Source organism: Mya arenaria, chromosome 6, assembly GCF_026914265.1.
Source record: "Mya arenaria isolate MELC-2E11 chromosome 6, ASM2691426v1".
Classification (NCBI taxonomy): domain Eukaryota; kingdom Metazoa; phylum Mollusca; class Bivalvia; order Myida; family Myidae; genus Mya; species Mya arenaria.
Genome location: NC_069127.1, coordinates 22,180,384 through 22,252,472, shown reverse-complemented (window position 1 = coordinate 22,252,472; position 72,089 = coordinate 22,180,384). Strand labels below are relative to the sequence as shown.

Sequence of the window (72,089 nt, the reverse complement as noted above, 5' to 3'; positions counted from 1 at the left end):
CACGTAGATCCTCTCCAAGAAAAATTAACTAGAGCTGTCACAGGAGTGACGAATAACCCCAAATGCCGCCTGGACACAGGAATGGCAAACCATTCCTTTGAAAAGAGGCCATAACTCCAAGGTTACTGCACACTGCATCTTCTTTTATCATGCATGTATTGTTTTATTTAAATCTGTTGAGTAATTTAGAAGTTACACTGCTGACAAGAAAAACTAGCCTTTCATGAGTTATCGTCCGGAAACCGTTTTTCTACTTTTAGTAACAGTGACCTTGGCCCCACCAGCCCCAATATCGAACTTGACCTGTATCTTCTGATGTTACACCTGTGTACCAAAAATTGTTCAAATCTGTCAAGCCTTTCATGATTTATCGTCCGGAAACCGTTTTTCTATTTTTAGTAACCGTGACCTTGACTTTGGCCCCACCAGCCCCAATATCGAACTTGACCTGTATCTTCTGATGTTACACCTGTGTACCAAAAATTGTTCAAATCTGTCAAACCTTTCATGAGTTATCGTCCAGAAACGTTTTTCTATTTTTAGTAACAGTGACCTTAACCTTGGCCCCACCAGCCCCAATATCGAACTTGACCTATATCTTCTGATGTTACACCTGTGTACCAAACTGTATCTTCTGATGTTACACCTGTGTACCAAATATTGTTCAAATCTGTCTAGCCTTTCATGAGTTATCGTCCGGAAACCGTTTTTCTATTTTTAGTAACAGTGACCTTGACCTTGGCCCCACCAGCCCCAATATCGAACTTGACCTGTATCTTCTGATGTTACACCTGTGTACCAAAAATTGTTCAAATCTGTCAAGCCTTTCATGAGTTATCGTCCGGAAACCGTTTTTCTATTTTTAGTAACAGTGACCTTGACCTTGGCCCCACCAGCCCCAATATCGAACTTGACCTGTATCTTCTGATGTTACACCTGTGTACCAAAAATTGTTCAAATCTGTCAAGCCTTTCATGAGTTATCGTACAGAAACCGTTTTTCTATTTTTAGTAACAATGACCTTGACCTTGGCCCCACCAGCCCCAATATCGAACTTGACCTGTATCTTCTGATGTTACACCTGTGTACCAAAAATTTTTCAAATCTGTCTAGCCTTTCATGAGTTATTGTCCGCAAACCATAAAAACCGACCGACCGACCGACCGACAGACCGACAGACCGACCGACAGACCGTCCGACAGACCGACCGACCGACCGACCGACCGACAAGCTCACTCCTATATACCCCCTCAAACTTCGTTTGTGGGGGTATAACAAGAACTACGTGTATTTTATAGAATTGTTAAAATGAATACAAACCTTTAGGTTTAACTGTGAATTTGATGCATGTTGTTTCAGATGCAACTCTGTAAAAAAAACATTATATTTCATTGAAAGGAATAAGACAGAACATGTTGTTTTTTTTACTTAAACAAATAAACATATATACAAAATAAACAACATCGTTATCAAAGTAGTCATTATAAAGCAAATCAAGTAAAGTTATGGGAGAGGGAAAATCAAATCTCAGACAATAGTGTGAGTCATTCAATTAAAAAGCTGCATAGCTATATTTTCTACATAATGAAAATGCGGATAGTAAATGGTTATAACAGTGGTGATACAATTTAGGATTTTACTTTGTTCGGCATTTCAGAAGAAAAAAAAATGGAAACAAATTTGAATGGTTAACAAAATCTTTACGCATACGTCTACCTCCGACTCTATAAAAGTCCATATATATGGCTGCCAAGGGGATAAATGTGAGGTGTTTATTATACAGTGCATATTTATGGCGTATCTGACAGATTAGGAAAATCTAGTTGTGTCGTAAAAGTTAGTACAATTTCTGCAGGACATCTTGCCCTAGTATTGTTGGTTTCGATCCGTATTGGTTAAGGTAGCATTAGGTACTAACATTTATATCGTTTTATAAAGCATTGTTTTGTTTTGAGCCTTGTCAATACCTTATTAAAACCGCTAAAATGTCATAGAACAACATATTTTACCCTTCCACAGTAACTGCTTGTAGACATAGGTCGTGGTCACCATGTAAATCACTTGTAATTATCAGTGTCGTCTCAAATATATGCTCCCCAGCTTTGGTTATATTTTCTATTTTCCCAAATTGGTAATCTATCGTTCCCTCTGTTACCCAAACGCGACCTATGTTGCTAGTAATGGCAATAAAATACCATTAAATATGAAAAAGTACATTCAAGCACAGTGCGGCATCATAGTACGATATAATTCTGAGAGATTTGAAATATTTAAAAACATATGTATATCATTGTTTTAAAAGTACCTGTCTGACTTTATAAAAATTGGGACGACGCAGGAAGCGTCAACTGGACACACAACTTGGTTACCGGACGCTGGTAAATCGACGAAGTGTGGTATTCCCTTGAAATTAGAACACTGTTTTTAAGCAATATACTTTTAATATTGCAATACAATTGAATGTCAACGATAGTATTCATTCAAGCATTACAAGGTTTATTATTATTGAATACTTACCATGCTTGATTTTGTAGCAGTGTTGAAGATGTTGGCTGTAATAAATAGCAAACTTGATATTTGGCTAAGAGCATTATCGTTAATATACAATTATTTTGATATGAAATAGATATAAAATTTATTTTTTACGGATATTCTTATTTCGAAATAACGTGTCGCAAATCATTAGGAGTGGCAACCTTCAACACATGTTAATATATGCTCAAATATTGTCTTTGAAGTCCACAATTTGAAGAGCGTTACTAAATGGATGTAGAAAAGGCTATAGCACGGTTGGTTGATTGACATTATCACGTGATGTTACCAATGTTTTCAATTAAGGTTTAAATTTCCATCAGATGAGTACCAGTACCTATGGTCGAGATGATAAGCTAGGATTTTTTTGATTTTTTCTTGACTTTACCGGCGTGGATTCACTCCCCTCTGAAACCATGTTGTTGTTTTATACTTAAAAAGTATTTTCTGTAATATCGGTATCAAAGAGTAAAATAATTATAATGTTAGTGCTTTAAGATGGATTTCCGAAAAAAATGGGTGCCAAAACATGATCGTGTCCTTTTAAAGGGTTTTGTGACTTTGTGATAATATATCCGTCAAGTAACCGGTCCCTCACAATATATACGCACATTGCACTGTCAGCAAGAAACATCGCTGCTCATCTGATTCATCACTGAAACAATGAGAAGACAAATAATGCAGATGCAACAATAAACATATATGCACAACAATGTATTGTCCATAAAAACATCCAGACAGATAATCGATACGTCTGGCTTTTGTCAACAATGGGGAACACCGGTCAGATTGATCCTTTCTACATAATTTGGAAAAAAAATTGTCCTCTTGGTGTAATAGAGGAAAACATTTAAGCAATTACCTACCCACTGTCATCAAACGCAGTGATGCAGGTAATTTGATCGTCCACATCATTATCAGACGGCCTCCAGGAAATTTCAACGTATGAAACAGATGGGTCAGAGGTGTTGTTTACCGGAGACATATTAAACATGGTCTTTGCATTCCTTCCAAAGGTTTCGAAACGTTTGATCCGCCTATAATTAATATAAACAAATGGAATAGTTATTATTTATAAAAAAAATGCACAAACAAGATACATTTAAAGCAACCATCCGCCCTTCTCTTTCAAAAGCTTCCCCTTTTATACTCCAATGCAAGACGGCAGTATCATGTAATTGCCGTACCTGCAGTGTTTCATAATGCCCTCTGCTAACAGTGCTAACTGCATGCCGGAAGTATTGCATAACTGCCGTGACGGCAGTGTTTCATAACTATTCTCTGTCGGCAGAATTATATAATTGATCTTTACCAGCAGTGGGCACTGCTGGCAGAGTGTATTTATGAAACACTGCAGGCACATAATACTATAAGACATAATAATAATAGGTTGCATAATAATTCTTATTCACAACAACAAAAAGTACCGAGGCGCATTTAAGGACCTTCGACCGTTCTAAAGTCGTTTAAAAGAACCAAAACAAGAAATGTTTTTAAAAACATATTTTTAGTTTTGAGGTTCAATATTTAGCAAGCATAAAACCTCCTTATTCATCATTTGCAACGTTTGTATGTGTTATTAGAAGTTGGGCAAATACCACAAGATTTTCATTCAAAAAGCTTTTGCATAACTTTGTTTATGCCTTCATACAAAATGAATAAGTTGTTGTGTCAAAAATGCTACTCCATCAAAAATGACTTGTTGGTTTGTAGGAGTTGCAGCAATTTTAAGGAAGATATTTGCATTTTTGTATCCATGAAATGAATTCTATCAACTTTTTTCATTGTTTAATTGAATATATTTCTTATATGGAAATACATAATTTAGAACCAACAATACATTGTTGAGTGGGTAGCCTGGGGCATTTTGACACAAAAACATAGTTATATTGTCGACAGACTTTTCCGAAAAAAATCGTAAACGCTTTTTGATCCGAAATGTGATAAAGTTTCCTTTTATAAAATATGGTAAACTGTATATTTCTTCAAAACATGTCGCAACGGATGTATATTTTACTCATACAACAGATTTTTCCTCACAACTAAAGTTAAACATGAATGTTAAAACGTAATTTATATTTACTTCCCCACCCACTTTTGCACTGTGGAAGGCCTTAATGGAAAACCGAAGTGACCATGTCAAAGCTAATTATAATACTAGCAAAATCAAATTCCTGTCTAATGCTCACCCGTTAACGATAACATTCGATATGAATATCAAACCAAAAATATAGTAAACGTGGAATTTCATACCTTGGTGAAATTGCTTTCGCATAAATAGTTGTTTTCCAAAGACTTTCGGTGTACACAACAAACCGATGATTTGGAGCTGGAGTTGGATCAATAAAGACCGGAGAATTCAAAGTCTCTTTGACGAGAACGGCAATCTGAAACAGTATTGACTTAAAATCTTGCTATTTTATAATAACTTAATGGAAACTGCAGGAATGAGCCTTTACATGCCGTATTTATAACATATTGTTTTGAAGAAAGAGGGAGAGCGGCTGGAATTAATGATGCTGTTCAAACTGTAAAGAAGCCGTAAACGTTCAATGAAGTAACAAAAAGGTATTTAGCGAATTATGGACGGTAGACGTGACAGATTCGTATGATTCTGCATACGGATCAAATATTAATTATATTTTAAGGAATACGTATTTTACACATTAGTTTCGTATACAGCACAATGATTTTCCAAAATTCATATAATAAAGCATAGAGGAAAAAGAAATGTCAGTAAATAAAGACCGACGACTGAAATAATTTAAGCTGAATATTAGGCACATACCTGCATAGAGCAGGTACTTAAATATTCCCCAAAGGTTGCAGGGTTCCATGTCACAGGCCCAAACTGGATTTTGAGTGTGTTCTGGTCTCTTATTGATACTGGAATAGCTATCCACGAATTGTCGCTGTAACCGTTGGCTGGTGTGGCTTCAATTTCTATTTTACAGTCCTGAAATAAATATCCACATTTGCCTTAGGTTTAGAATACGCTTTCTTTTTACTTTTACGCCAGCATTTATGCATAATGTTTATTGTAAAAATATAGTTTAAATGACAATGACAAACTCACTAGCCTGATGTTCACGGCGTCATATGTAAAGGTCTAACAGACATTCAACGAAAAACAATGAAAGGTTTTATAGCGCAAGATATTATCTAGACCGTTGCCTGCTTAATGCAAATAACGATTTATATAAAAATCATATTCGAAACAATTTACTTCTTTGTTTCTAACACTAAAATAAATGTAGATTCATCGCATATCCATGTGAGGCACAGGCGACATTCAAGACAGAAACAAGCACATTAGCCAATGTTTTTCCCCGAATGATCATTGTCAAAGAACTAGAATACAAAGAGTAAATTATTTAAAAAAAAAGTAATTTCAAGGTCTAGTAAAAACATGCGCAAACATCACGATACTATGGCTGGATTTCACATGTCATGTAAGTTTTACTAATGGCTGCCAATTGTTGATACATAAAGAGCTCCAAACGGACAAATTTGAGATTGTTTTCGTTAGCTAAAGGGCAATTACTCTTAGTTACACACATTTCATGTGAGGCTTATTAAGTGGCTCTTATGATGTAAGACAGTAGATTGAAAACGGTAAGCAGGTTTTTTTCATTACTTACATTTCAGCAACTCATGTGATACTGAGTCGATCAAAGACGAATCATGAGCTATCACCACCACACTCTAATATAACTGGTTTCTGTTTTGGTTTCTATGTGTCTGACTAGATCATGATCACCATCACATTTTAGATCACACACATTTCATAAGTGTCTTTAACTTCTTTCATTTACTTACATAATAATGAATCTGAACGGAAAACTTCACAAAAAAGACTATAAATAATATGGCAATATTTCTATACGAACCTTGCGCTACACAAGCGCGCTATGGGCATACATACTTCACATATTTATCCAGTAGTTACATAGGAAAGGCTCCGGATGGACGAGTGTGGGATAATACGAAACACGGTTCTTTACCCACCTACCTGATTCACAATAACACCTTTCGGTGACTTAGCGAGCAGTTCACCACTTTCCTTGTATACCGAAATGAAACATTTTACGAAGTCACCTTCCTTGTCTATGACCGGTATATGCAGCGTTGATGTTTGGTTAAGCTTTATGCTGCAATCATACAATTTGTTTTAATGTTATGGTGCACGTTCTTTGTGCATTTCGAAAACACACTGATGGTTTATTATCTTACCACGACGAAAGTTAGTTTGTTTCGTATGTTGATTCGGTTTTTAAATAAGGTAGCATGGAACTATTGTATCTTTGACAACCGAAATGGGATGCTGATGGTTGACGTTCACGTTGGAAATCGATATATCAAAAGTCCGATTGTCGAGCAGGATCTAAGTTCAGTTAAACATTAAACCGAATAATATGACATTGAATTGTCCTTAAGTTAGACATGGTACAAATTTAGTAAATTAGTAACGTGTTTGACAATCCGAAAGATGTAAACCAAATGTAAGCATAATAGTGTACAGCTTGACGTTCCAGATCAGCACATATTTTAAAATTCTAGCTAAAAGACAACCGTGAACAATTGGTATAACCTTATTTCAATATATTGCTTATCACTGTTTTCTCAAACGAGGAAAAGAATATCAATTAATCCAAAGCATAGACAGCAATTCATATTTCAATATATTTTCAAGTATAAAGATAAACCTAAAGAAAACAAGAAAAAAGAACTTGCCGGTATATTGCTTTTGTCAGTGTCACTGGACATTCGTTTCTTTTGTTGGTATCATTCCGTATTTGCGGCCTTATTCGAACCTGCATATGCCACAAGAGACCATTACCTTGTATAGTCAATGGTATCCAGGAATGACCTTGGATACTGAAAAATGTTTGTGCCATTTACGATTTGATGGACTTCCCTCACTACGTGGAACGCATTACAGTTTGAAAAAAGAAATGTTAAGACGAATAAAGTAACGGGCTTAATCTTTCTAAATAAGGGTTGGTATTCTACATTGGTATTGGCTAGATCTAGTGTAATTGCGTGGGATAAACGATCAACAATTTGACATCTTTTATTATGCAATATTTTATTAGATTAAAAACAATCAATCTCCGATCTCAATGCAGAAGACCTTTAAAGCGTAACACTAAAATAAGCATTAATTTAACCATTCAAGGACACATGTTTTAATATATTATAGCTTCCTAATATCATCATAATGGAGTGTCTTTAACCCTAGTTAATAACAGTTTACATACATTTTGAGTTAACTTACTTGAAATCCTCCCGACCTTTGTTCGGTTTCAGCTCAAACGAGAACTTCATGCGGTCTTGTTCCCACTTGTCCTTTTCGCTCACGGCCCAAACTGTTTCAGTGTAATTTTGCATCACAAACGTCTGAATAGATCTGCTGGTAATGTTTCTAGTATCATCAGGGTTATTAGAATCGAAGATGGGAAAATCAGTCGAGAAATTGCCAAAGTTGTGGACATCATGTCTTGCTGTCTTGTTGTTTGTCGATGTGCCTATGTCAGCCTTACTGCATGTTGGCCCACATGGCCCCGTCCCAAGGACCCAGTTGGTGAACATTTCAATATTAGCCTGGTCAAGAGCGTTATAAATAAAACATGAACACATAGTTATCAAAACAGAGTTCATTTTGTTTTTATATCCAGTTATAACAATGCCAAATCCAATCATTGCAATGCTGTATCGACTTCTTTTGTCGAAATAGTGTGTAAGATGATCGTGAAAACTTTTATTCCTTCTTCCTCAAGCTTGGCGTATATTTTTAGATGACATGGATAAGGATACATCCTTATAAGCAATCGGAACTCCTCGGCTATTTTCCACCAAAAAGAACTCCGTTGGTATGCCGGTACATCAATCGTAAGATTGATACCAATAATATTAATTATTGTTTGTTTGAACGTGTAATTTATATTACGAAACTGATGCCCTTGATATACTAGCAGCGCAGTTAAATGTAAAGAATTCCGACATTGTAAACTGTCCATATACATCCGAGGTTATCTCCGATGTAAAATGGCCAAGGACTTCCTATTGCCGTATAAGAACGTTACATTATATGGCAGATGGTAGTGTTTAGTGTTAATTTTTTTTTTCTGGGAATCGGGTGTTAGTTTACGTGTTCAGTGTGATATGGAATTGAACCTATTATTTACCATGCGCTTGAACTGAATATTAAGGTCAAAGGTTACTAAATGTTAACAACCGCCTGACTCCGTCATTGAAAAAGGAGTAAAATCCCGTTGGCATAAAAACAATATGAGCAATAATTAATGTTCATATGATGAGAATGGGCAAATGAGTGTACTGGCAATAATTTGAGTTTGTTTTTTAACTTTTATACGTAGAAAGTGTTTGAAGGTTTCATACTATGACAGTTTCGTACCTAGATATTTGGACGCTTTGAACAGACCAATCGTACCATTTTTTACCGTTCGTATTCATTTGAAAATTAATTCTTGACATTCCTTAGCCCCTGAGAGGTTTACTTTAAACTTTTCATAATCTGTGTTTTTTAATAAACATAGATAGATGAACTCCCACTCTGCGTTATGTTTTACAAAACCACAACTTTATTAGTTATTTGATGATATTCAACTGACCCTGGTTCATCTTTGGCGGTTAAACATGTATGATGATTCATCCCTAAGCGCTTTTTGTAATACAGTAAAAAAAATACTGGTCACTCTAAGATCGTTTTTCCGTTTTTGTAGAACACGATGTTCTTTGTGCTTAAAATAACGTCACATCATTTAGTCTGCAAATGCGTTTTTAAAGATGGAATATCAGCACCCTGTGCGTTTCCTTAGCTATAGAAATATTGTCAACACCACTGAAACGTTTCTATCTACATCTCAAGGTAACATGGCAAAGCGCAATGTCATCTTACCAACCGTCAGGTACTTCGATAGATATTTTAAATGTGAATATGAAGCAGACGTGTGGTATTATGAGGGGTCATATTACAAACGCATCACAGGTTAAAATAGTATATTTTCTTAAAATTCACCAATTTCCTTAATTGTTTAATTTCACTGGTAGAAAGTGTCTTATTTCGTTTATATTCTGTAGTTAAAATATGGAAACTTAAGAATCCGTTGTTTTCTCAAGATGTATAACATGGACCATAGCTATTATAACAATATAAAATATTTAACACAAATGTCTTAAACGTGCCTACCACAAAAAGGGCAAAACACAAACTCAATCAATACATAATAATTCTTCAAAATCATGTACATACATCAGGTCTACTAAAAATCCAAATATTCCGCTTATTAAGTTAATATGTTCTTAAGATGCTTCTGTAATGCCCACTTGTGTTGGAACCGGACTCACGCAGGAACGCCACTCTTTCAGCATAGTATACAACAACTGAACAAAATATAAAAGACGAACGCGAAGCGAGTGCGAAACCAAGTTCACTAACCGGAAAAAGGGGTTTTGATTATATTTGCGTGATATATGCATCTGTGTATGTACCCAGTCAATATACCATTGTCCGACTATTATGTATGCCGATGTGTTTGAAAAGCATATTCACTATTTTACGTTTCGGCTGATGATGCCTTTTTAATGTATGTTCTGTATGTATCGAACCAGATGTGTATTTTTCTAATACTAATTCGCTTTTGAACTGAAGTACCAGTCTTTTCACTTCTCATTGCGTTTTGTGGTTATGAAAGACTGTGTAATTAAATATATGAGAAAACATAGCGAGCTTGTTACCAAAAAGGAAAGTAAATAACATAATAATGTTAAAAACTACCTACCACTACATTGTCCCCAGATCCATTATGAAGGGTAAAGCTGATCGATCCGCCCATAAACTGTCCACCCTGCAACGAAAGCCGCACAAACAACGACGCCAAAAGCAATATACCCGAGAACGGTAGCATCGTCGATGGAATTTTAGAACGATATTTGCAATTAAAATAACTTCAGGTTTGACAAGAAGTGTTCCATTAACACTCGCATCATTTAAAATGACACGATAAATAATATTTGAAATGAGTGTGTGAAAAACGGAATGAATATCTCTTATTCCATTTCGAAATATGTTTTAAGTCAGGTTACACAATAGGCAAATAATAAGTTAAGACGAAGGGTCGTAGTTGTTGGATTATATTGGATAATTGGTTTAAAAATTGACAGCACGGGCCATCTTTTAATCCTTGATCAAATGTTACATTTCTTTAGATCAAGCCAGACACGTTTGGGTAAATCAAAAAGTATTGTTTCGGATATCCTCGGACAAGACGGTTAAAGCACAAGGCTATAGCAGTTGTTACTGTACATGTTTTATCACTACTCTATGCATTAAAGTTTAATGAATAGAGGTCGGGGTGGCTCAGAGGTAGAGTGTTCGCCTCCCGACCAAGAGGTCACGGGTTTGACCCAGGAAACGGACTCGAGAGAGACTCTATAAGCTCAGCTTTCGTCGCAATCGAGCTAAAATAAATTGGTATAAACCAAAGTTTAATGAACTGCCTTTATGACATTGGCGTACATGCTTTTGTACTTTTTAATTGTAAGCTACAGGCATGGGACGAATAACCTAAAAGTTAACCATGGTTTTACAAACAGACTTTGTATTACAAAATTGTTAACTAGAAGTATAGGACGAAAAACATAAAAGTTAAAAATGATGTTCGAAAAGGTTTTGTACTGCAAAATTGTTAACTAGAGGTAAAGGACCAACAGCCTAAAATTTAACCATGATGCTTCGGACATATTTTGTATTATAAAACTGTTAACTACAGGTACAGGACCAATAGCCTAAAAGCAAACCATGATGCTACGAACAAAGTTTGTATTATAAAATTGTTAACTACATGTACAAGACCAAAAGCCAAAAAGTTAACAATGATGCTACGAACAAAGTTTGTATTAAAAATTGTTAACTACATGTATAGGACCAATAGCCAAAAAGTTAACCATGATGCTACGAACAAAGTTTGTATTATAAAATTGTTAACTACATGTATAGGACCGATAGCCAAAAAGTTAACCATGATGCTACGAACAAAGTTTGTATTATAAAATTGTTAACTACATGTATTGGACCAATAGCCAAAAAGTTAACCATTATGCTACGAACAAAGTTTGTATTATAAAATTTTTAACTACATGTATAGGACCAATAGCCAAAAAGTTAACCATGATGCTACGAACAAAGTTTGTATTAATTTTTTTTAACTACATATATAGGACCAATAGCCAAAAAGTTAACCATTATGCTACGAACAAAGTTTGTATTATAAAATTGTTAACTACATGTATAGGACCAATAGCCAAAAAGTTAACCATGATGCTACGAACAAAGTTTGTATTAAATTTTTTTTAACTACATATATAGGACCAATAGCCAAAACGTTAACCATTATGCTACGAACAAAGCTTGTATTATAAAATTGTTAACTACATGTATAGGACCAATAGCCAAAAAGTTAACCACTATGCTACGAACAAAGTTTGTATTATAAAATTGTTAACTACATGTATAGGACCAATAGCCAAAAAGTTAACCACTATGCTACGAACAAAGTTTGTATTATAAAACTGTTTACTACATGTATAGGACCAATAGCCAAACAGTTAACCACTATGCTACGAGCAAAGTTTGTATTATAAAATTGTTAACTACATGTATAGGACCAATAGCCAAAAAGTTAACCATGATGCTACGAACAAAGTTTGTATTAAAAATTGTTAACTACATGTATAGGACCAATAGCCAAAAAGTTAACCACTATGCTACGAACAAAGTTTGTATTAAAAATTGTTAACTACATGTATAGGACCAATAGCCAAAAAGTTAACCACTATGCTACGAGCAAAGTTTGTATTATAAAACTGTTAACTACATGTATAGGACCAATAGCCAAAAACTTAACCACTATGCTACGAACAAAGTTTGTATTATAAAACTGTTAACTACATGTATAGGACCAATAGCCAAACAGTTAACCACTATGCTACGAGCAAAGTTTGTATTATAAAATTGTTAACTACATGTATAGGACCAATAGCCAAAAAGTTAACCATGATGCTACGAACAAAGTTTGTATTAAAAATTGTTAACTACATGTATAGGACCAATAGCCAAAAAGTTAACCACTATGCTACGAACAAAGTTTGTATTAAAAATTGTTAACTACATGTATAGGACCAATAGCCAAAAAGTTAACCACTATGCTACGAGCAAAGTTTGTATTATAAAACTGTTAACTACATGTATAGGACCAATAGCCAAAAAGTTAACCATGATGCTACGAACAAAGTTTGTATTATAAAATTGTTAACTACATGTATAGGACCAATAGCCAAAAAGTTAACCATTATGCTACGAGCAAAGTTTGTATTATAAAATTGTTAACTACATGTATAGGACCAATAGCCAAAAAGTTAACCACTATGCTACGAACAAAGTTTGTATTATAAAATTGTTAACTACATGTATAGGACCAATAGCCAAAAAGTTAACCACTATGCTACGAACAAAGTTTGTATTATAAAACTGTTAACTACATGTATAGGACCAATAGCCAAACAGTTAACCACTATGCTACGAGCAAAGTTTGTATTATAAAATTGTTAACTACATGTATAGGACCAATAGCCAAAAAGTTAACCATGATGCTACGAACAAAGTTTGTATTAAAAATTGTTAACTACATGTATAGGACCAATAGCCAAAAAGTTAACCACTATGCTACGAACAAAGTTTGTATTAAAAATTGTTAACTACATGTATAGGACCAATAGCCAAAAAGTTAACCACTATGCTACGAGCAAAGTTTGTATTATAAAACTGTTAACTACATGTATAGGACCAATAGCCAAAAAGTTAACCATGATGCTACGAACAAAGTTTGTATTATAAAATTGTTAACTACATGTATAGGACCAATAGCCAAAAAGTTAACCATTATGCTACGAGCAAAGTTTGTATTATAAAATTGTTAACTACATGTATAGGACCAATAGCCAAAAAGTTAACCACTATGCTACGAACAAAGTTTGTATTATAAAACTGTTAACTACATGTATAGGACCAATAGCCAAAAAGTTAACCATTATGCTACGAGCAAAGTTTGTATTATAAAATTGTTAACTACATGTATAGGACCAATAGCCAAAAAGTTAACCACTATGCTACGAGCAAAGTTTGTATTATAAAATTGTTAACTACATGTATAGGACCAATAGCCAAAAAGTTAACCACTATGCTACGAGCAAAGTTTGTATTATAAAACTGTTAACTACATGTATAGGACCAATAGCCAAAAAGTTAACCATGATGCTACGAACAAAGTTTGTACTATAAAACTGTTAACTACATGTATAGGACCAATAGCCAAAAAGTTAACCACTATGCTACGAGCAAAGTTTGTATTATAAAATTGTTAACTACATGTATAGGACCAATAGCCAAAAAGTTAACCATTATGCTACGAGCAAAGTTTGTATTATAAAATTGTTAACTACATGTATAGGACCAATAGCCAAAAAGTTAACCATGATGCTACGAACAAAGTTTGTATTATAAAACTGTTAACTACATGTATAGGACCAATAGCCAGAAAGTTAACAATGATGCTTCGAACAAAGTTTGTATTATAAAACTGTTAACTACATGTATAGGACCAATAGCCAGAAAGTTAACAATGATGCTTCGAACAAAGTTTGTACTATAATCTGTTAACTTCGGGTATAAGGTGTATCACCTAAAAGTTAACCATGATTCAACGCATGGTTTTGCATTATAAAATTGATAACTATAGGTGTGAGACCAATAGCTATAAGGTTAACACTGATTCAAGGAACAATTTTACAGTAAGAAATTGTTAACTACAGGTATAAGACAATAGCCTTTAAGTTAACATAGGTCATATGCACAGGTTTTGCGCTATAAATATGTTAACTACAGTTACGAGACCGATAGCCAAAAGTTAACCATGATGCTACTAACAGATTTTGTATTATAAAATTGTTTACTAAAGGTATGGGACCAATAATCTAAACGTTAACCTTGATGCTACGCACAGTTTTTGTTCAGTAAACTTGTTAACTACAGGTATCAGACCAATAGCTATGTTTACCATGATCCTAGGCAACTAACTACATACCTTACAGCCACTCAAAGTCGGAAACACAACGTCACAAGAATCGATATGAACAAAATATACTTTTTAATTTCACATTTATGTTGGCTCTGATAAGTTTGTTTTTTTATTATTTTACTATTATAGTTGAACTATGTCGGGACAAAACAAAAGTAGCGAGCTAAACTTAGTCCAGTAATAAGGAACTTCAGATGTTTCAAGAAATTGGAGCTAGTTTCTCTGATCATTTGAAAGTGGTTACATTATCATTTGAAAAAACAACAACAGATTGATGAACACGCTGTGTTGTTTTGTATGTTGTTTTCCTCTCGATTAGTGTATGTTAGTCTTTATATCCTTGTGCCTATAGAATCCTTGGTAAATGTTTGGCCACCATGCTACTCAATATTGACCTAGAGCTGAAAGGGACACACGTTTGTCTACACTATATTTACACTGGGCGAAACATTGAAACAAGACCAATGAATATGATTCCTACATTGGACATGTAAGAGTTGTGATATGTTTATTGACCGCTCATGGTCTTTTTTCAAACTCGTCCTAGATGGACTGAACGATCATGCATTCTTAGCGAGTTTTAAGAGTTGATAAAAAATATTGTTATTGTACTTACTGACTGAAACTAGTGCTTGGACGACTAAATATTTAATCTAGTATGTAATACAAAGTATTTAGCCTACCAACGCTCAATTGGGTTATTAATACACCATCAATCCATCAAAATTCTATGAATTAAAGGCCGTAGCTTGGTTTAATACTGTGATAAGGCTTTCAAGAACAGGGCTTTATGCATGCATTAGACAGAATTCAACAATACATGTATGTCTCATTTTTTGCAATAACATGAACTTTTCATTAATGCATTAACGCATTTACTCACGTATATTTTTCAATATATACATATTTTCAAAGTAATAAATATATGTAAGTGTATGACATTATCCTAATAACATGTTTTATTTAAACAACAATATTTATGTCATTGCATGACAAAGAGCTAACTTAATGTGCTATTTATACCATAAATTTTTAATGATATTCCTGCTTTTTGTTCATTATAGTTTCAAATGGCCTGTCTTATATCAACATGTTACATGCAATTCTTTATTTTCTTAAAATGCTTAAACCACAGGAGGTGCAGGGGCCTTTGTCCTCTCTGAATGTCTTCATGGGTGCTGCCTTTGACATGCAAGGGGCGTAACGGGACAGTCCTTTGACTATGGTGAAATGTGGAACCCTGATAATATTGACAAGGCCTGTACATGATCCTTGACAGATTTTAGACAATGACCTGTCAAGTTATGCTCAGGTCACCTAGAAAAAACTTCCTACATATTCAATCATTTATTATTGAAGAAAAACCACTATTAAAAGCACAAAAAACATCATCTAAAGCCAACTAAACTCATCACATCAGACATTGTATTTACAGCAATTGAAGAGGCTTTATCTTGTCCATTCTTCAATACTGAGTTCAAATGACCTCTGTCACTAAGCAATCTATTCATCTCTGCATTCATTGGCTGAACTTTATCATTTACTACACTCGCCAAATAGTCTTTGTAAGTTTTCTTATTCATTCCTTGATTTTGAACATATTTCACTATTTCTTCCACACTCTGACCCGTCAATGATGAATGAAGGTCAATAAGATTCGCGACCCCTGGTCGAAGGTCAAGGTCATAAGTTATATCCTTTGAGAGGGAGTCAGTGACAGCCTTGCCTATCTTGTCACATATTTCATCAGGAGAGTCAGAAAGGTCTATTCTGGACATAGGGTTGGGATCAGACTTGCTCATTTTACTGCTAGGATCTTTCAAAGATCTTATTTTTGCAACATCACCTGAAATGATATAGAGAAACAACTAATAAACTTTCATTTATTTAGGTTAAACTTTTATTCACAACATACTAGTAAATTAGTATACAATAAAGAACAAGAAGAAAACTGTTAACAATTTGCAAAAAAAGAGAAAACTTAAAAAAAATTTTTTTTAGAATATTAGAATTTTCTATATGAATACATGTAGTTTGGTTATTTGTGTGTCAAGTATCTACAAGGCTTTTTTATTTAAGGCCAAATAATAAATCTTGTAAACTCTGAGGCGCTATGAAAATACAGTGAAAAATAACTAAGCATATTTATTGTTTTTATTGAAAACAAGATGGTGTTTCCCATGCTAAGCCATTTGAAACTATCTACATACCAAGAAGTTGGGAGCACCTAGGGAAGATAAGCCCATATTTCCTATTGAAAGATCGGGCGAGGTCCCGTGCTAGCTCTAGATGGGTGATCTGATCTTCGCCCACGGGCACTAATGTGGACCTGAAAAATGTAATGAAATGGCCGTAAAATTATTTCCACCAATGCTGATGTATGGAGTTTCAACAAAATAATAAGATTGTTTAAATATTTAAATTAACCTTTGGTAAGACAGACAGACACAACTTACGTCAATGTGTATATTCATAGTAACAACACAAAAATACAACCGTGTAGATATATATATATATATATATACAAACAAGAGCTGTCACAGTATGTGACGAATGCCCCCGAATGTGACATTGACCTATGAACAAGGTCAGTACATGAAAAGTTTATCTTGCCTTTACGTGTCAAATACATATGGCAAGTTATTTTAAATTGCCTCTGAAAATAAAAAAATACCACCCATACTTGACAGCCTACACTGTTATGTCCTTATATTCAGAATTCCCTTGTGAATAAACACTTAATGTATCTTTCACCTTAGAGGTAGGGACATGGGTCTTGCACACAACATGTCGTCTTTGTATGTGGAACACATGTAGCAAGTTATTTTAAAATCTGTCCATACAAGAGATAGTTACAGCCCGGACACGACAACCTATACCCTATGTCCTTGTATGCAGCACTCCATTGTGAATAAACACTAAGTGTGACCTTGACCTTTGAGGTAGGGACACGGGTCTTGCAGGCGACACGTCGTCTTGGTATGTGGAACACATGTGGCAAGTTATTTTAAAATCTGTCCATACAAGGGAAAGTTACAGCCCGGACACGACAACCTATACTCTATGTCTTTATATGCAGCACTCCATTGTGAATAAACACTATGTGTGACCTTGACCTTTGAGGCAGGGACACGGGTCTTGCACGCGACACGTCGTCTTGGTATGTCGTACACATGTGGCAAGTTATTTTAAAATCTGTCCATACAAGAGAAAGTTAAAGCCCGGACACGACAACCTATACTCTATGTCCTTATATGCAGCACTCCATTGTGAATAAACACTAAGTGTGACCTTGACCTTTGAGGTAGGGACACGGGTCTTGCAGACGACATGTCGTCTTGGTATGTGGAACACATGTGGCAAGTTATTTTAAAATCTGTCCATACAAGAGAAAGTTACAGCCCGGACACGACAACCTATACTCTATGTCCTTATATACAGCACTCTATTGTGAATAAACACTAAGTGGGACCTTGACCTTTGAGGTAGGGACACGAGTCTTGCACGCCACACGTCGTCTTGGTATGTGGAACACATGTGGCAAGTTATTTTAAAATCTGTCCATACAAGGGAAAGTTACAGAGCCGGACGGACAGACGGACGGTGCGATTTTAATATGCCCACCTACGGGGGCATAAAAAAATCCAACTTCATGCAGTACATCAAAGGTTATATATTAAATTAGTTGTAATATCCATATTTTATTTAGACAATGAACAAATTAAACATTAATTCTTACATTAAGAATAGATTACTTTGATCTTTCTTTAAAAAAATCCTAACAAATAGACATAGTTTTATACTGGTAAGTTCAGTTCTATTATTTGAATGTAACAATTGTAGATAGGTCTTTCTTAATTGAATTTCTTTATTATAATTAATTTCTTTCTCATAAAAAAAATATTGTTAAAAGATGGCCAAACACAAATAAAGTGAAATTCATCTTCCATATCAATGGTTTTGCAATCAATACAATGTCTTTGGTTTCCAGCCATTTTATTTCTGTAATACATGTATCTACCAGTTTGAATATAAAGTGGATCTACAGACAGTCATAATCTACAAAAGTTAAATCTTTAAATTTTAGCAAGATACAAATAAGTTCTGTATGCTACATGTCTTAACATTTCTACATACTGGTACATCTGACAGTGTTCCAAAGGTATCATACCAATATTGTCTCTCAATCTTTCAATCATGTATTCTATATTTGAATACATCAATATTGTCAAAGGTATGTTATTTGCATGATGTTTTTATTACATCCAATTTTGTCAATTTAAGTTTGATTTTGATTGGAAATTTTACCATTACATACTTGTAGAGGAGAATATCAGCTGCCTGTAGGATGGGGTAGGTGAACAGTCCAACCTTCGGATCTGATACACGCTTCGACTTATCCTGTACAATGAAAGATATGTTTGTATATTATACACAGAAGGACTCTCTTATTATCATTTGTTTCATATCATTACTTTTTTGAATTGATATAACACTAGTTAGTACTCATTATACTAAAATAACTATAATTACTAGTTATTATATATTTTAAAACAAGTTTAAATACTAACAGTGGTAAGACAAAGATTTGTTTTTGAATTTGCTAGCAAAATTTACAAAAACAATTTTGCTTCTCCATATAATCTTTTTGAATCTATGATATTTAATCATAATTTCCCTCATACAATGGCCCAAGTTATATACAATACCATCTTAATGTGTGAAATTACTTAAACTTTTTAGGATACATGCACTTTCTATATATTATTAAATTATAATTGTTTTATCACATGACGTTATGTGTTTGAAGTGTAATACAACCATAACAAAAAGTAAAGATTTTTTTGGATTCGATTTGTAATGCTTGTGAATAGAATTGTAAAAAAAGTAAAATCACCTTATTTGCGCCTTCATCGATTTCAGTCGTCCACGGGATGTAACATTTAGCTCTATTAATTTGCTCTCAAACGTTTTACAAAAAATGAATAGAATCTTTGTTTTAGCGACCAATGTGTCATGTGACAAAAAGAATCTTACATTTGTTGCAATTAAATACAAATTTTATGAATAAAAATTCAGTTCACACAACCACATGTTCAGCCCTACCTTCCACTGTGGTAGATGCTCGAGACGCGGAAGTGTACACAGGCAGCTCAGGATCCAACACAGCTCTGCATGCTGCGGTACCTACACAGGGGAAAACAAACCCTTACAAAACTATTCTACAAACAATATTTCATCATTTAACTATTACATATAATAGGATTATATTTTTGGTTTGATGCAAAATCACACCAATTGCTATATTTGAAACATTTACTTTTGGTGTTCACAATTTTTATTTATTGTGAATGTGATCTTCCACTGAAATAATAAAAAAATTTGTTATACGCCTTAAAATGGATATACAATGACAGTTAGTTTAGTTTGGCTTCAAAGCCTCCCAATTTGCATGTGAAGTAACATTATTTTGGAAAATACGACATTTGAATTTGTGTCACAACACTGTCCGTGTTGAGATTTGCTTTGGACATGAAGGCATGCTTAAGCTTTATATCTGCATTTCACTGCTTGAAACATCGAAAGACAAGTTTGGTTTCACTATAAATAACTGTAAACTAGCCAAAAGTATATAATGATAGTAGCTTTATGTAAAATAAATGAACTGATTTCAATTTAAGAAAGAAGTTATAACGTTATACAGTGGTCTATTATTTTTGATATAAAAGAGAGAACATGTGGATTCTTACTGTAGACTGTTGAAAGAGTATGGTCTTGTCTGAGTCTATACCACATGCCAGCAGACAGGCTGCCATGGTCTGGATGTTCTCTCTGAAACAATGAGTTAACCGCATATATATAAACCAAACATTTACAACACACATATAAACCAGACATATAAAGAAGCTCTTTATTGACTTTGTACATTCTAGACCATGAGATAGTTCCTGGTGGGTGGGCCTTTTGCCCTACCATATAATGCTCATTTAAGCCTTTCAGCTGTTTAAATGATAGGTAGAGAAGTGTGTATACATGTACCTGAGTTCAGCTGGATCCTGCTGAACGGTGATGGAGTGAAGATCCACAATGCTTACCATCATACTGTTTCCCTCCTCCTATCAAAACACAGCACAGGCAAGTCATTAGAGGATCATTTTCATCCTTTAAATTAAAGGTAGTATGTACTGTATAAATTATAGTTTGTATGACTGTGTGTGATAAATAAATATCCATTTTGAAGGTTTCTAGCGAAATCGTTGTCCTGATTAAATAGTTTCAAAGATGAAATAACTATTTTTAAAAATTCATATTGCAATGTGAATTATATTAATATATATATATATATTTTTAAACCATTCGTACCGAATGGAAGCTGATTAGTGATGAGAATGGCTACAAAGGGAGGTTAATGTAGTCTTTTGTAAACAAATCAAGTTAAATAACCTGTAGTTTAACCCAGTTACTAATAGCCCCAACATAGTTGCCCAAATGTGGAACCCCTGTTGGCTGGATACCAGAAAACACCCTCTCAGGACACTGGATAAATCCATCCTCTTGAACCTACAAAATCCAAATACAGGTGCCATGTATACATTTACATCTTAAATTTAAAACAGATATGTTTAAATAAAAATAGGTGCATATATACAGGTTTTTTTCCTGTTAGAGTTGGAAAAATATCTAACCCTTGGAATTGGGAAATTTGACGATGTTTTAATAAAAAAACTTGGGAGTATTTCAAAAATAATCCCACTGTGTAACCATATATATTAAAAGCACACTTACATGTACAGGTTAGTCATTCTAAAATGCCGTCCAGGCTTTTTTTTTACTGATGGTTAGTCCAGGCTAACCATCATTAAAAAAAAAGCCTGGACGGCATTTTAGAATGACTAATGTACATGTATACTGCATTGCTATTGAGCTAGCTTTTCTAGAAATGCAGCAACATGCCGTAAGACTGCCATACAATGGGACGTCTGATGGTTTATGGTTTAGCAATTTGTGTAGCAATATAAAGCTGTAGATTGTGCCCACCTGATCATCTATGTGTTTATTTTATACAGTACTGATAAGAAATAAGTTTATATTAATTGCTAAAATAGTTAACTGCTTTAAAATGTTCACCTAAAATTCGAAACTATGAGCATGTCAACAGATTTTCAACCAAAATATTACCTCTTTTGTTGACAATTTTCTGCTTAAACGACACTGAAAAGCATTAAAGTCTATAATTTTTCTGCAAAACCTGAAAAGTTTGTGAAAACTCATATTGGATACCGGTGGGTTTATTACACGAGTTACAGTTATATGAGCACCGTTATGCTGCGCAAGCGTCTATCGACACAGACGAAACGTTTTATGGGTGAGGTAAAATAATCGTCTTTCCCTTAATATTTGAATACTTTAAGCGCCTTCAGTAAATTATTACAGGATAAATTAAAGCTATGTATCAATTTACGTGTTTTACTTTAAGATTAAAGGGATTTTATTCTGATTTTTCTAAGTTGTAGGAAATTGGTAATTCGGATAAAATATTCGGATAACATTAATTTAAATTGAAACAGATGAATAACATTACAATGTCACCATTTACGTGAATAAGAGTTAAAAAATAGCATAATTTACCGTAAACTTGTAAATAACACTTATAACCCATCTTAATATGGATCAATTAAATTTGAAAAAAAAATGACAAAATTTGTTCTGTTGACATTAAAATTTAAATGACGAATCAATTTTATTGAAGGTTTTGCTGTGTCAATGACAAAGGATGGGTGACATTGACTTTGAGGAGCAGTTGGAACTCGAACGCCTTGAGAGGGAGAGTAAAGAGAAGGCAACTCAGGGTCCGCCAGGGATCAGAGTTGATGATGATGGTACTACATATGAGTGGGACCCGGAGAAACAGGCATGGTTCCCAAAGGTATGTTTAACTTCTTCATACTTCACAGAGCAAAGGTTTGGTTTCACTTTTCACATGTTTTCACTGGCCAGTTAAATCAGTTTGCCTTTGTTATTTATAGAAATGGCTGTTTTGATATTTTTGGGGTCTTTATGGATTTTTTCAATGTGTTATAACTTCAATACATGCTGTTATACCTGGGCAGAACAATTATTTGTGTAATAAGTAATAGTTAGAATATTTAATGGAAAATCTTAATGTTTAAGAACAGTTTATTAAATATGTTCTGTCTTAGAAATAATAAGTGTTTTCAGAAGAAAGAGAACCAAATCATGGCTTAATGTCTGTTAAGTGATAAAACTGCAATTCTTAATAATTTATCATTTGTCTTATAAGTTTTAGATCTGCAGTTCTCACCAATTTAGCATGTTACTTAATGAAGGCCGATATACTGATTTCATTTGCTGGAAATGTAGGTTAGCTGATATTATCTTAATGAGAGGTCGATAATCTTACTGGTAATCTTTACATAGAGCATGTTAGTTCTTATTAGTGGCAATACATTGTACCTCCCCTGAAAACCAGCAGTTTGTTTCAAATTGGTATAAAATGGAAAATAATGTTTTATTTGTTGTGCATATATTTAGATTGACACTGACTTCATAGCCCAGTACCAGATGAACTATGGTGTAGAAGGAGGGGAAGATAAAGAAAAACAGAATCAGGAGTACTATCAGGTATGTAATATAATAGTGTTCATTACATTGATATTGCAGAATATGCATTAATGGTACTTGTTTAATTAGCAATTTGATTTAAAAGTTTCATTAATGAATCTATAGTCATTGAGATTTATATACAGTATTCATCAGTATACTTGTATATTTCCATTTGCTCATTATTTTTAGTTCTGGTTGCAGGTACAACAAATGGTCGTATATATATAATATACATAAAGATAAATATAGATACATTGTACATTTTGTACACTCAGAACCTTGACTAGTACTTTAGATGTTCCCAGTTTTTTATGTGTTTCTTCAATCTTGTACTTTTTAATATCTTGTCTCCATCCAGAACTACTATGCGGCAGCTGTGCAGCAGGAAGAGGTGTTATCTCGCCAGAAGAAAGAAGCTGTGGGGGAGGAGTCTCATGATGAATCTATCAAAAAACTGGAACACCTAGAGGACACCTGGCAGGATGATGGTGCAGGGCAGAATGGTAAGGGTTGGATGGAGGAAAGAAAGAGAATGACAAAACTTTTTGGTTGTAGATAACTGATAAGGCTCTAGAAGAGACAGTCCAAAAACTGGAACACCTCTGAGTCTGGGACTGGACTTGAACAGATCAGGAAAAGCCCTAAATCATAGGGTGCTGGTTAGGGGATTTATACTTTTAAGTGTGAGGGGGAGGGTGTAGCAGGGTAAGGGAGGCTCCTGTTGAGGACAAAACTACTGTTAAATAATTGTAAGATGGCCTTTCACTAATAATGGGTTAGATATTCAGAACAATTTCAAACTTGTGTCAATTTTTTTCAAATCATGTAGAATTCCAAATTTTGACATGTTACTGACTTATATGAAATTGAATTACCAATTCAAGCATTTAAGTGCAAACTTTTTCCAAAACAAAGGTGCATATAGGACTGATTTAATAAAATATGCCAAATTGAGAGAGATTGAGAAGGAATGCTCACTTTATTAAAACTGTCAATTTTTGTTTCAGATTCAAGGGAAGAAATGGAAAAATACACAGAAGAACAAAAGAAGCAATACAATGACTACTGGTCCTACTACTACAACACCGACTACCATGACTACTACGCTGACTGCATGGCTCAGCCTGCCCAGGAAGAGGGGAAGGGGGAAGGTTCCACTGAGGGAGTGGAAGCTGTGAAGGGGGATGGGACGCAGGAGGGAGAGGAGGCTGGAAAAAAGAAAGGCAAAAAGAGAAAACCACCGCCGAGACCGGAAGGTATGATATCCTTAGAGTAGTTGTACATGTAACTTAATAAAACATATATATGCATTTCTTATCTCCTTAAATAAGGGCAGTCTAAGCAGCCAGGGAAAGCTTAAAGTTAAAGCATTTAATACTTTACACATTGTTTGTCTTTTCAAAACCTGGCCCACCTTGCAGAGTCTTGTAACGGGTTTATATTCGAATTCTTTGGTGAAATTTGATATTCAGATAAGGAAAATAGATTGGAACTGGATCAAGTTAGCTTTGTAAAATGTATGAATACGAAACATTTAGGCTTCTGCTTAAAACAAGCAAAAAATATGCCCATTTTATTATGTGTTTTTTTGCTGCTAAGATTGCCCTGGTGTTCAATAGAGTAAAATTGAATGTACATTAAACAATGATATTGGCAATCACTTCAAAGATTGCCCCAGTTCTGTTGAGAGAAGAATTGCATATATATATATATATATATGTATATATTGGTACAATTAATTACATTATAGGCATTCATTGTAAAGTTTGTGAAAGTGTCAGGAGGTTATGGGACTTTCATGCTTGTTATTAAACTTGCAAGCTTGATTATGTAACGAACCTTATTCCAACAGTGCATGCGATGTCTTTATCCAGAATAAATATGAGCTTATTTATGATACAGTCATTGAAAAAAATAACACGAAGTGCGAGAATTTGCAAATTCAGGGTTCGAATTTATACTCGCATACTCGCAAAATGCGAGCGACATTTGCAAATTGCAAGTGACTTTTATTCAAGCTCGCAAAATTCTGCGAGTGGCTTTTTCTAGACCACAAAATGTTAAAAGGAAAGTAGAATAAACATGAACGTAACTCCGCTACATAGTCGTGTGTAAACAGCCTAAAAGTGGCATGTTTAAACAACCAGTATAAAGAAGACAGTACGGAGTTACGCTCTAGTAAGTTTTCAAAAATAGAACAAATACGAAAAAAGCGGAGTTTTATCTCGAATCTTTCCAGGATGCTCCGAGGCGTGCATAGTACATAGTGAATACAAATGACGTAATCACCAAGCTCAATCATTGGCTAAATTTAGCGCTTTCGCGCACTATATGTAAACCCCATCAACTATTGAATATATTTCCGCCCAACTGTCAAAGTGAATAGCCTGCGTCAATCAATATATTTCATGGTCCAAATCATCCATGCTACATTTACTGTTGCTTTTATTTCTTTTATATTTATAACTATATTTATAACGTTATTGTTTTTACACATTATATTGTTTTTAATACTTATAGACTGAATGAAATCTGTAGCGTGCTTGCCCAATGGGTATTACTGATGGCGAGGGTAAATATACAAAGTGAACAATGTCAAATTATTGGACAGCTTTGTTATCAAAACGTGGCCAGCATCTGATGAGTCTTTCCGTACCCCTTAAAAAGGATAAGAAATCTTAAAGTTTTAGAAGTCTAGTCACTCAAGATTGATACTTTTTAATATTCATAATATGTCTTAGGTGTAAAATTCTACTGTTAGACAATATTATAAGGGAATAAAGCAAATAATAAAATTGCAAGTTGATTTTTCATTTTGTGAGATGCTTCAAAAAGCACTCACAAAATTTTGCTAGTGCTCCTCAAAGTTAAATTCGAACCCTGAAATTTTAAATAAAAACGCTGAATAATTCTATTTTTTGACTGAATCAAATTCAATATTGATGAAGTTATATATATATATATGGTTTCTTGAAAATTCTTTAGTAAGAAATGAACAAAAGGTGCTCTTTTTATTTGTAAAGAAATTTTGTTGTAAAAAACAAATAGCAGTTGTTTATTTTTCCACTGTAGGTTGGTTTGAAGTGAATGAAGAACACAACACAAATGTCTATGTGTCAGGCTTGCCTTTTGACATTAAACTGGAAGAGTTCACAGGTAAGATTATTATTATGGTGAGGGATTATGCTTAAAAGCTAATTACTACAACCATTTAATCTAATTTTAGTTATGTAAGCTGAAAACTAAGTTTAGTTAGCATTGATGGATAATGATGAAACTTGGCATGTAGCTTATGCAATGATGACCTTGGGGTTGTTTTTTGGTTCCTTTAACATACAAAGTCATACTTAGATTAACTGTTTCATTACTTCTTATTCACAAATTCCAGCAAGCATAAACATGTGCTTAGCATAATTTTAAGAGTGATTTCAAACATTTTTCAAAAATATACCAATAACATACAACAAAGTTGTTATGATGCCTATATGTCCAGATATACACATGAAGTACAATCTTGAAATATACTATTAAAACAAGCTATGTAAATAAATTGCTTATTAATTAATTGTTCGACATTTTCCGTTGCTGCTAAGCACAATGTCAACAAGCGGGAAAAAAGGTCTGTTGTCATAATATTTTGGATACTAACATATTGGCTTGGATGTGCAATCTTGCATTTCTCACGTTATTTCAATGGTATATAAGATAATTTTGTCAACAATAACAAAGTGAGCATTTAGATGAAGAAATAAACAGTACATGCTGATCATGCTTTAGTGTGAGTGAATGTGTGTCAAGATTGGAACTAAATATAGTACCTACTAATTTCCAAATAACTTTTCAGAAAAGCCTATTATATTTTCACAGATATTTTTTTGCTTTTGATTCGTTTAAAGACACAACCAATCAGGCTAGATAGCCTTGGACGTAGATGGACCAGACCATCTATCAACTAGTGAATGTCATTCTGTCAAACCTTAATGTAACAGTCTCATTTGCCTTAAAATAATACTTGATATCAATTTGATTAAACTACACAATTGCCATCTTAATGATAATTATGGTTAATTTGAAACAGCTGTCGTGAAGCTAGTTTATGTTAAAAAGTTGTGGTCTTTTCATATTCCAGAAATGATGACCAAGTATGGTTTGATTATGTTTGACCCTCGCACAAAGAAGCCCAAGGTGAAACTGTACCTGGATGAGAATGGTCAACCCAAGGGGGATGGGAGATGCTGCTTTATCAAGGTTAAACCACATGTATATTAGGTATCATCTAGCCCGGCAGGGCTTCCATTAAGAATTTGAAACTGGAAGTATAAACTTCTTGTCAATCAATTTTGGAAGTTTTACACTGAAATGTGGAAGTTTAAGTCTCCCGAATACAATATCTTTTTCAACAATATTTTTTAACAAGTATATAAGAAATCAAATAGTTTGCAACTTTTACTTGCCCAATTCACTGATTTATATTATAATAATTCATTTTACTTAGAAACAGTTAATCTGAAAAAAATTGTGCCCATAAAAGTAATATTGACAAAAAGGTTTTGATATTTTAAACTTCCAAGTTTTCTTCAAAATTATGGAAGTTTTTGTACTCCAAGGAATCAATTTTGGAAGTTTTAACCTGTTTCTAGGGAGTAATATACTTCCAAACTTCCTTTAACGGAAGCCTTATTTGGGATATCAGGGGGATTGTTATTGTTTGGCCTTGGTAGGAAGCAACACAAGGTGAAACTATTCCATAAAAAGAACAGGAAATATAGAGGTGAAGGTGTTTGCTGCTTTTTCGCGATATTTTTTGGGTTGATACATATGTAGATTAAGCATCACACTGTAACCCTGGGCAATGTTTTATGTAAGGATTGTTGTTGTAAGGGGTTTGGGGGTAATGTTTCATCATTCACCAAGGTTTTGTGTAGGTTTCTGTACCTGAAATTTGGATTAAGTACATGTATGGCCCAGATGTGACTTAAAAAATTAAATAATCTTATATATTGGGCATGTTGTAGATATTCATATCATAATAATGAACCATCTTGGGTTTAGAGCTGCACTCTCAGAGATTTATCGTTTTGATAACTTTTTCAGTTTTTGTCTGCACATCTTGGAATGTGCCAATTTCTGCATAAATATCTGCAAACAGTGATTTAAGACTAATGACAAAAGATCAGATAGCTGATTTTCATATTTCCAGTCAAAAATTAACGTTTTATGGCTAAAAGTGTTACTTACGGTTTAATAAGAAAAATGCATAAAACATCAAATTCAATTTTTGAACTTAAATTTGAAAATCTGCGATCTGATTTTTTGTCAGCAGTCTTATGTCACTGGTTTCCATGCATTCTCGCATAAATTGGCTTGTTCCAAGACAAAAAATAAAAAAAGTTGTCAAAATGTTCAATCTGTGAAAGTGCAGGTTTAAGATTAGCATCAGGAACTTTAGAATCCAAAAATTGACAAAACCAAAAACGATTTTAAGCAGGCTTATTCTAAAGTAGATGAAACTTGATTAACAACTTTGTGCTATATGTTTGTAGAAGGAGTCAGTGGATCTTATCCTGAGCCTACTTGATGGGGCCGACTACAAAGGCCATAAGGTACACGTGGAACCAGCTCAGTTCTCCATGAAGGGCAACTTTGATCCAACCAAAAAGAAGAAGAAACTTTCTAACAGGGAGAAGAACAAGTTTAGGGAAAAGCAGGCCAAGTGAGCTTACTAGAATCTGGCGTTATTTGTTCAATTTCCAATTTTTTTTTAAGATAGGCGGATATTACTTGTTCGTTCATGTCATTGCACACAAAAAAAAACAATAAATTTACATGAAACTTTAAACATATATATTGTACACATATTACTGTGACAATAACTCTTGGCTTTAATTTTTGTTGAATTATGCCCCTTGATTTTGTTGAAACTTTTAAATTTTGTCACCTTGAAGCTGCATTCTCACAGACTGACCGTTTTGACTTGTTTTGATTTGACTCGAGACTGCTGACAAAAGATCAGATCAAAGTTTTTATATCTAAATGCGGAAATCGATGTTTAATGGGTAAAAGCATAACTAATGCTTTAAGGAAAATGAAAATTTCTTCCGTTTTCCAAACAATTGAGATATGTTCTATCTTGACTGCATTGAAGGCATTGATACCCAAATCAGCTGATTCTGAAACAAAAACTAAAAAAAAGGTCAATCTGTGATAGTGCAGCTTTCACGCAAGAACTCAATATCTGCTTCTATTAATTTCTATATTGACGTATTGCTCAAGGGTGACAAAATCATTTTGAAATTTATGTACATAAATATTAAATCATTTGTCATATAAGTAGTAGTTCCAGTTTTTTTCAAGTTTGATCACCAGTACTGGTACATTAGAACTATTATGTCTTAACTGACATTCTGTACTGTATATTTTAGATTGTTCGACTGGCGTCCTGAAAAACCGAGGGGGGCCAGAATGAAGCATGAGAAAGTTGTCATCCTTAAGAACGTGTTTGATCCAAAAGAGTTTGAGGTATATATTTAACAAATGCTTTCTGGTGGTTTATAGAGATTTGTACAGTCAAATAACATTTTGATAATTTTCACTGTTTTGTATTTTTAGCCTGCTCTCAATTTATAATCAAACATCAGCACATATAGCAGTCATCGACATTAGTCTTTTGGATGAACAAGCCCTAATTCTTACAAAAGAGCTTGGCAATACATTTTTGAACAAGCCCTTCTATATAAAAACCAGAACTTGAGCAAGCCCGGAAAACAATTTAAGTGCAGGGCTTGCGGGATTGTGCTAATTTCGACCACTGATATAGGGCAGGGACACAAATTTCATGATGTCATTTCCGAAATGATGTTATGTTTCCATACAATTTGGCGCACTTTTCTGAATATCTACAATAATCTGTCATTTAAAATCCTTTTTAGACAAAATATTAATAAAAGGAGAAAAAAAAAAAGTTCAGTTTAAGCTCTTGAACACTAGAAGTAAATATTTCACTCCTGGCTATGAAATGTAGCTTTTGATGATACCCATTAACTCGTTGAAATATATTACGATCTTACACTGAAACAAACAATTATCCTCTACTTATTGATCATGATTTCTGTAGTTATTACTTTTTCTTTCATCGTTTGCTAAATTTAATTGTGAGTTAGATAAAAAAAAGTGAAATAGAATAATGAAAAAATGAGTTTAAACCATACATGTTGTTGATCACTAAAATTGTGACATTGCAGGATGATCCGGTGAGGATTCAAGCGCTAAAATCCAAGATGCAGACGGAATGTACCAAGTATGGCGAGGTGAAAAAGGTTGTCGTTCAAGATGTAAGTAGTAGCATTTCATATGTAGGTATAATAAGCGGCATCTGTGTGTACCTCCATACTTTTCTTCCTGACCATCATTATACTATGGAACCAGCTGACTTAGCTGATCACTGTCAACAGCTTTGAGGCCTTCAGAAGCATTCTCAATGCCTTGTTTAGTCTCCATGATAATTTTTTTTTATCTTGTTGCCGATTAAATACTGTACTTGCCGAAAGCCACTTGCAGGTGCCCGAAAATGTTGTTAATTTATTGTTTTTACGAGATGTGACATGTTGCTGTTTTGTTCTTTACCTTGAAGATAATTGTCCAATAATGCAATGATCATGTCAATGTTAATACAAAGTGTATAAATTTGATTGAATGTAGGTACAAAGCCTGGCACTGTTTTTATCATTTTCATTTCGATGTTGTTTTTTCTGCCTGCACCCAATCTTGAAATAAATTGACCAACCTGACTTGTTTTAGCTTAACCTTTAGCAGTTTTACTTGTCCGGGGCATTGGTCAAGTGGGTTACCATAAGGCAGCATGCTGTAGACCTTGGAATGCAGTTTTTATTTGTTTTAAATCTGCACTGTACATATATGCATGCTGCTAGCTGCTTTCATCTAAAGTTATTCAAAGATGCCCCAGAGAGGTTTATACCGTAGTTCATGACTGGATGAAGAATCACAATTGTTAAAGAGCAATGTGTTCTTGATTTTATATAGAAATAATTTATATGTTTATTAAATCTAAATAATGTAAACAGTATATAAATATACCCCTCTATTAAGTATACACTTTATTTTCACAGCGCCATGAGGATGGTGTAGTGCAGGTCACATTTGCAGAGGCTGAGATGGCTGATATGTGTGTGGAGTACATGAACCAGCGTTTTCTTGGGCCTCGTCGACTCCTGGCTGCAGTCTGGGATGGACAAACCAAGTACGAGGTTCAGGAATCTGAGGCAGAACGCGAGGCACGGTTGAAAAAGTGGGCGGAGTTTTTGGAAGCTGAGGAGGAGGCAAAATCTAAGTCGGCGGCTGGTTCTTTAAGTGCTACGGGAACTACTAAGGTAGAGGACTCTGCAGCTAGTTCTAGCGGATTGAGTGCTAGCTCTGTTAGTGGGTCAAGTGCTAGCTCATCTAGTGGATTAAGTGCTAGTTCGTCTGACGGATTAAGTGCTAGCTCTTCTAATGGGGCAAATGCTAGCTCCTCAGGTGACAGTGGTTCAAAAGATGACACAGTTACTGAGAGTGTGAACACTGACAATGTCATATCACAAATAGCAAGTTCTAGTGAACGTATATCAGGTGTCAGCACTGCTAGTAGCTCTAGCGCTGTAGTACCAAGTTTGGAAACTGTTGGATCAAGTTCAGGAACCAGTATGCAGGTCTCAGGCTCAGGTGGTGAGAGTATGGACGAGGTTAGCTCCAGTACCAATGGTGTGTCCCTGGGGAGGGCAGGGCCCAGTGGACTCACAGGGGATCGAAACAGTGCTGGGGACGGAGTGACTTCATCAGGCCAGGGAGAGGCTATGGATGATAACACATGAGCTGCCTGGAATTGGAATACAGGAATTTGTATATTTGAAAGTTTACATACTGAAACAATTGGTTAAATGTTTATCGTGGGTACTATTAACTTTACAGAATACAAACATGTACACAGATCCAATGAACGTCACAGCTTGTGAAAGTGGTATTTGTTATACTAGTATAACTTGATGTACATGTTTGTAGATATTTACATGTAAATGTATGTATTGTTTTGGCCTAAAACACTCCATTTAATTGCTTTAAATGAGAAAATAATTGTTGTTGGATAAAGTTTCATTGAAAGTATTGTATTTATCTATTTGTATGAATGAATGGCAAATAAATCCAACCTGGTACTACACAGGTAGATTTTTTTATATGTTTTTGATTGTAGTTGAATAAAATGGACATCATAAACTGACAAAGCTTTCATAGATTTTTTTCTGCACCATTTAAAGTCTTTAAAATCAGACTTTTGGATGAACAACCTTGAATTCTTACATTGTGTTTGGCATCAAAAATTTTAACAAGCCCAGCTATTTAAAATTCAGAATTTGAAAAAGTTCTGCAAACATTTTACCAGTACAGGGCTTGAGGGCTTCTGCTGATTATGCCCGCTTAGTTAACCTTGTCAGTTTTACGGTACTTTAAAGGGCTGTTCTGTTAGATTATTTTTCTGATTTTTTATTTGATTATGTTTTTCAATAGTAATCTTTCTTTTTATATAACATGGCATGCAACAGAGTACAAGATGCACTCATGTGAAACACTATTGCCATTAATGAATGATATCAGTGTATATTGTGATATATGAAGAATCGGAAACATTCAATCTACATGTAATAAATATTACCATGTAGTGGATTAGACAGAATTAATGAGGAAAAACCTTCACCATACACAATGACCTGAACCAAGTTGACATCTTGTGTGGAATATTACTTCAAAACATAAACCTTCAATAATTACTATAGATAAAAACCCCTTCATTTCACACAATGATCTGTAAAAACTTCATCTAAATTTAGTTTGGAATAAAACTTTAAAAAATAGACTTTGAATAGTTATCATAAAAACCCCTCCATATCCCACAATAATTATGGGCAGATGAATTGACATATTTTAGTATGAAAATGTATGCAAAGTCATGTTCATTACCACAATATCAGATTACTTCCACAAGATTTAAAGAACACAAACATAGAAATTTCATAAGACTTCCTCTTCCAGTCAATTTAATTGACAGATCTTTTGTTTGTGTTGTATTTATTGGGAATGCCACTTTCTTCATTATACTTATTACTGTCATTTATGAAAAGAAATGCATATCAGATATTTCATGTTATTGAAATCTGATTCCATCACGAGCTGTTTTGCACATACAAACCAATGTTTTGAAATAAACTCCATAAAAGAATTTTGTTGACAAATATTTATTAAAATGTATTTATATCATGAAACTTAATACGGTATTAATATGTAGGTTTTATGTTTTCTGACCACAAGAACGAATTCTGAAAAATCAGTATGATATCTAATGTAAGTGTATGAAGTCATTTATTCAACTCAATTTATTAATGGAATCTTGGACTAACATACAATGTTTGGAGACGGAAAAAATCCGCCTGAAAATCCCTCCTCTCCCCGCATTGTTTTCATCTATGCATTTGCACCCATATCAGAACGGTAACCAGTAGGCGGAGCTTAACCCCGCTATAACCACCGTGCGGATAAATTACAACGCTGTTCATTTATATGTACTTTACCGGACCGTCTCCGTGGCCTTGTGGTTAAGGCGTCCGACTACGGAGCGGGAGGTCGTGTGTTCGATCCCGGGCCGCGTCATACCGAAAGACGTTAAAAGCTGGTACAAGTAGCTCCCTTGCCTGGCGCTCGGCATTTAAAGGGTAGTGCTTGGAACAGTGGCGTACTAAGTACTGGTTCAACCCAGGAAAGTTGTATCCCGTGTATCGGTGCTTTACACAGAGCACGTTAAAGAACCAAAAGGTCTCTTCGCAAAGAGATAGGGTATCGCACCCGGATCTCTTGTATCTCACTCTGTTTCTTCAAGTCTTCCAATGTCTGGATTTGACTGCGAATTGCTGTCACTTCTATCTCATGTCACTTATGGCATTTAAACACAATGTAAGATGGCGTCACGGCGGTGTCAAGCCATAATGTAGCCAATGGGGGCGGGCACACCTTGATAAATCAAATAAACAAAAACAAACATTATAGTACTGTAGTTATTGAAGGTAGTATTGGTAACAGCATGGTACAAAACAGCTACTTCACCCACTAACCTCAGTTTACACACACGCGCACCGCTCGTGTATTTTTTTGGGGTGGTGGTGGAGCAGTGGCTATTAGATAACTTCCGGATAACTGCAAGCCGTACCCAGTGAAGATTTAAGCAAGACCGTGCTAAGTGCATGCGAGAAACACTTCAGTTTAATGATCAAAAACATTTTATTGTATGTCGGATCGATTGATGTTTGGTTAATTGAAAGCTACATGATAATAAAACGACCCCATTAAAAGAACTAAACTATTCCGCTTAGTATGCAAATTATTTTCGACGCTCAGACAAATTGGACGAACAATTCTATTGGGTTATACAGCAGTTCTGGAATTTCTTAATTTTTAGGCCCGTTGACAATGCGTAAAACACAGGTAAAACTATTCTGCTTTGTGGAACCAGTCTGGAAGTATCGACATCTGTAATTGTTTTTACCCCCACGATATGCACACAGATCTAGAACTACACACATCTACATCTCCAATGCTGTGACTGTTACCTGTACTTGATGAGGTGCTTGTACGTGCTGTGGAATGCCTAGTTAACGTGGAAATGAGTAGGTAGGTGCCTACTTTTACTCAATATTAGACTATAATATTTTGTTTCCTATTTAAATATTATTTGCATTATTTCAATCAAATTTCATTCATTCAAGACGTGTTTCTATGACATGTAAGCGTATGTGTTTTATACACATTATTGATTTAGTTCATGTATCATGTATCACAAGTCTGCTACAGCGTATAAACATCATAATATATTTATAGTCATTGCATTTTGCATCATTTACGACATTTATTTATATTGTCATCTCACTGCTGTCTTATAGCCGGGAGATTAACGATAACTATCTTAATTGAGTGTTGTTGTTTTTTTCAAACTGATGTATGTTCAGTCAGATAGAAAAAGTTAATATCCTATTATGTTCCTGTTTTCAGTATAAGTGAGCAGGTTGCGAGCAACAACGTGTGGATGGTGAAGCATCTCGTGTCCATGCCCGGGACCGTCAGCCGGAAGGAGCTTAATCACGCCCTCTTACAGGCTGCAAAACTAGGTATGAACACTTGTCACCTTGGTCATTCTACAAATGTCATTCGCTTAAGCTTGGCGAGTACGATCGCGCGGACGCTGAAGTACCGGTATGAGCGAAACCTCGCCCTCACAGTGGCTTTGAAACGGGGTATGTAGACTCTTACGCACCAGTCAATTGTAACCACGGCCACCCCAGGTCCGGGGATTAGCGGGGACCCCGGGTAAAATCCCCGTCTGCGGGTACGAACTGATGGTAAAATCCCCGCCAAATGCCCCTGCACCCCAGATACCCTATGTAAGGCCCATTCTCCGCTATATTTTGCGCGAAGACAAAAGACAAAACCACCGCATTCATCCGGCACGGCGGGCCCACCTGAAAACACGGCCCATTTCCCCTGCTATGCCCGGTATACCCCCGGACCCGGGGGGTGCGGGGGCGTGGTTACAATTGACTGGTGCATTACCTTCTACAGTATACAAAAGCATGCCTTATTGGGAGTGACAACGCCTGCGTGCTGAAGCACTTTCTATCTATACCCGGAGCTCAAACTCGCGCCAATGCAAGCTGCTTTATATGAACACTTCTTCACTTTTACATTGTGGCGCGTAGCAACGCTTAGCTGCTGAAACACCTTGTATCCATGTCCGGAACCGTCAGCTGGAACGAGCTATACATCGACCTCATAGAGTTTACACAACTAAGTACGTACACTTCTTACATTGTAACCCTATAGAGAGGAACAGCGCCTGAAAGCTGAAGCGTCGTGCCCATGCCCGTGGCAACTCAAAGTCGCACTAAAATAGGCCGCAAAAAGCGTACTGTTGACTTCCTTTACCCTAGCTGTAAAAGTGCAGGCATTTACTGAACTTTGCATCTGTAGTAGTTTATAAATTATAAATATTTATTCCAAAAGAAAATGCGGTTAAGCGCTTCCTTGGCTTTTGTCCAGCACAAGTACATGCATATCTGAACGCATTTGAAAACAAACATATTAAAACTGTTCCAAAAGAAGCATTTTTCATTATTTTTTAATTGTAAGAAATAGATGTAGCAGTAGCAGCAACCGCTGTGGCTTAAGAGCTGGTGTTGGTGCGGTGGTTTGATTGACATACATACATATATACACGTGATCTCACACTTTAGCGCATATCCTTTTGCAAGTGTACTAAATCACAAATGTTTTTTCCTCAGGGTTCGCGGAGTGCGCCAAGGCTCTGCTGGAAGGCGGGGCTGAGGGAGATTTCGTCAACACCGCTGGTAATACGCCGCTCATTACCGCCGTCAAACATAACAAACCAGAAGTCGTGAAGGTTCTGCTTGAAGGCGGCTGCGCGAAAAATTTCCGGGGAGAGCTGTCGGTCTTTCCCCTGCACGTTGCCGCCCAGAACGGCTACAGCCGCTGTGTGGATCTGCTGATACAGGCCGGGGTGGCGGTGGACGCCCGAAACACTGAGGGTAACACACCATTAATTCTAGCGGCTATTGGCGGACATTACATAGCCATTCAAAGTCTGATTTCCGGTGGTTGTGATATAAATGCCGCAAACAATGAAGGAATAACTGCGCTACATTACACGTGCTACAAAGCACGAGGATTTCAGGTATTACTGGATGCGGGGGCGAATCCCGATGCACGTGATAAAGACAATATCACTCCAATACTAATGGCGGCTTCAGAAGGATTTGATGGCGTGGTAAAGGCCTTGGTAGAGGCAAATTGTGATGTTAATATACCTAACAACTCTGTCAAAAGGACAGCCCTTCATTTATTGTCATTTAAAGGCCACCCAAACTGTATAAACTCTCTAGTTTATGGAGGAGCAGACATAAATGCGCCAGATATTTATAACAGGACTCCTCTATGGTATGCCATTCAAAATAAGAAAATAGAAGTTGTTCGACTTTTGTTGAAAGCTTACAGCCATGTAGACACCTTTCAATGTCCGGCCACATCTACCTCCGAGGACTGTCCAGCAAGACTTGCCTTCGATTTGAAACTGTTTGACGTCATAAAATTCTTTATTTTGACTGGTTATGATCAATGTCACGTGCGTGAGTGTTTACAACGTGGTGAATTTTCTGATTGGTTAAAAACGAATGTGGAGTTTTTACATTGGTCGGAATTCGGTTCAAGTGCGCAGACGCTAAAACAGCTGTGCCGGAAGTGGATTCGCCACCATCTTGGGAGGCAATTTTACCACCACCTGCAATTTTTGCCGCTTCCAGAAATGATGAGAAATTATTTATACATAGAAGAACTGCATGATCACTGAGTTTGCGTTGGCCATACAAATTAATTGTCAATTAACGTATTTTTCTTTTGCTTTCTAATAATATTCTTTAGTTTTATAAATACAGGTTTTGCAAAGACATTTAGAGTGAACTCAACTTGTATATAAATAACTTAACCCGGTTTCATAGAGGCATGAAGTTATGTAAGGAATATGATTCAAAATTAAATATCAAACATGTGTTTATCCCTTAAATATTTTATATTTTATTACGTATTAAATACTATTGTCGCTCTACTAAGAGACTGTTTATTAAATTCTATTGTCGCTCTAGAGACTGTTTATATCGCTCTAGAGACTGTTTATATCCACTTGTCAAGCTATGATGAAGCTTATAGGCGCGGGCAGACCTTTATAAACCCAAATGTTATGTCTAATTTTGTCTATTTTATACCAGTTTTATGTTCTGTGATAAGCCGTATTCCACTCTCACGGCCTATATGACACGATGTCAGCCATTATATTTACAATTTTATTGGTAGATAAAACAATTGCAAGTATCTCATTCATGATGTGCGAGTGTTAGATCAACCGTAAGTGCTTTACTTCAAATTCACATGTCATTGTGTCAGTTATCATATATCTGCCTTATTCCATTAACGTGACAGTTTTGGATAATGATGTACAACCATTTCCAACTTGGATCAGTTCCACTGTAGTTCAAGAGTGCTTGGTACCATTTTCGTCTTCATTTACAATATGCGTATTGTATATTTCATGAAAACACATGTTAGACGAAGTGGGCAGTCTTACTTACAAGCTGAGATCTGTGTTTCTATTCTAAATAATGTAGGTCATAGTTATGTTCAGCTTCCAAACACCCCCCCCCCCCCTCCCCCACAAAAAAGAAAGAAAAAAAGGTGGTGGTACGTTAAGCCAAATTTATAGAGCGGACACTAAATACAGCTTTCGCCAGTTCAAGGATAATAACTCTAGATTGACTGAGGCGACATGGCTTGTTATATCAAACCTGACAAAGATATTTTTGCCACTCATATTCTGACCAAATGGTAACGATTGGATAAAAGCTTCTTAAGTTATTGATCCGAAAAATATCAATTTCAGATAATATCTATATTTAAAGGGTGATCACTCTCGCATGACGGCTGGTTATCGAACATATCTAAAATATAATGCGCATACACATTCAGACCAAATTTTGTGATGATTGGAAAAAGGATTCTAAAGTGATTAACTTATTAGGACAAGATCATTTGATGATAATTTCTATAATTAAGGGGCGATAAATTTTGAATGACTTAAGCGATACGGTTGGTTATCAAACTTAAAATAGATATGTAATATTATGTTAATACACATTTCTGACCAAATTTGGTGATGAATTGACAAAGGATTCTAAAGTTTTTGATCGGACAAGACCAATTGTAGGTAAATTATATAATTTAAGAGCGATAACTCTCGAATGACTTAATCATTATGGCTGGTTATCGAACTTGTCTGTGTTATTTGTGCCCATACACATTCTGCCCTAATTTGGTGATCATTAGACAAAGGCTTTTAAAGTTATTGTTCGTACAACATACTAGACGACTCCCGCCCGCCACAGGTAACTCTAAAATACGCCCCGTTCTATGAACGAGTGTTTATAGCTGCTGTTGCTGCTGCTGCTGCTGTTGCTGCTTCACCTACCTCTACCACTATAACTACCACTACTACTACTACTACTATGACTGCTACTACTAATACTACTTCTACTAATACCACCACCACTACCGCTACCGCCACCGCCACCACCACCACCACCACCACCACCACCACTACTATCACTACTACTACTGCTACTACTACCAACTGCAAGAAAAACGAATTTGTCAAAAACTTACCTAAAAATGACATTATCGTGTACAACGCATTGAATCTTACTTACTGTTGTATGACGGTATATTGATATGTACTCATAAACAAATATTTTTTAAACTGGGAAACCATCATGCGCTTTTTTAAACGGGGAAACACAGAGGACAGCAACATGATTGTTGCGATTATTATTTTAATCATGAAAAGTGATGTATTATCGGCTTCCTACTAGCTCGCATTGACGATTCTAGGATTGTATTGCGGAAATACTGTATTTGCCGATTTTGGGGACCAATCACCCCTGAAACCAGTGGGGCGGGGGCATGGTTACAATTGACTGGTGCATAAATATAGATCAGACGCAAAATACTACTTTTTGTTTGTTATCTTGATATTGCGCATTTATGAATTCTTCTTGTCGAGATGAGCTAATAAGCGTGAGTTTTATTTATATAACTCAACTTTCATTTGAGATTTCTGTGAAACGTTTCCCCACAAAAAGCAAACACTGATCATGTGTGGGGATTTTGAACAGATCACAAATGCGCAATTTAATTCAATATTTATTCTAGGTGATGCAATTGTCTGAAATAGAAAATCACTGACGGCTGATAACTGTCAGATAAATTTGGGTTAATCGTATACGTCAGAGGAGTCATAAAAATTATTGCAGATATCAAGACTATATACCGAGTTGACTCGCTTAATATTTGAATTATCATTGTAATGTCTATTAATAAATATAAAAAAGCTATCATATTATTGTTTTGATGTGAATCTAGGCTAAATATTTGCATAAAATTTCGTATATTGCGATATTTTGCAATAAAATGAAGTGGGTATTTGTGATTCTATATTTATAAATTAGCTTTCCCATTTTTATTTTCGTCTGTCTATTAAAGACTCTTTCACAATTTTTATATTGGAGACTCTCTTTTCAAACTTTGTTAGCTGATTTAATTTTGTTACTTTTATCAACAAACACCAAATAGCAAATACTCAAGCTTAATTCTTAACAGAAAAGTATCATTTTTAGCCTAAAATCATTCAATTTTCAATAACGTAACTAACGCTTTTCGTCAAAATACAGCATTTGCTGTCATAGTTCCCCTTATCTGTTAAGAGAACAGCCCTCATTTGAACTTGTGATAATGTTAAACATTGTAACAATTATTTTGTTCATATTTCATATTTTCCTTTGTATTTTAGCTCTTATAAAATGAGAACGATCGAGCCCCTCTAATATATCAGGTGGTTATCCCCACCGTCGTTGCGTACCGTATACGTATAGACTACAAATTTGTTCCGAATCCTTTTATATAACAAGTATATATTTATGGAGTATGCGTACCAGTTACGGCATCTGTTTTAGTTTCAGCACACGACGTACCCATTCGGAGCACCTTGGCTATTTTCCATCGATTACAACGTGGACAATGGCCGAGGTGTTCCGAATGACCACGTACCCAGGGGCGGACCCAGCAATTAGACAGGGCTTAACTTAGGGGGCGCAACCTTTTGACATACGCCCCTACCTTAGAACCGAACGTATATGGCATAATTTATTTGCATGTGGTTTAAGGTTACTCCCTCAAGAAAATTTTAACAATTTGTAGTCGAAAATGGTGCATTTTTAGCGTATTTTATTACTTTTATCTCTCCCATATTGAAATAAAAAATAAACTTGGACGATTCTAGAAGGTGCGCGTGCCGGATGCACCCCCTCTTAAACCGCTAGTGGTACCAATCTTTAACGAAATGAATCCTTTATACAGAAAACTATCAACCACAATGGGGGGTTCAATCTTGTTGATACCCATTGCAATATTTTCAATTAGTGTTTTGTGATATTTACCATCATTATTTTTAGCTTATTTTGTACTGTTATTTCTATACTGTATTTCTTTATGTCCGCTTACCGAATGCCCTCTAAAGTGATCATATAAAACAGGAAAGCAAAACAAAACAAATCTTAAAGAGTCTACTTAAAAACAAAGAAACAATACAAAGACAATTAACAGTGTCTTTCATCTGATTGTGGTCAACAGGAAGCTTTTATCCGGGAGTGCTCAAAGACGAGCGTTCTGTTGATGGAGGTTATAAGTGGCGTAAATCCCCGGCAGATGTGCCAAAGTTTTTCGCTAATTCCCTGGTAAAATTCCGTTCACTGTTCAAAATACCCTTAAAGACTTGTATAGGGTTCCTACTTTCATTTAATTGCGTATTATAGAAAGCTGAGATGGTAAGACGTTACGAAATGTTAATGGACTACGCTTTACATTACAAAGCAAGCCACAGAATTCGATCCATGGTTGCGGATCATTAGTTCGGAATTATATTGACGAACGTTGATTTTAACTTCCGTAAACTAGTAAATATGCGTTATGTGATCTTTAGCAAAGACCTACACTATAAACCACTTTCTTTATTTAGCTCAGACGGAAATTTGTATTGTGTGGATTTTTTTTATCGTGCTCATGTCAAAATCATTGCCTAACTTTTGACAAGAATATGCACAAACAGAGATTCCTCTTAGTATAATAACCGTGTCAATTGAAATGCCAATATGTATACATTAGAATACAAGCTACACTTTCAGGCAATGAAATTGCAGAAAGGCAATAATTGAGTACCAGGCTTGTGGCAGTAAATGAAGTTGCGTTCAATGTCACTTAAATGACCTAAAGTAAAATCGTAATAATAATGAAAGGCTCTTTCACAACGCTCACTCCGCCCATTCTTAATCATTGATATTTTACTTCATGTCGTTTAAGCATTACTTTATAAACGATGTTTCAAGTTTTGGCAATTAGCAGTTTTAGTGGTCAACATAACATTTAGTCCAATAAGAAGGGCAGTGTTTCTCAAGTTCTACGATACATTTATTTCAGTAAATCAGCAGTCAGCCGTTATTGATTTTAATCAGGTGAAGCGGTAGATAGAAAAGAGTGGCTGGTCAATTTGGTGGATAGTTTACAAAATATTATGTAGACCATTCAACAAGTATGCACTATCATAAACTCAGAGTTTATTATCCTACTGCGTATATATATACTATTCTTTAACTTTAACTGAATATTTTATGAATGGTTTTAATGTATTTCTTCTCGTAAACTGAAGCGAGTGTTTTGGTGTAAGTTATCGTTGCATGACGTTTATATAAACGATACAATTGTTTTTGCTGCATCTCTTTGAAACGGAAAATAAATACATATACACACTGTGCATTATCCTATTCAATATAAACTTTGCTCTACAGCACAACTTTGGCAATTCATGTAAAAATTCACAACAGCACCCACGTCTATCTGTTTGTCTGTCTGTCCGTCGAAGTGTGTCTTTCTTACTGTATGTATGGTTGATGTCCGTCAGTTCTTCCGCACCATGTCCCTGTGGTTATACGTACGTACATCCATGTGTGCCTTACTGTCTGTCTGTCTGTCTGACAGTGTCAAAACTGCCCTTTCACTCTATATAAGTTGTTACCACGGGAAAAAGTAAACACAAGCAAATAACTATTTTGCAATTTATGAGCTGTTTCATATTGTAAACAAGGCAGTGGGAACTGGGAAGACCTACGGTAATGTTTACAAATACTACCACGTCACATGTGACCGATTCACTTTAAAATAAAACCCGGTTATCCTTGAATAATATCGTAATCGCAAAAATGAGTATGCGACCTTGACACACAACAGCGATAGAGAGTTTATCATTTATATTTTTATCACCACGCGATTGTGGACGGAAACCCGGGTTGTGATGGGTATTTAAGTAAGCGCGCTTTGTTCAATTTCAAATATTGTGCGTAAAAACTCCATGAGTTAAGAGCAGATGTTAGTGTCGAAGACAAAGACTTGTAGCTTTCAATCCTGATAATTGGAAATTGTGTATTCATTGTTGCAACAAAGAACGCTTTGTTAAAGGAGGATTATATTCACATGATTTGCAAGGTATTTATATATATTCTGTTATGTGAAGCATATAGTTAAGCATTTTCATGTTGTAAGTTGTTTGAATATTTTATTTAACAAATAATATATATTTCAATTTTTGTTTATGTTTATTGGTACTTCTTGGTCTAATAATACATAAAAATATTTCAAATTTTGGTGTACTGTTTAGTATGAAACAAAGTCAACAAGATTATATTATACATGTATTTATATGTTTTTCACTATATATTATTTTAAAAATAATATATTCGTTCGTTATAATTATACGAAGCTGTAAGGCTGTGAAACCCGTTGTAATTAATGATTTTATTGGAATTTGAATCCAACTAACTTTTGAAAGAGGCACAATCTAGGTTTCACTGTGTGGATACAATTTTTAATTTGAATGCATTATTACTATCTAACTCAATTGACTTTAATAATAAAATGTATATGATATAGTATAGACAAAAATGTAGATAGTGATTATATATCCAACTCAGAAAGGATACTATTTTTAACTGTACATTAAAGATAGTTGTTATTGTTTTGGCCATTAAAGTCAAATGACAGAGTTAAAAAAAAATGAAAATGCATTAAAAAAATAAAATAAATGCATCTACCAAGTTAAAACCCTTATTTTGCTCTTTTGAAAATATGAGAGTATGTCTATAATAAAAGAATCATGTTAATATATACATTCGGATGTTTAATATTTCGTACAAGTTAGAATAAATAGAGAAATTGGGTGAAATCAATTAATCTCACTGAACATTATGACGTACGATTTATCTGAACCTTTCTTGTAAGTGTTGATATAACAAATACACGTCAACATAAGTATTATCCTCTCGCCAATGTAGGCATTTATGGTTAGATGTAACCTTAGCAGGCCAATAATTGAAAATGATCTGAAATATCAATACCAACTGATTCGAATCTCCTTCTAGTTCGCTTTATTCAAATAGAGTAAATAGGTTAAACATTGTTAACAACTCTTTCAATTCTCGATGAAGATCACTGAGTTTATTTAAAGTTATTAAATGAAGAGTTTCACGTATGTGTCAAATGTGTGTTTGATTTGCATTGTAACTTGAATCACGATTTAAAATAACACAATTTTACTGCGATTGATAACTGTTGTATAAAAGTAATCCCCAAAAGACGCTAAGTTGAATAGTTAGATTTGTTGATACCCGGTTTCCCATAGTAAAATATACGCTCAATAGGGTTTGGTTAGCTGATTACGAAAAGGTTAATCAAAAAAGTGACCATTTGTTTTGGTATTATAAACTAGCGGTGCTAGAGGGGGCGCCGCCCCCCAAATAAATAAATAAATAAATAAATAAATAAATCGCCCAAGTTTACTTTTTATTTCAATACAGGGGAAAACAGTAATCAAATACGCACAAAATGCTTCATTTCGGACTAGAAATTGTTTTAAAAAATCCCCCTGCCATCATTTTAAACAAGTAAAGTCCGATTTTGACAGAGGGGCGCATGCCAAAAGGTTACTGCCCTAAGTTACGACCCCTCTAACGTCATATTCTGGATCCGTCCTTGATATTTATAAGGTTGTAATGACCACAATAATCGATCTTCCAGACTAGCTGTCATTCAGATAGATGAATAATTGTATTCGGTCTGGATATGATTTTAATCAGATTGAGATGAAAATAGACCTTAAATGTTGTGCTTTTCAATATTGAAGGTTGCACACTAAATATGTCCTTATTCTATTTAGTTCGGCAACTTTAACATTATATTCTTATATTACTTTTAAAATGTGTCAAAAACAGGGGGCATGACAATCTCGCCCATTGAGGACTGGAATACCTTAAAGCTGCACTCTCACAGATGGACAGTTTTTACAACTTTTATTAAATATTTTTGGTCTTGGAAAGAGCAAAGTTTGGCGTAAATATCTGCCAACCAATGATAAAAGATTGCTAACAAAAGGTCAGATCGCAGATTTTCATATTTCCGTTCAAAAATTAATGTTTTATGGCTTAAACCGTTGAAGAAAAAGGCATAAAACATCATTGTTTGAACTTAAATACATAAATCTTCGACCTAATTATCTGTCAGCAGTCTTATATAACTGTTTACCAAGCATTTTTGCCAAAAAAATGGCTCTTTCCAAGACAAAAAAATAAAAAAAAGTCATCAAAACGTTCAATCTGTGAGAGTGCAGCTTTAACGTACCATAACATTTAAAGTACCCTAAGCTTAAGATTTACGTTTAGTGTTAGTCTTAAACGGTTTTGTTTTCATTGCCACCTGTACATATTAGTTCTAAAGTCAATAGTTCTGACAATAACCGGACAAAAGGTGAATTAGAAACCACTGTATTGTAAGTCAGTATTTATGTATATGCTTATCAATTAATAAAATCATACATTCACACTATTTTACTGTTCACAAAGATCCTAGGGGTACTTAGGTCTTAATTGAACACTATTATGCATGAAAGCATATGACAGCCGGTAAAGAAAGGCTTGTGTATTGTTTCATTATTCAGTGTATTCATTGTTTCATTTGATTTCTGTTTTGTATTTGTAAAATGTTAGGTAACATTATACCCGGACTATGATTATGGACGAATACTAATTTGCTACATAATTAACAAAGGGAAAGCTTTTGTTTCAAACCTTGACAGTGACATACTTCAATATAAAGGTATAAACAATAACATGAGTACACAGTTCATCTGCTTCTTAGTAACGTGTTTAAGACCATAATATATAATTAATCTTAGGATAAACTTATTAAAAATGTCAAGAGGATAAGAACATCGGATTAATCCTAGATTTTGGGGATTATATTTATTCATTATTAGTTAATCTGCCTCATAATTAATTCAGATCTCATTCAGGGCATTTTGGCCAAAGAGGTGAGTGCATTAATTGTACCATTCTTCTATCTGTTTAAAATATTTTTCAATGAAATGAATCAATTTTCAAAAATTCAAAATAGGCGCTAAAATGTTATCAATGTACGTGACCCTAGATAAAGGGTCATATACCGAGCGAAATATTTGCTTAATTTGGGGCAACAACTTGAGTTCGAACGGAAATAAGTGATTAGCAGTGTCACTCAAAGACGTCTTGTGGTTAAACGAACACACATTTTTTAAAGGATTTACTTCAAATTTTCTAAAATTGTGCAACGCCATAAATCTCGACTGGTTTTGGGGGATTGATTTGGTTAATCTTATCTTTTCATGAATAAAGGTGTAATTCACTTGAACATGAGGTAATTTTGAATTTTGCGTGTTTTATTAGTTTCAAGCATTCGGTATATGAAAATGCGCGCTAACGTTGTTGGATATAATTTTAAAATGCATTTATTCCCTGTCAGCGTAGTTTATCGTCGTTTTATTGTTTAAAATGTTAATATTAATATTAAATGTAGATTCTATGGAAATATCATTAGTTTAGTCCTAACTATTTTCATCATAAAATACTAGTTTTACAAAAAATGCATACAAAGTCCAGTAATTCTGACCAGAAATGCTTGAAAAACGTTATAAGCAGGACTGACGTTTTGTACATGAAGTTTTTTTTTACTCTTATTCATTTTTGAAATGTTATTATAATTGAAAAATAACTCGATCACTGACCCGCCCGTAAGCAATTTAATTTTTTTTTATGACAAAACAAAATTAATCGTAGCCACAGAGTTCAACGACGTGCACTGGCATCCACATGAAACGTTTAACATTGACTATTTTATCATTTCAGACGCCGCGCCAGCAATGACAACGGAGATAGAGCTACAGCAGAGTATATATCCCCTTGATCGCCCCACCCCTAACGGACATGTCTTCACCTTTCCCCCGCTTCCACAACATGGCCTCAACAGGGCCCTCCTCGCCACAGCGCCCTTTATCGGCAACGAGACGTTATCGGGAACGCGTGTTGATGATGTTAACGGAAACCTTGCGGAAACGCTATCGCCAGTTCCTTTGACGTCACCTACGGCCACACTAGCCATTCAGTTGCCAGAGGACGTTCACCACGATCTCGCGAAGTATCTGAGTAGCGGAGATAGACAGGAACTGAACATAAATCAGGCAAATGTTAATTCATACTTGAATATTGCAAACAATCTGAATCATAAGAATCTTAAAAGGATCTGTAATCATTTTCTCAATGGCAATGACTGCAAAACTCGAACGTGGGAAAACAACAGCCGTATATGTAAGCTATGTTTGAATGTACATGATAAGCATCCATCGAGCACAAACAAGGCAAGTGTTGGCACAAATCCTCGAGTGCCGTCCTATGAGATAATGTTCCCAAAAGATGTCCACTGTTCGAACTCACATAAAAATGTTTTTGTAATGGACATTCGAAAACATAAAGAAGTTCATAGAATCGAACAGAAGAAGGTCACGAAATTTGGTGACAGATTTGCAGTTTGTGCCGCATACGCTAAGAAATGTCCGTATTTATTCGTATCTGGTGGAAACGGCAAAACAGACCGTTCATTATTTAAATATGACGTGGTTGAAAACAAGTGGTCACAGTGCCATCATCTTAAGCACCCGAGATCGAAGCACGTAATGGCATTCGTTCAGAACTGTGTCTACATCATTGGCGGACAGGAAAGCGCGTCTATCGAACGATACGAACTGGAAAACGGCCATTGCTCGGAACTGAGGCCCAATCTCCCAGTACGCGTGCATTGCGCCGCTCATGTCGTGTATAACGACAAAATATTCATTTTTGGCGGGAAAACGTTACGAAACGAGGTACAAATTGTGCAATGCATTGACACCAAAGCAAACTCAACTAGTCGACTTTCTGACCTCCCTTTCCCGTGCTCAGGGGGTCAAGCCATTGTTGTCAAAGACAAAATCTACCTAGCAACGAACCATGGTCACATGATCAAGTACGACCCAGAAACGGGCCAATCAGAATTGTGTTCACAGCAACCTTACAACCGGAAGCACTTCGTCATGTACGAGAAAAACGGGTACCTGCACATATTCGGAGGTGTTCGGACTGATGGAAAAGTTGAAGAAGAGGGGACAGTGTACAAATTTTGTCCTTTAGGGAACGAATGGAAAAGGTCAGTGTCATTCGGAGTCCCTTTGCCAATACATACAAGTTGCACCATTGTCTACCCAAAAGAATGCCCTGTGACGCCTTTTAGAAAAATGTTTGGTTATTGTTGACAGAATGGCATTATGTGCAACAAGTAAACTGTTAAGTGCTACATTTAAGGTATTTTATAAAGGTCATTCAGCTCATTGTCTGTCATGCAGATAAGAACAATTTTGCTATCACTTGAACCATATTTGTTGTGGAATGTTCTGTGATTGTATTATCAGATATATTATTTCATTTTGTATGACACTGTTCATTATTTATAATTTGTCTCTAATCATATTTTTGATATGATATCGCTTTAAGCATTTTTTGTTATAAATTATTGCGAAATGTGAATTACCTAAAATTACAAAAACATAGCTAGTCAAAAGTCATGAAATGGCTTTCATCCATAAACAATATTGCTGAAAATAGAATAGAACAAAATCGACGTATGATTATTTATGCTAACGGCGTTGACTACGACAACAACAATAAGAATAACAACAACAGAAACAACAAATATCATCATCATCATCAACAATAAGAATAACAACATCAACAAAAACAACAGAAACAACAAATATCATCATCATCATCATCATCATCATCATCATCGTCGTCGTCGTCGTCGTCATCATCATCGCATCAGCATCAGCATCAGCATCATCATTGTCTTTTTTGACATTAAACTATGCTTATTTGCCAAAGACATTCATTACAACTATTATCATTGAGCTTATTTTGTGTATTTTAATAATTCTATGTTTGCTTTTTTGCTATCTGGGATATATATGTCTTTCAACTTGAAATAAAATTTTGAAAATTGAAATGTTTCCTTGTATTGTGACTGATATCATGGTATAAATTTAGATATTTTGTCATAGCGATTATTGAAGTCCGAGTAACGTAAAATGGGTTTCCAACCTTCCATGAAATATTTGGATACATGGGTTCCCAACGTTCCATGAAGTAAATTTTAATCATATCTCGGATGAAAACCCGACTAAACTTAATTTCGTTTAAGGGAAACCTGGCTGTACTCCTTTTGTTTTACTATGAGCAAGTATGTATTGTTTAAAAATAAATAAATGAAAAAAAACAAGAACTCGAGATAAAACTATATGTGGACTTACAACGGAGAAAGGGGTAACACAGGCGAGTAAATTAAGGGCAGAGGGACCGACATGGGGAAAGTGCATGGTTCTAAGACCGAAATAGGAAATGTGGGGGATGGGGAAATAGACAAGGAGAGTGTGTGAGTGGAAAAGAGATATATGGGAGAAAATGGATTGGCCGACAAGGGAGAGGAGGTAGAACGAAAGGGGTAAGAGGAAAAAACAGGAGAGTAAGGACAGGGGAGAGAGATGAAATGAGGGAGATAGAGAGAGCGAGAGAGAGGGAGGGAGGGAGGGAGAGAGAGAGAGAGAGAGAGAGAGAGAGAGAGAGAGAGAGAGAGAGAGGGCGAGGGGGGGGGGGGGGGGAAAGCAGAGAAGAGAGTTTGGGTAGAAGGATTGCTATATGACAGAGTTCTATACCAATTGTCGTGAAAAGGCGTGTCAAGAAATATTCTGTTGCGCATTAAAGTATTTATAAAGGTTTAATATGTTCTCGTCTTTGTTACAGGAAAAAAAATACATTAGTTAGAGCGTGTTTCACTTTTATTCCGCTTTAGTAATACAAGTCGTTAATGCACTCAATAATTTATAGAAGATCGAAGCGATTGTTTAATTACAGCAAAGTGGGATGTAGGTTTATATCGAAACTGTTTTTGTATCATACTGTCATGGACAGCTATCAACAAATAGCGTGCGTATAAGTTAGTATCGTTATGACATATCCGCACGCTTATTATTGCTCTGTTAAGCTACGCCTCCTTGGTTACCAGCGGTCCAATCTAGACCAGATCAAAGAACACTATGGGTATTCTGTGTACGTTGTAACCCCCCCCCCCCCCCACAAGCCTCTAATACATAATGTCGACATAAAGTGGAATTGTCTGGTTCCCTGCGTACTGTGATATTCCATACAGTACGGTAGCGTAAGGGGAGGAACTCCAGACTAAAAGTCGAACATTTTGTCACACTGTATACTATATGACGTACAGGAAGGGAAATAACCTCAATTGCAGTATTGATCAAATGGTTACGATTTACGGCAGAAAAGTGTAGTAGTGTTTCGGGGATATTCGACAATGACGGTCTACCTTCGCGAGAATGAATACTTATTGTAAACTTATACATTTGAAAAGGAGCTGATACAAGTGTTATGGTTTGTCTGTTGTTTATAGACTCAGGCTGGGTACAATATTTACGATACCTTTTTGCAATTCGGAGATTATGTGTCCCTATTACATGATATAAATCATAATAAGGAGATACTAAGTCCTGGAATCACGAGATAGCATATCCTAATTACGGGTAGAGGGACCGAATATGCATGAGAAAGGTGCATAGAAGAGTGAGGGAAAGGACGGAGCGAAGGGAATGAAAATAAGAGAGAGATAGAGAGTGAACATGTGTTATTGTGGTGAAAATAGAAGGAAATATGTTTGCCATGGGGTGACCAAAAAGGGAAAGAGGGGGGACGGAGAGGGAAAGGGGGGGAATAGACAGGGAGAGATTGAAATTTCTTATTCATAATTGGATACTAAAAAGAGACAAGTACTTTTCTCTTTTAATTACGAAATAACGTTCTTCTAATGATCTAATTATGCGATTCAAAGTCATATTTAAGAGATACTAATTCCTAATTACCAGAGAGGTACTCCTAATAACGATTTAGTATCTCCTAATTAGGACTAAGTATCAAGTTTTGAGTACATAATTTCAAAGATAATGTCCTAGTGTATCTAGATAATCATGAAAAGGCAAAGTCAAAACATAATGCAGCCAATGGGCTTCATAAACTCGAAGGTACAATCATGCCTCAGAGGACGGACTTTTCCTGGTTGCCGGATATGCCGGTTCACCGCGTGGCGGTTGTGGGAGTTGGGTCAGCGAGGTTGACGGCCGTCAGATGGTACCTGCATAAGAACCTCGTGTCCATGAACTTCGGGAAAGCTGACGCAATCAGAGGTCTCTCGCATATCATGGACGTGAGTGATTGGCCGCGGTTTTACTTAAAGTAAGACAAGAATTATAAGTAACACAGTAAAAATCACGGACGCCCTGCAATAACAACATATGCTTTTAATGCACCAGTCAATTGTAACCACGCCCCCCCCCCCCCCCACACCCAGATCCGGGGAATAGCCGGGACTTTGACTTTCGGTCCAGCCAACCCCGGGTAAAATCCCCGCCCTGCGAGGACGAACTGATGGTCAAATTCCCGCCAAATGCCCCCGCACCCCAGGGACCCTAGGTAAGACCCATTCCCCGCTATATTTTGCGCGAAGACAAAACCACCGCATTCATCCGGCACTGCGGGGACACCTGAAAGGTTAAAACACGGCCCATTTCCCCGGCTATCCCCGGTATTTCCCGGAACCTGAGGGGGTGGGGGGAGGGGGGCGGCGTGGTTACAATTGACTGGTGCATAATCTAACAAATTTTTTATCCATTCTCTTAAATATTTGATTATGATCTGCATTGTTACTCATAATTTGCAGCATTGTCGAACTCAACGAGACATAAAAATTGTTTTCCAAATTATAATTTTATTTATCATTTCTTTTTCACTGCGGGGTAGGTAAAAACAGTTCCCCCGCTATCTCCGGTATAACACAGGACCTGGGGGCCGTGGTTACAATAGACTATTTCATGACTGTACGTTAATGTGTTAATGTGTTATTTATTATAACAAGGGAAATAACCTCAGTTATACTACTGATCTAATGTGTACGATTTGCCTACGTGATATATAGGTAAATTAATCTGGGTCATTTTTAAGTACGTGTATATGCAACTTGAACAGCTGAATGTTGATAAATAGAATGTTGATAAATATATACAACCCATAGATATTATGGTTATTTACATATTTAAAAAAGGAGTTTATTATGTGCTAGGTTTTTAGGACGTTTATAGTAACCTGGGTAAAGTTTATAAACTTTTCTACAAAATATTTGTACGAATTTAAACAATAAAAAATTAACTAGGCTAGTGAAAGCTTAAATCATTAAAATCTTATTTTATTAAAATACTGCAATTTCAATAATTTACAGGCATTGTTTATTAAGGTAATTTATTTTGCCTACATTTTGACGATGTTTAGTTTAACTCATGCAAATTCAAATATTAGTTGAATATTGAAGCGTTCAAGTTCGTTTTTTAGAGATACTCATCTCGTATTTGTGAGATACTATGTCCGAATTAGGAGATACAAAGTCCTAATTGTCTCTTTATTACGCGATACTTAGTCCTTATTAGGACATCATAAGTCCTTATTATATACTAAATCCTAATAAGGAGACACTTAATCATAGTTTCGAGATAGTTTTCCCTAATTACGCTTCGTATTTCCTAAATTAATTAGGACCTATTATCTCATTTATAGGACTAACGATCTCCTAATCAGGAGATAATTCATTAAAATATAGTTATAGACTGACACTAGGACGGTCCATAATTAAATACTAGTTACCTAGTTTCTAGCTTGATAATATTGTTTCTTTGCAAAGAAGTCACAAAGGTCTGCCGGTCACGCCCATTCGGGCTGCATTATGATGTGCCATCGCGACTTATTAAAGTGTTGTTCGAAGTATCCATATCTAGATATCAGTAGAGTCACTATCGCTGGTTACAATTGGTACGTGTATAGATTCCTTGCCTGGTGCCGCTGGTTACAATTGGTACGTGTATAGATTCCTTGCCTGGCGCCGCTGGTTACAATTGGTACGTGTATAGATTCCTTGCCTGGCGCCGCTGGTTACAATTGGTACGTGTATAGATTCCTTGCCTGGCGCCGCTGGTTACAATTGGTACGTGTATAGATTCCTTGCCTGGCGCCGCTGGTTACAATTGGTACGTGTATAGATTCCTTGCCTGGCGCTCGACATTATAAGGGTTATACTGAGACATTTGGAGTACAGTACTCAGTACTGGTTAAAACCCAGGATTGTCGTATTCAGTGTATGAATGTGTAACTTTTTATAATATTTTCATGTCACGTGCGACATTTAAATAAACACTTCAAGTCGCGAAAGCGTTTTGTCTGCCCCCCCCCCCCCCCCCGCATATTATATTACACCTAATAAACAAAGTGGTAGAGGCAGGTAATCAAGACATGGCGGGCTTAAGCCATAATGCAGCTCATAATGCAGACCTTCTTAACCTAAACCAAACACACATGCTCTATAGGACGGGGTTTTCCTGACCCTGATTGCCGGACATGGTGTACCGCGTGGCAGTTGTGGGAGCCGGACCGGCGGGATTGACGGCCGTCAGATGGTGCCTGCAAGAGAACCTCGTGCCCACGTGCTTCGAGAAGGCTGACGCAATCGGAGGCCTGTGGCATATTACGGACGTGAGTAATTGTCTATACTCTGCATTATTGTTCAAACAATTAATTTAACTGACATTTTATGGATAAAACACATACAAACACACGCAGTGAAATTAAACTAAATCGAAGATATCACCATAATTCTAGCATCACTTCGCAAAACAACACACAGCTGTATTCCAGTTGGGATGAGATGATGATCGAGTATTGTTGAAAATCCATATGTCACGGTTGAGGTCGCGGGTAATCGATTGCATCATCTCTTAATCGATGTAAAATCGCTGTGACTATACTGTATAAATAGAAAAAAATATGGAACAACAGTATAAATTATTTTGTATTTAGCTAAATTTAACGACTTTGCTTTAATGTTTAATGATTGCTTTATGAACACCTGATTTCGATTATATAACCGAAAATTGATCGAAATGGCTTGAACATTATTTCTAATGATCGATTATGGTTTAAGACCGATTTTCAATTCCTATAGCTAATTCGTAAGCGACTCATCATATGAAACTCACCAACGACAGTCAGTGAAGCTAGATACAACTCTAGCTAAACAGTTGAAGAGTAATGCCCCGTTACCAACTGAGAAAAAAAAAACCGAGCGTTGGAACCATCTGGTCGAGCTCTTGTTTTACAGTGAATACTATTTTTCTAGTTGTGCTATTAGCTCGACTATACAAACGCTTTTTGATTTGATTCAGTTATATGCGCTTTAGTTTCGCGTTCACTTAATATACATCCACCCATGATTCGAAAGCATTCTATGTATAAAATAATACCGAGTTATATTTGTGTAAGTGTAAGCGAGTGTCCCCTTAGGTTGTATATGTTGCAAAACTGAATATATATCATTTCCATTACTTTGTTGGCACAATAGCATTTATAATTACTATTATTCTTGACTTTGTATATCTATGCAGGGAGATGATGATCGAACGACGGTAATGTCGTGCACAGTGGCGAACATAAGCAAGGAGCTGACGGCGATGAGCGACGTACCGCCCCCAGAAAGTCTCCCCGTGTACCTGACGGGTCGCCGCCTCTTAGAGTACCTCCAGCTGTACGCCCGCCAACATGACCTGGAGCAATACGTTCAGTTGAATACTGAGGTAAGTCATTGTCCCTGTTCACGAGAGACGCACTGCTTCTGGAAGTGCACTTCTTGAACAATGAGGTTAGTAATTGTCTCTTTATATGAGTGAAGGCACCGCCTCCGGAAGGGCTCTCCTTGTAACTCACGGGCCGTCGCCTTTTAGAGTACCTCCAGCTGTATGCCTGCCAACATGACCAGGAGCGGAACGTTTAGTGAAGTACTGAGGTGCGACTTAGCATAACATGAATTGTAGATGCCGTATAATAAGTAAATAAAAGCAGGAAAGTATGAAGTATATTTGTAAATTATTGAAAGACACGGACGTGAAAGTGTACACTTGCTGTATAGCTTCTTACTTGATTCATATCGTTTTAGAATAACAACATATATAAAAGGCGGGAGGTATTGTTTTTTCACTACTAGGACCATTAGATCTTATATGATATTTTACAGCATTGTATTTTTAAGAAAAGAAATAAAAATGAAAATTACAATTTGCAAACAAAATTGTCACCCAGTTGCGCTCGACAACACTGCAGATCTGTCAAACAGCAATTGTAACATCTACTGGCAAACTTTTTAAAGTTTTAATGTTTATTTTCTCTCTTTTCGAGGACACTAAATAAAAAAAATCCGAAAAGCAAAAACAATAGGTAAAATTATGATCTCGCTTAGGTGTCAAGCGGGAGATGTAATTTGTAGCAAGACGACAACTTCTCAACCTCGAAAAAGGACAGCTTTGTAAACAAATCCATCGATACAAAATACATCTCTATTGGTCCCCGAGTGGCGGCCGTTCAAAGTTCTCCACGCTCCTGCCTGGTCGCCGATTGAAAATGTCTACGACAAGTTCCCATTATGCACTAGTCAATTGTAACCACGGCCCCCAGGTCCGGGGGTATACCGGGGATAGAAAGGGAAATGGGTCGTGTTTTACCTTTCAGGTAAGGCCCCGCAGTGCCGGGTGAATGCGGTGGTTTTGTCTTTGCTTTAAATATAACGGGTAATGGGCCTTAACTAGGCTCTCTGAGGTGCGGGGGCATTTGGCGGGGATTTTACCATCTGTTCGTCCCCGCAGGGCGGCGATTTAAACCGGGGTTGGCTGGACCGAAAGTTTAAGTCCCCGCTATTCCCCGGACCTGGGGCGGGGGCATACTTACAATTGACTGGTGCATTACTAGAGCCTGATTTCTGTCTTGAACATTTTTGCATGTTCGCCCTTCGCCTCGAAAAGACGAAAACATGAACTTGTGGAAATCGACCCGCCCCACCCCACACCCTCATTCATCCTACTTTATAACTGCTTGATGGTCAATGCCTACAGTGCTCTTCAACATACATTTCTTTCATAGGTAATATGTATAGAGGAAGCGGCTGACCACGCCCAGACCGGTCAGTGGACGGTTCGGACAAGGCGGGTCAAAGGCAAACATGACGCTTCAGCCGAACACGGGTATGACGATGTGGAACAGACGTTTGACGCCGTTATTGTCGGGTCTGGTGTCATGGCAAAACCATACATTCCGGAGTTTCCTAGTATGCAGCGATTCATTCATAAAATAGATTTTTACTTTATTTTGTTTAACTGAGGTGGGAGAAAAAGCATGTTCCATAGAAGATACTTGTAATATCACACGAGCGGCCATGGAAGATACGTATAATCTTGCCTACGGCTAAAGATAAAATAACTACCCGTATTAAACTCCTTTTTATATTGTCATCACACAATTACCTCCCTTGTTGAATACCGTCGTCTGCAGCATCATGGAAACCCTGTCTTATGGCACTATTTAAAGTCTTAATTATTTTTTTCCCTTCAAATGGCACCATACAAAATATTTCACGCTTCAATCAAGAAATAATGATGCACTCTCCTCAGAACTATTTAAAGAGTGATTTGACAATTTACATAATCGGAATCAATGCGCGCATATCCATGACTACCACGAATTATCGAATATCTATACGCAAATTGTTTTCACTACGCAAAAAGAAGTTCCCGCGAAAAACAACAACATTTTAACTTTATTTTGTATAACTGAGATGGGAGAAAAAGCATCTACCATAGTCGCTCGTGTAAGATAGGTTCATCCCAACCCTCGCGAAGGGTGTTATACGGAAACTCGGTAAACCTCGTTTCCGCAAAACACCCTACGCTCGGATTGGGATGAACCTATCTTACACTCTCGGCCATGGAAGATACGTATAATCCCGTGGCCATGACTTACTCGTTGCCAACACTTAAAAAGTCGTGGCCACGACATTCTTAGTCATCGGAACGAGTAGGTCGTGGCCACGAGATAATTAGTCATGGGAACGAGTAGGGCGTGGCCACGACATTCTTAGTCATGGGAAGGAGTAGGTCGTGGCCACGACATTCTTAGTCATCGGAACGAGTAGGTCGTGGCCACGAGATAATTAGTCATGGGAACGAGTAGGTCGTGGCCACGACATTCTTAGTCATGGGAAGGAGTAGGTCGTGGCCACGACATTCTTAGTCATCGGAACGAGTAGGTCGTGGCCACGACATTCTTAGTCATCGGAACGAGTAGGTCGTGGCCACGAGATAATTAGTCATGGGAACGAGTAGGTCGTGGCCACGACATTCTTAGTCATCGGAAGGAGTAGGTCGTGGCCACGAGATATTTAGTCATGGGAACGAGTAGGTCGTGGCCACGACATTCTTAGTCATCGGAACGAGTAGGTCGTGGCCACGAGATTCTTAGTCATGGGAACGAGTAGGTCGTGGCCACGACATTCTTAGTCATCGGAACGAGTAGGTCGTGGCCACGAGATATTTAGTCATGGGAACGAGTAGGTCGTGGCCACGAGATATTTAGTCATGGGAACGAGTAGGTCGTGGCCACGAGATATTTAGTCATGGGAACGAGTAGGTCGTGGCCACGACATTCTTAGTCATCGGAACGAGTAGGTCGTGGCCACGAGATATTTAGTCATGGGAACGAGTAGGTCGTGGCCACGACATTATTAGTCATGGGAACGAGTAGGTCGTGGCCACGAGATAATTAGTCATGGGAACGAGTAGGTCGTGGCCACGACATTCTTAGTCATGGGAAGGAGTAGGTCGTGGCCACGACATTCTTAGTCATCGGAACGAGTAGGTCGTGGCCACGACATTCTTAGTCATCGGAACGAGTAGGTCGTGGCCACGAGATATTTAGTCATGGGAACGAGTAGGTCGTGGCCACGACATTCTTAGTCATCGGAACGAGTAGGTCGTGGCCACGAGATATTTAGTCATGGGAACGAGTAGGTCGTGGCCACGACATTCTTAGTCATCGGAACGAGTAGGTCGTGGCCACGAGATTCTTAGTCATGGGAACGAGTAGGTCGTGGCCACGACATTCTTAGTCATCGGAACGAGTAGGTCGTGGCCACGAGATATTTAGTCATGGGAACGAGTAGGTCGTGGCCACGACATTCTTAGTCATGGGAAGGAGTAGGTCGTGGCTACGACATTCTTAGTCATGGGAACGAGTAGGTCGTGGCCACGAGATTTTTAGCCATGGGAACGAGTAGGTCTCGGCCACGAGATTCTTAGTCATGGAAACGAGTAGGTCTCGGCCACGAGATGCAAAAATCACACATGCCACCTGTATGCCACCGTATGTAATAGATGGTTTATCTGTATTTGTGTACGATACAATTCATAGTTGTTCACTAAATCCTTCATCTGGTACAGATCTGCAGAATTTTCAAGGGCGGATACTTCATTCTAAACACTACAAATCATGGGCTGGATTCGAGGGGAGGCGTGTCCTCGTTGTAGGGGCGGGTAACTCTGCAGCAGACGTGGCGTGTGACATCAGCACAGTTGCCGAACAGGTTACAACATACTATATGACATACTATAAGTCAACATTTTGAATTGTTCACTTCTAAATTTTGATACCAGGTCTAAATGAATAGTGAGAATTAAAACATTCTTATTCTATATCAACTCTTTGTAGAATTAGTATCAAAACTACTACCGATATTTAGATTAAACCGTTAAGCATCCCGAAATATTAAGCCAAAAAAATGAAATGAGTTTTTAGATATTTGACATACACGTTAGTACATAAAGTTTAAGCCAGATTGTGGAGACAGGTTCCAGCTTATATGAACCACTCTAGAGTTCGTTTACAGGGTAGAACCCAGTCAGTCTGATGTTGTTTTTTTAGATACAACGAGAAAGTACACCTGGTGGGGATCGAACCCGCAACCTTTTGTGTTAAAGACGAACCCCTGATAACAATAGACTATATACATTTAATACGGGCTAAATTGACATTTTAGTTATTACTGAACGATAATCAGTACAGAGATCTATGAAAACTGACCAATGACGTCATTGGACAAACACATGCAGTGACCCTTTTTTTAAACGTTATATAAAAACAAAATGAAATTTTGTGTGAATTGCAGGTGTATCTGAGTACACGGAACGGTCTGTGGCTCGGTGAGCGGCGGGCGGCGCGGGGTCGCCCATTCGATATGATCTTATCCCGGTTCACTAACGCCGCCATGCATTACTTCCCGAGTCTATTGAACAAGGTCATTGCAAAACAACTAAATGCCAAATTTGACCATGAACTGTACGGCTTATGTCCGAAAGTAGCGCCATTCCAGAGCACCACATGTTTAAGCGATGAACTTTCATATAAGCTGATGACAGGTAAAGTGAAAATCAAAAAGTGTATAAAATGCTTCACAAAAACTGGCGTGGAGTTTGTTGATGGAGACGTCATTGATACGGTAGATGACGTCATATTTGCAACCGGATATAAGCCCGACTTCCCTTTCCTCTCCGATGGAATTCTGGGAGAGGATAAGACCCAGATGTTCCTCACAATGTTCCCCTTGAACCGGAAGTACCCTACCCTGGTATTTCCGGGCTGCTTCCGAATGAAGGGTCCGATCTTAGTTGCCATTGAAATGCAAAATCGCTACGCCGCCAAAATATTAAAGGTATGTTTTTTGTGTCATATGGAAAAAGTTTATATATACACAGTGTCGTAATGTATTTTAAAAGTGACTCACTCATTTTTTGGACCGAAAACAAGTTGTCCCGGGAATGCATCTGAAAACACTTATTTAATAATTATTTCATTCTATATTATCGTAGGTAACGTTAAGAGAAATACAATTAACAGACATATTGACCACGAGGCCACCCGGACAAATACGAAACTGTCGGATAGTTTGCCTTTTTTACCATACATTGATAACATCACGTGATAATGTAAATTAAGCATTTACGAAACAACGAATCGTTCTTAGTGGTAATTGACGCTAATGAAATTTGTGGTCATATTAGACGATATTTGAGCAAATATTAACACTTGCTGAAGGCTTCCAGCTTTTGGAATCTTAGTTTTAACACTCTTTAAGATGCACTTGTACTCCAGAATAAGATTAACCACAAATAATACAAACGTTTTAATATACCAAAACGGATGAATAAATGTCGAAAAAAAGGTTTTTATGAAGGATACCGTGTATAATTTGAAAGAAAGATGCAGAAAACACGTAAGTTCTACCCTATGAGACGATAGTAGATCACAGTAAATCATTTAGCACCCATCAATCATTGAATATTTTTGCGTGTTCAGCTATCAAATACACGGTTACAATCTTGTTATCAGAAATTAATATTTCCCATAAATACATTATTTGGAAGAAGTTAAATGTTAATCACTCAAAATTAATGTGTGTTATTCATGAGTATGTACTGATTTTGATTAAGAGTGTTACTTTATTTCGTGATACAAATGAAGGGCATTTTACAAAAAACGGAAACCTTTTTGCATTTTGTATCATTCTACTTAAAGTTATTTAACACCACAGGGCACATTGAAACTCCCGTCGCAGGGCGACATGCACAACTGGGTGGAGGCAAACAATGAGCAGAGCCGGAAGTGGCGCTCAGCGACGCTCGTGCACGCGTCACAGGTTGATTACGTCCCATTCATGGATGATATTGCAACCCGCATCGGCTGTAAACCGCGTATAGGTATGACAATTATGGACGTAACATTTCATTAGCCATATTTGAATAAAAACAGTGTCATTAGATTGTTATTTGTTCTTTTACTATATTTTTTATCATTTAACTCATTTTAAAGATGTTCATGATGTTCAGCAAAGGATTTGTCTTTCTCGAAAGTAGCTGCACACTGTCAAGCTGATATTATCTCAAACACTGCAGAAAGGTTATTTAAAACTGTAACACAATTTCATCTTGCGTGATAGCGCATACAACGTTTCAACTAAAGAAGATATGAGCTACTGCACCCACTATCAAAGCTGTTGCTTGAATACACTATGAGATTCGAGCGAGTAATATATCATTTAAATTACAAGGTTGATGGGTGTTGTAAATGTTTTGTGTCATATTGCATAAGTAGCGTGCGTATTATATAAATATCATATGGCAGCATTTGTGACATTGATATTGTCAACCCGAGAGCAGAACGCCTCGGGTGACATTCTGTTTCGAGGGTTGACAATATCAATGTCACACATGCTGCCATATGATATTTATTTTATTATACCAGACAGTATTTTAAAACGTGTTTAATTTCTTTAATTAAAAGAAGTTTAACAAGGTAAATAAAATATAACCTGATAAAATAATTATATCTAGAACAAAATTCCACCGTTAATTTCCAGTCGTCTGATGTTTTTTGTGTACACATTGAATAGTGACGTCACTACTGTATGCGTATAAGGGAGGCAATCACGTCATGATTTAGCTAAAATATTGATGTTGTGGTGTAAGTAGTTTATACTCTGGGTCCCGGCGTGAGCACATTGAAGGGTCCCAGAGTGACAGTTTTACCACCGCACACCAGACTAGGTGCACCTTTGTTGTGGAAATACATTACTTCCCATATTTTAAGGGTAACGTCAAAGAATAAATTTGACCGTTCAATTTAGTAGCGTGTGGCTGAAATACAAAGACATTTCAATTTATTATACCTCACTTTTCGAGGGTTGACAATAAGAATTTCACATATGCTGCCATATGATATTTATTTTATTATACCGAAAAAATCAAGTACAATGTTTTTAATTCAAGGTATAAAACAAAATTTAACATAATAAAATAACTTTATCAAGAACAAAATTCCACCGTTAATTTCCTGTCGTCTAATGATTTTGTGTACACATGGAATAGTGACGTCACTACTGTATGTGTATAAGGGAGGAATCACATCATGATTTAGCTACAATATTGAAGCAGTTATTTGCCTTTATATAACATTCAAAATGTCACTGCGGTCACATGACCTGACTGTGAATTTGTGAATCTCATCGTTAACGTTTCTTATCTAGGTTGGCTGCTGCTTACGGACCCGCGGCTTGCACTCCGCTGTCTGTTCAGGGCCTGCACATCCTACCAGTTCCGGTTGCACGGACCGGATGCCTGGAAGGGCGCTAAAGCCGCCATTATGGGACAAGATGACCGGACTTTCTCCTCCTTTAGAGAAGGGCATAATCGCGACGGTGGTCAGCAAGAACCCAACCGGCATTGGTTAAGGTGGCTGATGGTCGTAGGTCTACTAGCAGCTTTCGTTAGTAAAGTATTGATGTGAAACACTCAAATTTTGTCTGAAAGCCTGTATTTGGACACTAGGACCCGGTAATGAGCATATAAAACTAATAACCATCAGCGACTAAATATGGACAGGCAAACGTGACATTTTTTTGAAGGTTTGTTATATATTAATGTAAATGTGCGAACGACTTGTGTCATATACACCGTCTTCCTATTGGTGCAATTATAATTTTCTATGTTTTCATATTTGTCGCAGATATGTTTAAGTCGTAACCGTACAATCACTGTTGTGACCACTAATCATCTGCAATTCCATAATGTATCTAAATAACTAGATAAACAGCTTCTTATATTTATTACTATTCACAATAAAGTTATACGTGAACATTCTCCATATTTCTTGAGCTATTCTTGAATTGTTATTGATATTGGCTACCTTGTAACGATGATCACACGCATGAATATTTTGTTTAATTGTATATATTTGTTTGACGAGATGCTTTGTTGCATAAGTCGAAATAAACTTCTGTTCTGTTATGTTCTATATAGCGAACAAGATCAATTTTTGTGCAATACATCAAAAACGCGGCTTAAAGGGTTCAAATGTGAATATATATATATTTATACATTAATTCGAATGAGAGTAACATAAATTTAAACGTTCCAATAAATGATGACAATACGTATGGGTGACGTGTATTGATATACCCATGTATAACATATGAATTCAAGAGAGCGTCATATTATAAGAAACATGTTAAAGATTGATTAAACCATTATACTCCTCCAGCACCAGAATGGTAGCCAAAACGTCATTTCGCAGACTATGTGCGTAATTGCCTCTTTGAGAATGTCTGCCTATTTCAGTTATCGGAGCATTGCGGCTAACCCGGGATTTGCACTGTGTTTCTTATTGTTAAATCATAACGACAGGCATGCGCGTGAATATGTAACGATTTTCAAGCCCAGTGCTTTACACTGACAAAGGGAAATAACCACTGCATCTGACCAGCGACCAGTCTAAATAAAAATGCAGCGAAATAAGTTTGCTGTTTTTCGTAATAGCAGTCTGGCTAACATTTCTTTATAAAACATATTTTATATCGGTGTTTTAACTATTCACGGACATCAAAACCGTTTATTTAGAAAGTTGAAAAAAATGTTTCATTAATAAGTATTCACTTTTTTTATAATCTAAAAAAGTTATCCATAGACTCTTGTCCATTGCAAATTGTAAACACGTATACCTATAGACGCGGCTGAATAAAATATTTGACACTTACACTTTTTTCACAAACTCACAAATTTGAAATTAAATGCTTATATATAAACACACGCAATAAAATCCACTTTAAACAAATTTAAACAACACACAATACACTCCATCAATGATACACAGACATGTTTCTGCATTGACTTTTCAGATATGATAATTCTACTTTCAATCAAATATTGTGAATTATATGCTTATCTTAATACCCATACATAACAGTTTTGCATATGTTGTACTTCCGGTAATCCAACATGACGAACACAAATTAACTACGTGGCAATTGATAACATAAAATTTCATAATTAATATTCATACAACACTTTCAACGCCTAAATAGCCATACAAAGGACCGAGCAACATAAACAGGAAGTGAACAAGAACATGCAATGATTACCACCATCAAACGCCGAAATAAACCAAACTAGGGACGAGCTGGTGTACGGACGCCACCAACTCAATCTAGATGCCCGAGCTCTTACCCAAACCACACAGTATATCCAGCCATTATTCCATTTCCAACCCTCGGTACTCAACGAATCATAGCGCAAAGTACCGGGGGTATCCGACCATGCATAAGTATAAGAGTCTATACGAGTCAAACAGTGTTGGCAATTTCAAAGAGTGAAAAGGAGTGTGGAAATTTGGAGTGCGTGTTGTGGGAGGAAACCCACTTGTCCGGTTTGATGACCTCAAACTCATATACGTCCAGGCCGGAAATCAAGCCTTGGTAAGAAACGAGTGTTTAAATATGAAAAAACCTTCGCATTGAAACCTCAATATCATGGTCAGCCATCTTGAATGATTGGTAAAGCGTTACGCAAACGTAAGTCAAAGAGCCGAAGGCGCAAGTACGAAAGAACAAAGGCAGGGTAAGAAGACAAGAAAGCAAAGACTCGAAAATACCAAAGCGAAGTAGCGAAGAGATAAAGGCAAAGAAGCGAAGTCACAAATGAGCCGCATATACGTGTCGACGCTTTGCAACATATCTATTAGATGCAAGTACGCACAGAACGCCGCAAATCATTTTTCAATAAAGGCGTACACTTAACTGACGTTGTTACCAAAAGGAAAGTTGTCAGGTTCAACAGCGTCATTGCGCGTCATTCTCCATGTTTCTCTTCGCAAAGGCGTGTGTGTGTGTGGGGGGGGGGGACCGCGTAAGTGTTTTTTTCCTTTCAGTTTACAAGTATGTTCGACACTGTTTATTTTTTAAATATTGGCGTATGCGGTACTGGGAAGCTACTATGATTTACGGAAACCAGTAGTTCATCTAAATACTCTTTTAGAAACAAGATAAAATATTGTATAATCAAAACGTTTGCAAATAACATTTACCAGATATGAAGGTATCAAGTTTAATTTATTTTCCCACTAATCAATTAATTAGAGATACTCCTTAATTGGCGTTCTTTTTCACCACTAATTAATTAATTAGAGATGCTCCTTAATGGACGTTCTTTCCCTCGACCAATAACGTCTCTGAGACTGTCGCTGTACACTCGAACGCGGGCGATACCGTGATTGTCCGCATGACGTGTGATAGCGTATCACTGGGTTTTGATCTGAACAGTAGATTTTCTGGAGTTCTCTTACAAACTGACTAAAAATAAACGTTATCGTTTATCTACTTATGTATTTTCACCTGTCACATAAGACCCGAGACACAACAATGCTGACAGAAAACAAACAAAAATATAAAAATACCTCAAACAATTAAGTTTATTCGACGTCAGAAAATATGAATATAAACAGTACAAAGAGCATAATAATATATTGTAAAAAAATTGCATTTGGAACGTTGAATAAAACCTGTCAAAAATTCACAAACAATAAATCGTTGTAAAATAAGAACATACTTAGGAAATTCTAAAACCATCTTTAAGATGACAAATCAAGCACTTTTATACAAATCACACTGTGCTTCTTTGGTGTGAGTTGTTCGACGGTGCCATTGCTAACAAAATAAAAGTACATGAACAACACTAACAAAGTAACGTTTAATAGTAAGACGTTAACAGCTTTACTATTTGAATAACAGAAGCCAACTCAATGAGGCATCTGTTTTTCTTCATATTTTTTTAAAGTAGAGGTCACCTTAGAAACAAAGTAATTAAGGCACAATTGTAGATACAAAATAACTAAATTACATAAATAACGTTCATAAAACTGTAATAAAAATAACAAATAATATTGCATTGAAAATTGCATTGAAAATTGCATTGTATTGAGTATACCGATTAAAACTGCACACAAAAAGTTGTATTCACCTAAATTGAAATAAAATAACGCAAACGTTTGCTATCTAATCATTGTGCTGTTTAAAATCCTCACACTGTCGACCGTAAGGTGCTGGCCAGCCAAGGATATAGTCGCCGACCCATTCCGGTATCATCCTCATGAAGCCGAAAAAGAGATAAGCGTCGTATCCAACTGGGTAACAAATCTTGGGATATTTTGCAAGTAGCGCATGAGCCATCGCATCAGCAACGCTCTGAGGTCGATTGTTTACATACTGTGACGCCAAACGTACACCGCCCATAACTAAGAAACAATAATGAAAATAAATGTATATCAATTTGACAATAAGTCTAAAATAAAAATGGATATGAGAACACAATATTAAGAACATCGAATTAACGTAAAGGTCCAAAACACTTAACACCTTAAAATGGGACATTTATATGTAGTCAAATGATGTCTTAAATAAAATAGTGGAAATGCTTAAGTGTTTCATCCTATTAATAAATTAAACAATTTTGTTTTTACTGTATTCTGCAATATTTCCTCCATAGAAGTCTTGCTGTTCCTTTGTTGCGGTTTTGAACCCTTTGTGTACCATATTAGCAAGACTCTCCTGCTCTGTAAGATTCGTCCTAAATCCACCTGGCTCAATGGTTATAACCTTAAGGCCAGAGTTGAAGAACTCGCGCCTTAAAAGAGAAAAGACGATTTTTCAGATTTAATTTAAGCGAAAGCTTAAAGGCTTGGCAATAAAGCAAGGTATTAAATTTAAATAATTCAGAGTATTGACGAAACAGTGCTTGGTGCATCTGTTGAATAACTTGCAAAAATTTTATAAGTGAATTGTGCTAAAGGCTATAAGAATGTTTATATTCAAATATTGTGATGTCACGTAATGACAAGAAGGTCATTTTTCTCGTGAATGGTTAATTAGGACACTACGAACACTATTTATTATCGCGTTTGAAGTCATATTTCCGTTCGATCTCACCTGAGACAAGAACAGAACATCTTTAATGCCGCTTTGGAGGTTGCATAATTTGTAATTCCAGGATAGGCTACGGTAGACGTCGCACTACAAACTGTTACGATTCGACCACGTGACTTCCTCAGTAATGGCAGAAACGCATGTGTCACTGATAATGTCCCCGTTATGTTGACGTGTAGAACACGCTCGAAGTCTTCATATGACGTACATTCCGTAGGCGAAAATGTTGACATCACACCAGCGTTGTTGACGAGACCCCATAATCCTGACATAGTATTATTTTATAATTAAAATGGTAAAAGTAATAGGTAATATTTTTTTGTATATGAATTTCACACTGTCACTTTTGTACATCATTTTGTATATGAATTTCACACTGTCACTTTTGTACATCAGTTTAATTCCGAATTTGTTAAATGGATGTACAAATGAGACAATGTGTCTTTTTGTTTATGTCTAAATAATATACCAGAATTTCCAAAGTTACGGAGAAACTCGAATAGAAATTAATATTTCTTACTATTGTCGTTTTTCTAATCATTTAAGGCCATCAAGTGCAAACAGTACACTATCACCAACCTTCACTTCCAATTCTTCTTGAAATGAAATCCAAAGCCTTCTTCACAGATTCGCGTTGTGTTATGTCAACGACGAGAGTTTGAAGAAGACTGGACGTCTCCGACTCTAACTGCGCGGCACCTCCATCTGTCAAGCACCCCGCAAATACCTTCACCCCTCGTTTGACTAGACTTTTCGCGAGCAAGTTTCCGAAACCTGAGTCACATCCAGTGACAAAAACACTTTTTTTATTTAATTGACCCACCACTTTTCGCGATACAATTAAATCTACAACGAGGTATGAACTTGTAATAAGAATTAATGTAAAAACTGTGAGAAATGCAGCCGATAGTACCACCCTGTCTGCACATCCTAAAGACGTTGTATCAAACAAAAAAATGCTTAAAATTTTGTCAGATATTCTAAATATATTTTCAAACATTTTCTTCCCCTGTTTTGTTATGTCCAGACAATTGAATACTGCATCATATCAAAATCAATTGAATGCGTATTTAATATAGGCTATCTTGTAAAAGATTACAGGAATGAAAACGAGGTATACGATATAACATTACACTTTTGAACCCCATTTTGAGACGTACTTGAAAAATAAATGATTGTTGAACCATTTAAATGACAGACACTGATATCGTTAATTGCAATCTAATCTGAATGGTCATGGTTTTACTGATTGTTATAATTTTGAAGTGCAAAAACAAGTTTAATAAAATAATGGAAACTACAGCGACAAGTCCAAGTTCCAAAGCTTTTATAGACAAATCGCAATATTTGCTAACATTTCAAACCCGACCGTGTGATAACCACATATACATACACATTTTGACATATACATTTTTTTGAGATTGTAGTTCTAAATAACAAATCGATAACAAGAAGGCACCAGCATCAGAATCCAAAAAGAATTACATAAATAGTTAATAGAAAATTAGAAACTTCTTCAAATTGAAAACTATGTTCCGTTAAAGAAATGTTCATCCACTGGTTGCCAATTCATTCCGGAAGAGACTTGGCGCCCGTTGTGCGGCGTGGAGTCGAACCTGCGACACCTGGTTTGACAGTCAAGTGTACTACAACTAGACCACGGATCCGCAACCTATGGTATTTAAGATAGCAGCAACAAAATTTGCTCATGGTCAAACAAGCAGGTGCTATACAACGGAACTACGAAATCAACATAATCAACATAATCGTCAATTCTTTTGTTATTATCCCGGATTATACTGAGAGATTCAATGTCACTGACAAAATACAAAATGTTTTAACTCCAGTTAGTAAACATAAGCAAGAGATCATCTGCTTTTCAGGTAATTACAACAGACTTCTAACTACAAAGAAAACGATGCATTTAACAATTCAGTAAAATGATCTAAACCGGTTTCAAACTGTGCAAACCGTTTAAACTGGAATAAGTTTGTTACTAACGAAAAACCATGGTATTTAAGAGAGTAGCAACACAATGCATATCAACATGAGTGTCCTTTAACCTTGATGTCAAGCTAAAATCGACCAATGCTATACAACGGAACTACGAAATCAACATAATCGTCAATTTGTTTGTTATTCCGGAATATACTGAGATAACAACTGACAAAGGACACTATATCTAGCACCCAGTTAGGCAAAATAAGCATGAGATCATCTGCATGTACGGTAATCACAACAGACATGTAACTACAAAGAAAACAGTGCATTTGACAATTCAGTAAACTTATTGGAACCGGTGTTAAAGTGTGCAAACCCTTAAACCCAAACCGGAACCATTTTTTTACTATCTAAACGCCCTAATAAGCACTTTTATCTTTTTCGAGCAATTTGTAATCGATAGTTGTAGTTGTTTAATGGTTAAGTTGCCTACTTTAATAATTTCAATCATCGGGAATGATTTGGCTTCGATTAAAGGCGTATTAACGTTCTGAAAACATATATTAGTTTTATTTAAAATAATTTTAAATATGTACAAACGTTGACCATATTAGAACTAATCAATCTAATTAGGTTCGAAATAATGTTTTTTAAGTTGGTTCTAATACGAAAATTTTCTTTATATGAAGATTGAGTCTTCAAAAACGATATTTTGACAAATATCAACATTTGCTGAAGGGTTCCAGCTTTATGAATCTCAATATTAATACTCCTAATGACTTGCCGCACTTTATTTAACAGTCCTTGTTCGGGTAAGTGTACGTATGGACTTCTTTTGTACACGACGTAATCCTGTCAGGATTCCTAAATCCTTGTAGTGTTTCACATCGTTGAGAACGGTAGATCATCGTCAGGACATCGGCGAAGACAGTCCTGACGATGTACTTACGATGTACTAGCGTTCTTAGCGATGCGATACGGTACTACTACCGTACTGATTCCGTACATCGGAAGTACAACGGTATCATTCCGCTATAGCTCAGGTCAGCGGTTGCACATCAGTTTAACAACGGCGGCGCATTAGTACAACATCGGTGACAGAACAGTGGTATTTCGGGAGCACATCGGCTCTCATGCCCGTAGGTTATGAGATATTGCAACTGCAAGTTATGAGTTTTCAAGTGCTTTCTAGACGGAACCCCGCCGACAACGTTATACAACGTATGAGGTTCCTAGGTTCCTGACGTACAAATTCTCTCACTTATTTCAATTTGACCACATGACCCTGGTATACGCCTTAAGACTTATGACTAACAATACATTTAAGTGATAAATGTTTTTACTAAATAAAAACGAACAACAATTTAAAAAATACATTTACTGAATTTGAATAAGCAACTGGGCAGTCAACTGAATGCACATCATACTACATAATACACACTTTTTGTAACAGTTGACACTAGTCCAAATAATTGTACGTTGGCGGATTTTTTTTAGATTTTTGATATGGCAAATCCTTCACGTACAAATTGTTTAGTATCAAAAGTGGGTAGTTGTTCCGATCAGGATTCCGGGTTAAAGCATATAGAGTCTATAAAATATCATAAAAACAAGAAATATTACCAGATAATGTTATTTTATATTAGTTCCGTACACAAAAAATAAATATCCAACTTATAATTATGAGTTTGACGGCTTTTTTTCATTTCATTCTGTCAAAACAGAACGATATATACATGAAGGGCACCTGCAAGGCTTCAGGGCATAGTTTTAAATCGCTCGGAATATTTCGGCCATGGCCGAGTTGTTACGATTGTATAACGAGGTCTATCTCGAAGCTTTGTCGGAGGAGGCCGAGTTATTACGAGTGTATCGAGTTGTTCCCCTTCGCATAATTGTTTTCTGTGTCAGTCAACTTTCGTTTTATTCGAAAGGTAAACAACTAGTTTTAATGCATTAAATGCTTGTTTAGTGCAAAATAACATTTCACTTACATGGTAAAATATGAATATAACTCTTTATGATCAATTTCAACCATAAAATACTTCACTTAAAACAATTTCAATATTTTTAAAACACCCCCGTTTTTTGCACATTCCCGTTTAGACGTTAGGGATTGGAAGAATCCCGTATAACACGTCTATTATTTTAGACTACAGTTGACACATATTAATTTGTTATTATGTAAATACATTTCAGAAATATAACACAACATATACTTCATATAATCCAAATTATATCATTTTCATATACATAAACACATGAAACAAGTATACAACTTATTCAAATTTTTATTATATATCGTATATATATTGACAATCGCACATGATCAATATACACACAAGGTCCATAGAAATGGTAAACTTTGTAAAATTAGCATAGTCTTGCCAGTCTGACAGTCCAAGTCTGAATGGCCAATTCATTGACCAATACAACACTTCCTTGTGCTGATTTACAGCGCCACATAGCGTTCATTACATATAAATAAGGAAATAAATTTTCTTCTAATTGGTAAACTCAAACTAAATCACATGTTTAGTTATTTCAGTTATTGCTCTTCACCTTTGACCTCATAATCAATACGGTTCATCTACGGGTCTGCCTACCAAGTGTATTGTCAATGGGCCATAGTGTTCTTCAATTGTTTATAAAAACAGCTCAAGGTCACCACGACCCTGACAATTCAATCTTATAAACTCATACTCAACAGTTAATTTACAGGTCATTACCAGCATGTCTACCACATCATGTCTACTAACTTTGACGTCCCTGGGCTGAATCTTTCTAAAGTTGTTGATCGGAAACGGTTCAGTGCAAGGTCACAACGACTTTGAGCTTGGACCCTATGACCTCATAATCAATTGGTCATGACCGACCCGTTTATCAAGTTTGAAGTCC

The 72,089-nt window shown here is 36.2% G+C and overlaps 6 protein-coding genes across 11 annotated transcripts; 4 read left to right on the top strand and 2 right to left on the bottom strand.

Moving 5' to 3' along the window:
* Window positions 1–15,794: 15,794 nt before the first annotated feature.
* Window positions 15,795–21,991, bottom strand: LOC128238871 (tryptophan--tRNA ligase, mitochondrial-like). The gene is made up of 8 exons (XM_052955166.1): window positions 21,870–21,991; window positions 21,135–21,251; window positions 20,730–20,806; window positions 20,441–20,522; window positions 19,797–19,877; window positions 19,009–19,091; window positions 16,901–17,019; window positions 15,795–16,536 (listed from the first exon to the last, which is right to left on the bottom strand). The coding sequence occupies exons 1-8, from the start codon at window positions 21,960–21,962 to the stop codon at window positions 16,079–16,081; spliced, it is 1,110 nt and encodes a 369-aa protein (XP_052811126.1). The 5' UTR covers window positions 21,963–21,991; the 3' UTR covers window positions 15,795–16,078.
* A 15-nt stretch (window positions 21,992–22,006) lies between these two features.
* Window positions 22,007–33,217, top strand: LOC128238869 (HIV Tat-specific factor 1-like). 2 transcript variants are annotated; one of them, XM_052955164.1, is made up of 11 exons: window positions 22,007–22,061; window positions 22,441–22,617; window positions 23,244–23,333; window positions 23,674–23,818; window positions 24,323–24,571; window positions 26,388–26,471; window positions 27,445–27,563; window positions 28,859–29,028; window positions 29,738–29,834; window positions 30,557–30,646; window positions 31,442–33,217. In XM_052955164.1, exons 2-11 carry the CDS (start codon window positions 22,465–22,467, stop codon window positions 32,180–32,182), a joined length of 1,938 nt encoding a protein of 645 aa, XP_052811124.1. In that variant the 5' UTR covers window positions 22,007–22,061; window positions 22,441–22,464; the 3' UTR covers window positions 32,183–33,217. The 2 variants fall into 2 exon arrangements, with proteins under 2 accessions (XP_052811124.1, XP_052811125.1); XM_052955165.1 differs by having other exon boundaries at window positions 22,022–22,056.
* Window positions 33,218–34,901: 1,684 nt separating this feature from the next.
* Window positions 34,902–38,025, top strand: LOC128238832 (ankyrin repeat, PH and SEC7 domain containing protein secG-like). The gene is made up of 3 exons (XM_052955099.1): window positions 34,902–35,024; window positions 35,403–35,518; window positions 36,689–38,025. Exons 1-3 carry the CDS (start codon window positions 35,017–35,019, stop codon window positions 37,768–37,770), a joined length of 1,206 nt encoding a protein of 401 aa, XP_052811059.1. The 5' UTR covers window positions 34,902–35,016; the 3' UTR covers window positions 37,771–38,025.
* A 5,320-nt stretch (window positions 38,026–43,345) lies between these two features.
* Window positions 43,346–49,469, top strand: LOC128236408 (uncharacterized). 3 transcript variants are annotated; one of them, XM_052951255.1, is made up of 2 exons: window positions 43,346–43,559; window positions 47,285–49,469. In XM_052951255.1, exon 2 carries the CDS (start codon window positions 47,299–47,301, stop codon window positions 48,721–48,723), a length of 1,425 nt encoding a protein of 474 aa, XP_052807215.1. In that variant the 5' UTR covers window positions 43,346–43,559; window positions 47,285–47,298; the 3' UTR covers window positions 48,724–49,469. The 3 variants fall into 3 exon arrangements, with proteins under 3 accessions (XP_052807215.1, XP_052807216.1, XP_052807217.1); XM_052951256.1 differs by lacking the exon at window positions 43,346–43,559 and adding an exon at window positions 46,062–46,434; XM_052951257.1 differs by lacking the exon at window positions 43,346–43,559 and adding an exon at window positions 46,515–46,796.
* Window positions 49,470–49,683: 214 nt separating this feature from the next.
* On the top strand, window positions 49,684–63,138 carry LOC128236999 (dimethylaniline monooxygenase [N-oxide-forming] 2-like). Of its 3 annotated transcripts, none has more exons than XM_052952168.1 (8): window positions 49,684–49,703; window positions 53,938–54,103; window positions 55,012–55,200; window positions 56,537–56,720; window positions 58,888–59,030; window positions 59,613–60,155; window positions 61,035–61,200; window positions 62,526–63,138. In XM_052952168.1, exons 2-8 carry the CDS (start codon window positions 53,969–53,971, stop codon window positions 62,783–62,785), a joined length of 1,620 nt encoding a protein of 539 aa, XP_052808128.1. In that variant the 5' UTR covers window positions 49,684–49,703; window positions 53,938–53,968; the 3' UTR covers window positions 62,786–63,138. The 3 variants fall into 3 exon arrangements, with proteins under 3 accessions (XP_052808128.1, XP_052808127.1, XP_052808126.1); XM_052952167.1 differs by lacking the exon at window positions 49,684–49,703 and adding an exon at window positions 52,539–52,673; XM_052952166.1 differs by lacking the exon at window positions 49,684–49,703 and adding an exon at window positions 53,582–53,601.
* A 2,619-nt stretch (window positions 63,139–65,757) lies between these two features.
* Window positions 65,758–68,341, bottom strand: LOC128239340 (retinol dehydrogenase 7-like). The gene is made up of 4 exons (XM_052955956.1): window positions 67,830–68,341; window positions 67,254–67,515; window positions 66,788–66,951; window positions 65,758–66,562 (listed from the first exon to the last, which is right to left on the bottom strand). Exons 1-4 carry the CDS (start codon window positions 68,248–68,250, stop codon window positions 66,324–66,326), a joined length of 1,086 nt encoding a protein of 361 aa, XP_052811916.1. The 5' UTR covers window positions 68,251–68,341; the 3' UTR covers window positions 65,758–66,323.
* Window positions 68,342–72,089: the final 3,748 nt, after the last annotated feature.

What these genes read in the sequence shown, in the direction of transcription:
- LOC128236408 (XM_052951255.1), top strand. Translation starts at nt 47,299, where the DNA reads ATGACAACGGAGATAGAGCTACAGCAGAGTATATATCCCCTTGATCGC.
- LOC128238869 (XM_052955164.1), top strand. Translation starts at nt 22,465, where the DNA reads ATGGGTGACATTGACTTTGAGGAGCAGTTGGAACTCGAACGCCTTGAG. An exon ending in AACAGGCATGGTTCCCAAAG is followed by an intron (nt 22,618 to 23,243) that starts GTATGTTTAACT and finishes GCATATATTTAG; the next exon opens with ATTGACACTGACTTCATAGC. An exon ending in TTTAGGGAAAAGCAGGCCAA is followed by an intron (nt 29,029 to 29,737) that starts GTGAGCTTACTA and finishes TGTATATTTTAG; the next exon opens with ATTGTTCGACTGGCGTCCTG.
- LOC128236999 (XM_052952168.1), top strand. Translation starts at nt 53,969, where the DNA reads ATGGTGTACCGCGTGGCAGTTGTGGGAGCCGGACCGGCGGGATTGACG. An exon ending in TCAGCACAGTTGCCGAACAG is followed by an intron (nt 59,031 to 59,612) that starts GTTACAACATAC and finishes TGTGAATTGCAG; the next exon opens with GTGTATCTGAGTACACGGAA. An exon ending in ACGCCGCCAAAATATTAAAG is followed by an intron (nt 60,156 to 61,034) that starts GTATGTTTTTTG and finishes TTAACACCACAG; the next exon opens with GGCACATTGAAACTCCCGTC.
- LOC128238832 (XM_052955099.1), top strand. An exon ending in CTTACAGGCTGCAAAACTAG is followed by an intron (nt 35,519 to 36,688) that starts GTATGAACACTT and finishes TTTTTTCCTCAG; the next exon opens with GGTTCGCGGAGTGCGCCAAG.
- LOC128239340 (XM_052955956.1), bottom strand. Translation starts at nt 68,250, where the DNA reads ATGTTTGAAAATATATTTAGAATATCTGACAAAATTTTAAGCATTTTT. An exon ending in AAGAAGAATTGGAAGTGAAG is followed by an intron (nt 67,516 to 67,829) that starts GTTGGTGATAGT and finishes ATACTATGTCAG; the next exon opens with GATTATGGGGTCTCGTCAAC. An exon ending in ATGTTCTGTTCTTGTCTCAG is followed by an intron (nt 66,952 to 67,253) that starts GTGAGATCGAAC and finishes TTCTCTTTTAAG; the next exon opens with GCGCGAGTTCTTCAACTCTG.
- LOC128238871 (XM_052955166.1), bottom strand. Translation starts at nt 21,962, where the DNA reads ATGAGTTTTCACAAACTTTTCAGGTTTTGCAGAAAAATTATAGACTTT. An exon ending in GTAACTGGGTTAAACTACAG is followed by an intron (nt 20,807 to 21,134) that starts GTTATTTAACTT and finishes GTGTTTTGATAG; the next exon opens with GAGGAGGGAAACAGTATGAT. An exon ending in GCTGATATTCTCCTCTACAA is followed by an intron (nt 17,020 to 19,008) that starts GTATGTAATGGT and finishes TACATTTTTCAG; the next exon opens with GTCCACATTAGTGCCCGTGG.